Here is a 72,089-nt window from a genome sequence, read left to right as displayed (position 1 = left end):
AGCTGCTCACACACCAGAACCAATTACCATCCAGACCAGACCTCTTTCTGGTCAACAGATAGAGTCTAACTTAACCTAAAGCGGAAGACACATTTCAGTTGAATGCATTCAGTTGTACAACTGACTAGGAATCCCCCTTTCCCTTTCCTTCCCCTAAAATATTTAATATCAGGTCTGAGGAATAGAAGTATACTGGAGATGCAAAGTTCTCTCTAGACCGTGTGACAACAATGTAGCATGACTTACTGAATAAAATACAAAATATGGATCTCCTTGTCAAAATAAGCTCCTACTACATCGAAATGGCACAGTAAAGCATTTCCTCTCCTCAAATATAAAAGGGGAGGATATGAGGAATCAAGGAAAAACGATTGAGATGCAGCCAAAGTCATAGTGGCCTCACTTCAGGTTAACTACTGCCCTCTGGTGGTCAAATCATGCACCTAACGATCTCACCCAAGTCGTGGTCGTATTCATTACTGCATAGTTTTGCAATGGAAAATATTTTGCAACAAAAATGTGAGTTTCTTATTGGATAAGTTAAGCTAGTCACTGGCAGGTTTCAGTTCATTTTCTTCCATTTGTTTCTAATGACAGAAGTACAGTGATGCATACAATGCATCCACTCCATAATTATAATGTGTGCTGATGTCTACCAACATCTGTCTCTGCTTGTAACCTATTACTTGAACCAATTCATAATTTAACCTACAAGTAAAGATGCTGCTAAGAAGCTAATATTTCTACTTGGAGAACCTCATTGTTCATCTCTATTGTGTATCTGTATTTCTACTTGGAGACCCTAATTTTTCATCTCTATTGTATATCTGTATTTCTATTTGGAGAACCTCATTGTTCATCTCTATTGTATATCTGTATTTCTATTTGGAGAACCTCATTGGTCATCTCTATTGTATATCTGTATTTCTATTTGGAGAACCTCATTGGTCATCTCTATTGTATATCTGTATTTCTATTTGGAGAATCTCATTGGTCATCTCTATTGTATATCTGTGTCCAGATCATTCTTTCAAATACAAGACACAGAAGGAACTGAATTTAAAAGGCAGCACCGGTTGTCCTAAACATAAATTAACATGTTGAATGAACATACACAGGACATCATGTGCTGCCTGTTGAAAATCCCAGAATGGTTGTTGGTGTCTAAATGTTATTCTCATATAACCCCTAGCAGTGAAAAGCTCTTTTAAAAAATGTGTTCCTCCTTCTCTCACACACCCACACACAGACTGTCTTAGTAAAGTGTCCTCTGTCTAACATCTTCCTAGTGGAAAGAAACCATAACTTTTACCAGACACACAGACACACCTACACACAGACACACCTACACACAGACACACAGACACACACACACACACACACACACACACACACACACACACACACACACACACACACACACACTGTAGCAGTTACAATAGCCATGGAAGATATATCATGTTATACTGTATATATGTGCTAACACTTATAGGTAGGTGTAAGACAACATGGAACAAGTATGAAGTCCTAACAAACATATTATATGGCCATGTTTCACAACCTCAGTACATACTGTAGATGTTGACGTGACTTCAGGCACTTTCACATTCTAGTCAGTTTGACAAGGACACGTTCTCTGATCACAAGTTCACCTGTTAATCGTTTTACAACGTCATAACAACAGCAATCAGATTTTATCAGGGGGAATAACTTTCATTTGATCATCACTTTGCACAGTTCCATTTCATTTTCTCTAAACTGGAATGTTGAGTTTTCTGGACAGTGAATGTTTGTGTGTGTGTGTGTGGTGTGTTTCTGTGTGTGGTGTGTTTCTCTGTGTGTGTGTGTGAAGTCCTCTGTCTAACACCTTCCTATTTACAAGAAACCATAACTTCCACCAGACGCACCCACACACACACACACACACACACACACACACACACACACACACACACACACACACACACACACACACACACACACACACACACACACACACACACACACACACACACGCACATACATTCACTGGAATGTTGAGTTTTCTGGACAGTGAATGTGCGTGCGTGTGTGTGTGTGTGTGTGTGTGTGTGTGTGTGTGTGTGTGTGTGTGTGTGTGTGTGTGTGTGTGTGTGTGTATGCATGCGTGCGTGTGTGTGTGTGTGTGTGTGGGTGCGTCTGGTGGAAGTTATGGTTTCTTGTAAATAGGAAGGTGTTAGACAGAGGACTTCTCACACACACACACACACACACAGAAACACACCACACACAGAAACACACCACACACACACACACACACACACATTCACTGTCCAGAAAACTCAACATTCCAGTTTAGAGAAAATGAAATGGAACTGTGCAAAGCGATGATCAAATGAAAGTTATTCCCCCCTGATAAAATCTGATTGCTGTTGTTATGACGTTGTAAAACGATTAACAGGTGAACTTGTGATCAGAGAACGTGTCCTTGTCAAACTGACTAGAATGTGAAAGTGCCTGATGTCACGTCAACATCTACAGTATGTACTGAGGTTGTGAAACATGGCTATATAATATGTTTGTTTGGACTTCATACTTGTTCCATGTTGTCTTACACCTACCTATAATGTTTGTGTGTGTGTGTGTGGTGTGTTTCTGTGTGTGGTGTGTTTCTGTGTGTGTGTGTGTGTGAAGTCCTCTGTCTAACACCTTCCTATTTACAAGAAACCATAACTTCCACCAGACGCACCCACACACACACACACACACACACACACACACACACACACACACACACACACACACACACACACACACACACACACACACACACATACACACACACACACACGCACATACATTCACTGGAATGTTGAGTTTTCTGGACAGTGAATGTGCGTGCGTGTGCGTGTGTGTGTGTGTGTGTGTGTGTGTGTGTGTGTGTGTGTGTGTGTGTGTGTGTGTGTGTGTGTGTGTGTGTGTGTATGCATGCGTGCGTGTGTGTGTGTGTGTGGGTGCGTCTGGTGGAAGTTATGGTTTCTTGTAAATAGGAAGGTGTTAGACAGAGGACTTCTCACACACACACACACAGAAACACACCACACACACACACACACACACACACACACACACACACACACACACATTCACTGTCCAGAAAACTCAACATTCCAGTTTAGAGAAAATGAAATGGAACTGTGCAAAGTGATGATCAAATGAAAGTTATTCCCCCCTGATAAAATCTGATTGCTGTTGTTATGACGTTGTAAAACGATTAACAGGTGAACTTGTGATCAGAGAACGTGTCCTTGTCAAACTGACTAGAATGTGAAAGTGCCTGATGTCACGTCAACATCTACAGTATGTACTGAGGTTGTGAAACATGGCTATATAATATGTTTGTTTGGACTTCATACTTGTTCCATGTTGTCTTACACCTACCTATACGTGTTATATCATGTTAATGTATGTTATCTTCTATGTTTAAACTGTAACTGCTACAGCATGTTTTCTCAATAATATATCTAGTTTTTTAAACGACTGTATGAAACGAAACTACTGTAGTTCGTTGTAACTAATGGACAATAAAGTTTTATGGCATTGTATTGTAGGTGTCCCATGATGATTCTTTATTGGTACTCAGGTCAACGTGCTGACTCATATGTGTTCAGGTCCTTCTCAGTCCAGATGTGTTTATCTTTCACGGAAACCAAGTTGACGTTTGATCCCTGATAACAATTGTTAACCATTGGTCTCATTGCTAAAACATCAAAACTCCTTCACTCACATGCCAAGCTATGTGTCTCTCCTGACAGCTGTTTTAGAAATCTCCTGTCCTCTTTTTTCTCATGTCTGTTTGCCTTCCGACGCTGAAGTGTGGTGTGTGTGGGGGGGGGAGTCTGCGTGCGTGTGTGTGTTCACCGTGCGGCCACTTGCCCTCACCAGGATGCTACCAAACCGCACATCCTCTGACTCACTGCCTCAGCCCCTGAGTGTGTGGGTGTGTGTGTGTGTGTCTTCGTGTGTGCGTGTCTTCGTGTGTCTGTACATACTGTGTACACTGTAAATAATGAACCCTACCGGGGGCCTGAGGCAAGTTTTTATTCATTATGGAAATTGACTGGCACACACATCTTTAGACAGCCACTGGCCATGACAAAGGCCAAAGAGACAGAGGAAACATTAAGAACAAGCTCGTTGGCTGACCTGAAACCATTCCAGACAGACACCAAACATTACCTAGGAATAAGTCAGTCTGAGATGACAGTGGTGGGACACTTCTGGCAGTGTAACACGGTCTGGAGTAGGGTAAAGGTCTGGTAGTGTAACATGGTCTGGAGTAGGGTAAAGGTCTGGTAGTGTAACATGGTCTGGAGTAGGGTAACGGTCTGGTAGTGTAACATGGTCTGGAGTAGGGTAAAGGTCTGGTAGTGTAACATGGTCTGGAGTAGGGTAAAGGTCTGGTAGTGTAACATGGTCTGGAGTAGGGTAAAGGTCTGGTAGTGTAACATGGTCTGGAGTAGGGTAAAGGTCTGGTAGTGTAACATGGTCTGGAGTAGGGTAACATGGTCTGGAGTAGGGTAACTGTCTGGTAGTGTAACATGGTCTGGAGTAGGGTAACTGTCTGGTAGTGTAACATGGTCTGGAGTAGGGTAACGGTCTGGTAGTGTAACATGGTCTGGAGTAGGGTAAAGGTCTGGTAGTGTAACATGGTCTGGAGTAGGGTAAAGGTCTAGTAGTATAACATGGTCTGGAGTAGGGTAACTGTCTGGTAGTGTAACATGGTCTGGAGTAGGGTAACTGTCTGGTAGTGTAACATGGTCTGGAGTAGGGTAACTGTCTGGTAGTGTAACGTGGTCTGGAGTAGGGTAAAGGTCTGGTAGTGTAACATGGTCTGGAGTAGGGTAAAGGTCTGGTAGGGTAACATGGTCTGGAGTAGGGTAAAGGTCTGGTAGTGTAACATGGTCTGGAGTAGGGTAAAGGTCTGGTAGTGTAACATGGTCTGGAGTAGGGTAACGGTCTGGTACTGTAACATGGTCTGGAGTAGGGTAAAGGCCTGGTAGTGTAACATGGTCTGGAGTAGGGTAAAGGCCTGGTAGTGTAACATGGTCTGGAGTAGGGTAACTGTCTGGTAGTGTAACATGGTCTGGAGTAGGGTAACTGTCTGGTAGTGTAACATGGTCTGGAGTAGGGTAAAGGTCTGGTAGTGTAACATGGTCTGGAGTAGGGTAAAGGTCTAGTAGTGTAACACGGTCTGGAGTATGGTAAAGGTCTGGAGTAGGGTAACATGGTCTGGAGTAGGGTAAAGGCCTGGTAGTGTAACATGGTCTGGAGTAGGGTAAAGGTCTGGTAGTGTAACATGGTCTGGAGAAGGGTAAAGATCTGGTAGTGTAACATGGTCTGGAGTAGGGTAACGGTCTGGTAGTGTAACATGGTCTGGAGTAGGGTAACGGTCTAGTAGTATAACATGGTCTGGAGTAGGGTAACGGTCTGGTAGTGTAACATGGTCTGGAGAAGGGTAAAGGTCTGGTAGTGTAACATGGTCTGGAGTAGGGTAAAGGTCTGGTAGCGTAACATGGTCTGGAGAAGGGTAAAGGTCTGGTAGTGTAACATGGTCTGGAGTAGGATAAAGGTCTGGTAGTGTAACATGGTCTGGAGTAGGGTAACGGTCTGGTAGTGTAACATGGTCTGGAGTAGGGTAAAGGTCTAGTAGTATAACATGGTCTGGAGTAGGGTAACGGTCTGGTAGTGTAACATGGTCTGGAGTAGGGTAACATGGTCTGGAGTAGGGTAACGGTCTGGTAGTGTAACATGGTCTGGAGTAGGGTAACATGGTCTGGAGTAGGGTAACGGTCTGGTAGTGTAACATGGTCTGGAGTAGGGTAAAGGTCTGGTAGTGTAACATGGTCTGGAGTAGGGTAAAGGTCTGGTAGTGTAACATGGTCTGGAGTAGGGTAACGGTCTGGTAGTGTAACATGGTCTGGAGTAGGGTAAAGGTCTGGTAGTGTAACATGGTCTGGAGTAGGGTAAAGGTCTGGTAGTGTAACATGGTCTGGAGTAGGGTAACTGTCTGGTAGTGTAACATGGTCTGGAGTAGGGTAAAGGTCTGGTAGTGTAACATGGTCTGGAGTAGGGTAACATGGTCTGGAGTAGGGTAACTGTCTGGTAGTGTAACATGGTCTGGAGTAGGGTAAAGGTCTGGTAGTGTAACATGGTCTGGAGTAGGGTAACTGTCTGGTAGTGTAACATGGTCTGGAGTAGGGTAAAGGCCTGGTAGTGTAACATGGTCTGGAGTAGGGTAACTGTCTGGTAGTGTAACATGGTCTGGAGTAGGGTAAAGGTCTGGTAGTGTAGCATGGTCTGGAGTAGGGTAAAGGTCTGGTAGTGTAACATGGTCTGGAGTAGGGTAAAGGTCTGGTAGTGTAACATGGTCTGGAGTAGGGTAAAGGTCTGGTAGTGATGCTGGTATCAATGGCACTGGCATCAATACAGACACATTAGTAGAAACCTGACTCTTAGCATTTTGCAACTCATTGGACATACAGTATATTAGCGTTTACACTATACTATTGGACAAAGAAACACTAACTGACATAGGAACCAGCGATTTGTCTTCAAACTAAATTACCTCACGTTTTTGAAGTGTTTAAGCAATGCCATTCCCTCATAACAAAGTCACTGTTCTCCTATTTCAGATACATCAATACATCGTCAATACTGTCAGGTTCCTTCCGAATCCTGATTTCATGTCATTGTCTCCCTGTCGTTCTCACTAAATTTCCTCGGCTTCCTGGGGTGTATAATAGCTCTCTTTTCAACCACCAACATCATCCTGAGCTGAGCGGAAGGAGGCTTTGGCCGCCCACACAACCAAAAGTGGCCATGACTGGTTTTGGCAAGAGCAGATCCAATGGAGGAAATAATGTGATGCGGCAGCTGAGAAGAGATGAACCGGTTTGGAACGTCCTCTACTGTCTAAGGGAGACGATAGCTAACCCCACTTACTTTATCTTCCCCTACTTACTTTATGTTTCCCTACTTACTTTATCTTTCCCATACTTACTTTATCTTCCCCTACTTACTTTATGTTTCCCTACTTACTTTATCTTTCCCATACTTACTTTATCTTTCCCATACTTACTTTACTTACTTTATCTTCCCCTACTTACTTTATGTTTCCCTACTTACTTTATCTTTCCCATACTTACTTTATCTTTCCCATACTTACTTTATGTTTCCCTACTTACTTTATCTTTCCCATACTTACTTTACTTACTTTAACTTTCCCATACTTAATTTATCTTTCCCATACTTACTTTATCTTTCCCATACTTACTTTATCTTTCCCATACTTACTTTATCTTTCCCCTACTTACTTTATGTTTCCCTACTTACTTTATCTTTCCCCTGCTTACTTTATATTTCCCTACTTACTTTATCTTTCCCATACTTACTTTATCTTTCCCATACTTACTTTACTTACTTTATCTTTCCCCTACTTACTTTATCTTTCCCATACTTACTTTACTTACTTTATCTTCCCCTACTTACTTTATGTTTCCCTACTTACTTTATCTTTCCCATACTTACTTTATCTTTCCCATACTTACTTTATGTTTCCCTACTTACTTTATCTTTCCCATACTTACTTTACTTACTTTAACTTTCCCATACTTACTTTATCTTTCCCATACTTACTTTATCTTTCCCATACTTACTTTATCTTTCCCATACTTACTTTATCTTTCCTCTACTTACTTTATGTTTCCCTACTTACTTTATCTTTCCCCTGCTTACTTTATATTTCCCTACTTACTTTATCTTTCCCATACTTACTTTATCTTTCCCATACTTACTTTACTTACTTTATCTTTCCCCTACTTACTTTATCTTTCCCATACTTACTTTACTTACTTTATGTTTCCCTACGTACTTTATCTTTCCCATACTTACTTTACTTACTTTATGTTTCCCAACTTACTTTATGTTTCCCTACTTACTTTATCTTTCCCATACTTACTTTACTTACTTTATGTTTCCCTACTTACTTTATGTTTCCCATACTTACTTTATCTTTCCCTACTTACTTTACTTACTTTATCCGTTCCCTACTTACTTTATCTTTCCCCTACTTACTTTACTTACTTTATCTTTCCCATACTTACTTTATCTCCCCCCTACTTACTTTATCTTCCCCTACTTACTTTATCTTTCCCCTACTTACTTTATCTTTCCCCTACTTACTTTATCTTTCCCTACTTACTTTATCTTTCCTATACTTACTTTATCTTTCCCATACTTACTTTATCTTTCCCATACTTACTTTATCTTTCCCATACTTACTTTACTTACTTTATGTTTCCCTACTTACTTTATCTTTCCCATACTTACTTTACTTACTTTATGTTTCCCAACTTACTTTATGTTTCCCTACTTACTTTATCTTTCCCATACTTACTTTACTTACTTTATGTTTCCCTACTTACTTTATCTTTCCCCTACTTACTTTACTTACTTTATCTTCCCATACTTACTTTATCTCCCCCCTACTTACTTTATCTTCCCCTACTTACTTTATCTTTCCCCTACTTACTTTATCTTTCCCCTACTTACTTTATCTTTCCCTACTTACTTTATCTTTCCTATACTTACTTTATCTTTCCCATACTTACTTTATCTTTCCCATACTTACTTTATCTTTCCCATACTTACTTTACTTACTTTATGTTTCCCTACTTACTTTATCTTTCCCATACTTACTTTATCTTTCCCCTACTTACTTTACTTACTTTATGTTTCCCTACTTACTTTATATTTCCCATACTTACTTTATCCGTTCCCTACTTACTTTATCTTTCCCTACTTACTTTACTTACTTTATCTTTCCCTACTTACTTTATCTATCCCATACTTACTTTATCCGTTCCCTACTTACTTTATCTTTCCCCTACGTACTTTACTTACTTTATCTTTCCCTACTTACTTTACTTACTTTATCCGTTCCCTACTTACTTTATCTTGCCCATACTTACTTTACTTACTTTATCTTTCCCATACTTACTTTACTTACTTTATGCATACCTACTTACTTTATCTTTCCCCTACTTACTTTACTTACTTTATCTTTCCCATACTTACTTTATCTTTCCCCTACTTACTTTACTTACTTTATGTTTCCCTACTTACTTTATATTTCCCATACTTACTTTATCCGTTCCCTACTTACTTTATCTTTCCCTACTTACTTTACTTACTTTATCTTTCCCTACTTACTTTATCTAGCCCATACTTACTTTATCCGTTCCCTACTTACTTTATCTTTCCCCTACGTACTTTACTTACTTTATCTTTCCCTACTTACTTTACTTACTTTATCCGTTCCCTACTTACTTTATCTTGCCCATACTTACTTTACTTACTTTATCTTTCCCATACTTACTTTACTTACTTTATGCATACCTACTTACTTTATCTTTCCCCTACTTACTTTACTTACTTTATCTTTCCCATACTTACTTTATCTTTTCCCTACTTTCCTTATCCTACCCATACTTACTTTATCCTTCCCATACTTACTTTATCTTTCCCATACTTACTTTATCTTATCCATACTTACTTTATCTTTCCCATACTTACTTTATCTTGCCCATACTTACTTTATCTTTCCCATACTTACTTTATCTTATCCATACTTACTTTATCTTTCCCATACTTACTTTATCTTTCCCATACTTACTTTATCTTTCCCCTACTTACTTTATCTTTCCCTACTTACTTTATTTTCACCATACTTACTTTATCTTTCCCATACTTCCTTTAACTTATCCATACTTACTTTATCTTTCCCATACTTACTTTAACTTATCCATACTTACTTTATCCTTCCCATACTTACTTTATCTTTCCCTACTTACTTTATCTTCACCATACTTACTTTATCTTCTCCATACTTACTTTATCTTTCCCATACTTACTTTATCTTTCCCATACTTACTTTATCTTTCCCTACTTACTTTATATTTCCTACCTACTTACTTTCACTCACCCTACTTACTTTATTTTTTCCCTACATACTTTATCTTATCCCTACTTACTTTATCTTCCCATACTTACTTTAACTTATCCATACTGAATTTATCTTTCCCATACTTACTTTATTTTTCCCCTACTTACTTTATATTTCCCTACTTACTTTATCTTCCCCCTACTTACTTTATATTTCCCTACTTACTTTATCCTTCCCATACTTACTTTATCTTTCCCATACTTACTTTATCTTTCCCCTACTTACTTTATATTTCCCTACTTACTTTATCTTCCCCTTACTTTATATTTCCCTACTTACTTTTTCTCGCCCCTACTTACTTTATCTTTCCCTACTTACTTTATCTTCCCCTACTTACTTTATGTTTCCCTACTTACTTTATCTGTCCTCTACTTACTTTATATTTCCCTACTTACTTAATTTTTCCCTTACTTACTTTACATTTCCCTACTTACTTTATCTGTCCTCTACTTACTTTATATTTCCCTACTTACTTAATTTTTCCCCTACTTACTTTATATTTCCCTACTTACTTAATTTTTCCCCTACTTACTTTATATTTCCCTACTTACTTTATCTTCCCCCTACATACTCCATCTTCTCTCACCTTATCTCCTATATATGGAAAAATAATATATGTTATTTAGCAGAGGCTTTAAGCCAAAGCGATTTACAGTCATGCTTGCATACATTTGACATATGGGTGTGGCCCCGGGAATGGACCCCGGCTGTGAAAGCACCGTGCTCTACCAACTGAGCCACACAGGACCACCTCTATCTCCTCTAGTCTCAATAACGTGCACTTTAATTCACATGTACATGCAGCCCCATATCTGACATTTGTATTATGAAATTGCATCCAGTCTTCTTGCTTGTAAATATTCTTTGCTATTTTGATGTTGTCGTTTTCTAATATGTGATTTTGTCCGTATGTACTGTGATTGCAGCAAAATGAATGGCCTCTTTGAGGACAATAAAGTTATCTGAATCTGAATAATATTGTATTATGGTAATGGTTTTGACATGTATGATGGAGATCTTCAGGGCTCTACTCGGCCTTCTCTCAGGGTAGTAAGTTAGTGGTCTGTTGACATCCCTTAAGTGGTGTGGGGGCTGTGCATTGGCAGGGTGAGTGACTCTGGAAGGGGTCACAGTGTCTCACGACCCCCCTGTATGTGCCGGGGGGCTAGAGTTAGCCTGTCTTATCTTTTCAATGTGATTTTATCATACATGAAGTAGCTAATCAGCTACTTTCTAAAAAGTTTAATTAGTTCAAGTTCAATTATAATTTGGTTATCCTTACCTGCTACTGTGGAATCAGATTCAAACAACCAGTCAGATTAATTCAGGATTATAGGAGAGTGTTTAGGTCTTGTTTCTCCTCTGTTTTGTTTCCTCTCTCTCTCTCTCTCTCTCTCTCTCTCTCTCTCTCTCTGTTCCACGCTCTCTCTCACTCTCTTTCCCTCTCTCTCCCTATCTCTCTCCCTTTCTCTCTCTCCCTCTCTTTCTCTCCCTTTCTCTCTCTCTCTCACTCTCTTTCCCTCTCTCTCCCTATCTCTCTCCCTTTCTCTCTCTCCCTCTCTTTCTCTCCCTTTCTCTCTCTCCCTCTCTTTCTCTCCCTCTCTCTCTTTCCCTCTCTCTCCCTGTCTCTCTCTTCCTCTCTCTCCCTTTCTCTCTCGTCATCTCTCTATTTCCCTCTCTCCCTTTCTCTCTCTTCCTCTCTCTACCTTTCTCTCTCTTCCTTTCTCTCTCTTTCTCTCTCTCTCTTTCCCTCTCTATCTCTTCCTCTCTCTCCCTTTCTCTCTCTTCCTCTCTCTCCCTTTCTCTCCCTGTCTCTCTCTTCCTCTTTCTACCTTTCTCTCTCTTCCTCTCTCCCTTTTTTCTCCCTCCCTCTCCCTCTGACTGTGCGTCAGGACTACCTCTCTCCCTCCCTCCCTCCCTAGGACCGTGCCTCAGGACTACCTCTCTCCCTCCCTCCCTCCCTAGGACCGTGCCTCAGGATAACCTGGCCTGATGTTTCCTGTCCATTCCTGTTTGATCGATGAATATCATACCAAGCACGGCTAAAAAAAATGGTATAGGTCCAGTTTGATTTACTGCAGTATCAATATGCAGCCAATAGGCCTACTGTAAAATGACTGTAGTCATGAACCAGTCTTTCCCACCTTGATGATAACATAAGATAACTAACAGGTGAATAGACCTACCATTACTAAGAGTTGTTGACAATAGCCTTATTGTAATGACATTTACCTGTTGAGCCACGCGTGGGAGTCGTGCTCCTGCCTCTATCTTTACAGCCTTGCTTTCCATGATTAACAGTCTTAGATTGTAGCTGGGAGGAGAATACATGACCTCATGCCACTTGTGTCACACACACACACACACACACACACACACACACACACACACACACACACACACACACACACACACACACACACACACACACACACACACACACACACACACACACAGGAGCTATAACATCCCAATGAGAAATCCCTATAGGGGCTTTTATGGGCACATGAAGCCAATGGTTTTATGTTTGTGTAAGCAGAATATCAAATGGAGTGCCAGGAGTCAGCAGGCAATGAGGAATTGATGTCACCGGACTGTGGGGTCAATCATTGTCCCACAGGTGGAAAAGCAAAGTATGCTACTTCAATGCACCTTTCACTCTGGAAGTAAGAGTTTATCTTCATGTCCGTCCGTGCCTTGTTTCAACCAGGAAACACAAACAAAGTGTTTGTAGAGCTAGTTTTCACTCTTCATCGAAGAGCTTCACCGTTTGAACAATAAGCCGATTGTTAACCACTGAACTACAGGATCAAAGAGCAGAGAGAGAATAATGCAATGTAAAATGTTATGTCCATGGTGCTGACTCCCTGTATAGTCTAGGATATAAGGAGTTCTAGGAGTTGAGACAGTGGATTGTGCAGACAGGTGGAACAGAATAAACAGGCATTTTAACGTCATAGATTTAGCCGACTGGAATACGATTTTAGCCAATCAGCATTCAGGATTAGACCCACCCGTATTTTTAAGCAATAATGCTCGAGGGGGTGTGGTAAATGGCCAATATACTACGGCTAAGGGCTGTTCTTAGGCACAACGTAACTCGTCACTAAGCCCCGGGGTGCCTTATTGCTATTATAAACTGGTTACCAACGTAATTAGAGCAGTAAAAATAAATGTTGTCATACCCGTGGTATACGGTCTGATATGGTCACACTGCACACTGCCCTATCCCATCTGGACAAGAGGAATACCTATGTAAGAATGCTGTTCATTGACTACAGCTCAGCATTCAACACCATAGTACCCTCCAAGCTTGTCATTAAGCTAGAGGCCCTGGGTCTCGACCCCGCCCTGTGCAACTGGGTCCTGGACTTTCTGACGGGCCGCCCCCAGGTGGTGAGGGTAGGAAACAACATCTCCACCCCGCTGATCCTCAACACTGGGTCGCCACAAGGGTGCGTTCTCAGCCCTCTCCTGTACTCCCTGTTCACCCATAACTGTGTGGCCATGCACGCCTCCAACTCAATCATCAAGTTTGCAGAAGATACTACAGTGGTAGGCTTGATTACCAACAATGACGAGACAACCTACAGGGAGGAGGTGAGGCCCCTTGGAGTGTGGTGTCAGGAAAATAACTTCTCACATAACGTCAACAAAACAAAAGAGATGATCATGGACTTCGGGAAACAGAGAGAGCACCCCCCTATCCACATCGACGGGACAGTAGTGGAGGCTGAAATTTTTTGTGCTTGTCACCTAAAACACTCACAAACTTTTACAGATGCACAATCGAGAGCATCCTGGCGGGCTGTATCACCGCCTGGTACGGCAACTGCTCCGCCCACAACCGCAGGGCTCTCCAGAGGGTAGTGAGGTCTGCACAATGCATCACTGGGGGCAAACTACCTGCCCTCCAGGACGCCTACTGCACCCAATGTCACAGGAAGATCAAAAAGATCCCCAAGGACAACAACCACCCGAGCCACTGCCTGTTCACCCCGCTATAATCCAGAAGGTGAGGTCAGTACAGGTGCATCAAAGCAGGAACTGGGAGACTGAAAAACAGCTTCTATCTCAAGGCCATCAGACTGTTAAACAGCCATCACTAACATAGAGTGGCTGCTGCCAACATACAGACTCAAATCTCTGACCACTTTAATAAATCTAATACATTCAATAAATAGATTTAATAAAGGTATCACTAGTCACTTTAAATAACACCACTTTAATAATGTCTACATTTCCTACATTACCCATCCAAATGTATATACTGTATTCTATGCCATCTACGGCATCTTGCCTATGCCTCATGGTCATCGCTCATCCATATATTTATATGTACATGTTCTTATTCATCCGTTTACATTTGTGTGTATAAGGTAGTCGTTGTGAATTTGTTGTTAAATATTACTGCACTGTCGGAACTAGAAGCACAAGCATTTCGCTACACTCACATTAACATCTTCTAACCATGTGTATGTGACCAATAAAATTTGATTTGATTTGATATACCATGGTAGTCAGCCAATCAGCATTTAGGGCTCGAACCCACCCAGTTTATAATATAAAAAAACATCAGTCTTCTTGTCACAGAGAACAACACACTCAACTTTAGATTCCACTAAATTATTCTTCCTAAAACAACACTGGCCTTTCTCTCCTTAAATCAGTCGGTTATTACTAAATGATTCTTCCTACAACAACACTGGCCTTTCTCTTCTTAAATCAGTCGGTTATTACTAAATGATTCTTCCTAAAACAACACTGGCCTTTCTCTTCTTAAATCAGTCGGTTATTACTAAATTATTCTTCCTACAACAACACTGGCCTTTCTCTTCTTAAATCAGTCAGTTACCACTAATAACAAGCCACAAGATAAATGATTGTCATTGTATGGCGTTTACTAAAAATGACATGGTCTCTTCTGTGTGATAACAGTTTGTGTGCCATAAAATTAAGTGCGTGCTTGGTTGGGTGGGGCGTGGGTCAATGAGGATGAATACTGTTCTGTGTAGTGTGGAGTGTTAGTCTCTCTCTTTCTCTTTCTTTCTCTTTCTCTTTCTCTCTCACTCAATTCAATTGAATTGAATTCAAAGTTCTTCATTGGCATGGGAAACAAATGTTTACATCGCCAAAGTGGCTCACGGCCCCCGGGGCCAGTCATAAGTGAGTGGTAGTTGGTGGTTGCTCCGTCCCTGTGCATGTGACTGGGGAGCGGGCCGTGTGCTCTCAGCGCTCCACTATGAGCCAGCCCTGGAACAGCTGTGTCCAACCTGGGACAGCCCTGACAAACAGACCATTGTACCCAGTCATGTCATGTGTGTATGATGCAATGAGATCAAGTGGAGAGAGGCACACTCTAATCCACTAGCGCCCATCTACTAACCAGAATGTGAAGTGTGTTTAGCAGAGAGAACTCTCAAAACGCTGTTATTACCCAACTAATAATCTGATTACTGTTGGGAAACTTTTTGTTATTTATTTAAATTAATCTTACATTATACAAAATACAAACAGGGGAGGAGGGAGTAATTTGCAAAGAAATGTACAAAAAATAAATAATGGGTCCTCAGATCCTCAAAAGGTTTTTACAGTTGCACCATTGAGAGCATCCTGACCAGTTGCATCACTGCCTGGTATGGCAACTGCTTGGCCTCGGACCGCAAGGCACTACAGAGGGTAGTGAGTACGGCCCAGTGCATCGCCGGGCCCAAGCTTGCTGCCATCCAGGAACTCTATACCAGGCGGTGTGAGAGGGTAGTGAGTACGGCCCAGTGCATCACCGGGTCCAAGCTTCCTGCCATCCAGGACCTCTATACCAGGCGGTGTCAGAGGGTAGTGAGTACGGCCCAGTGCATCACCGGGTCCAAGCTTCCTGTCATCCAGGACCTCTATACCAGGCGGTGTCAGAGGAAGGCCCTAAAAATTGTGAAAGACTCCAGCCACCCTAGTCATAGATGGTTCTCTGTGCTACTGCACGGAAAGCGGTACCGGAGTGCCAAGTCTAGGTCCAAGAGGCTTCTAAACAGCTTCTACCCCCAAGCCATAAGACTCCTGAACAGCTAATCAAATTGCTACCCAGACTATTTGCATTGCCCCCCCCCCCCCCCCTACACTGCTGCTACTCTCTGTTATTATCTATGCATAGCCACTTCAATAACTCTACCTACATGTACATAATTACCTCAATTACCTCGACACCGGAGCCGACGCACATTGACACATTGACTCTGTACTGGTACCCCCTGTATATACGACAAGATTTTTAAGTATACAGTTTCCAGTCCAGACGGCTCAACCACATTTAAGGAATGAGTCATCAGTTTTCAAAGCAGCAAAACTTTGGCCTAACTTCTTACGGATTACAGACAAAGTATCTTTAAGTAAAATGCCTTCAGAAAGTATTCTCACCCCTTTACTTGTTCCACATCTTGTTGTGTTACAGCCTGAATTTTAAAAATGATCAACTTGATATATTGTGTCACTGATCTACACACAATGCCCCATCATTTGAAATGATCAAAGTGGAATTTCTGAAATGTATAAAAAATGAAACGTTGAAATGTCTTGAGTCAATAAGTATTCAACACCTTTGTTATGGCAAGCTTAAATAAGTTCAGGAGTAAAAAAATGTTTTTAGCAAATCACATACTAAGTTGCATGGACTCCTTCTGTGTTCAATAATAGTGGTTAACATGATTTTTTTATGACTACCCCATCTCTGAACCCACACATACAATTATCTCTAAGGTCCATCAATTTAGTAGTGAATTTCAAGCACAGATTCAACCACAAAGACCAGGAAGGTTTTTTAATGACTCACAAATAAGGGCACCGATTGGTAGATGTGTAAAAAAAATAGTCACTGAATATCCCTTTGAGCATGGTGTATGAATTACACTTTGGATGGTGTGTCAATACACCCAGTCATTATCAAGATACAGGCCTCCTTCCTAACTCAGTTGCCGGAGAGGAAGGAAATTGCTCAGAGATTTCACCATGAGGCCAATGGGGATTTTAAAACAGTTACAGAGTTTCATGGTTAAACATTGTATATATATTTTCAAGCATAAATCATGCTATGGGTATGCTTGTCATCATCAATGACAAGAGATGTTTTTTAAATAAAAAGAAACAGAATAAGGCTAAGTACAGGCAAAATCCTAGAGGAAAACCAGGTTCAGTTTTCTTTCCAACAGACAAAGGGAGACGAATTCACCTTTCAGTAGGAAAAATAACCTAAAAAACAAGACCAAATCTACATTGGAGTTGCTTAGCAAGACGACTGAATGTTCCCGAGTGGCCTAATTACAGTTTTTACTTAAATTGTATTGAATATCGATGACAAGACTTGGCTTCCTAGCAATGATCAACAACCAACTTGAAAGAGTTTGAAGTATTTTAGTACTAATCACAGTGTTCTATATCACCTCTACAGCTATTCTACTAATCACAGTGTTCTATATCAACTCTACAGCTATTCTACTAATCACAGTGTTCTATTAATATCACTTATACAGCTATTCTACTAATCACAGTGTTCTATATCAACTCTACAGCTATTCTACTAATCACAGTGTTCTATTAATATCACCTCTACAGTTATTCTACTAATCACAGTGTTCTATTAATATCACTTATACAGCAATTCTACTAATCACAGTGTTCTATTAATATCACTTATACAGCAATTCTACTAATCACAGTGTTTTATTAATATCACTTATACAGCTATTCTACTAATCACAGTGTTCTATATTAATGTAATATTATGCCAGACAAACGGACTAAGGACTTTGAATAGCAGAAACGGAATTGGTTTGGTTCCCACTGTGTCCCATCAAAGCTCTTTCCTTTCTGACGTACGTGATCATAGACGAAGGGGTGCAAGTATGTCTGCTTCAAAAGGTCAGGTAGGGTGACAGGTAGCCTAGTGGTCAGAGCATTTGGCCAGTAACAGAAAGGTTGCTCGATTTAATCTCCGAGCTGAGAAGGTAAAAATCTGTCTGTCTGCCCCTAAACAAGGCAGTTAACTCACTGTTTCTAGGCTGTCATTATAAATAAACATTTCTTCTTAACTGACTTGCCAGGTAAAATAAAGTTTAAATTAAAAAAATGTCAAAATGAAAAAAAGGTCTCAAAACATGTTACCATGACAAACATGTCGGCCAAGTGTGTGTGTTGTTCATTAAAGATATGGGCCTCGGATGTATGTCCCTTTGTGTTTGACATTCAGTGCATAGAGTAGGACAACAAAGACATCTGGAATGGCCATAGAGTGAATGTATGATGATGCGTCAACATAGTCAGGGTCAATGCAAGGTTAGAGAGATTAATTCCATTCTGGAACAGAACTTATTCTCTGTGTGTCTCACCTCAGACTGACCCATAGTATGTATGCATCATCCACATCATCGCACGTACATACGCACACACACACGCACGCACGCACGCACGCACACACACACACACACACACACACACACAAACAAACACACACACAAACAAACACACACACACACACACACACACAAACACACGCACAAACACACACACACACAAACACACAAAACAAACAAATTATTTGGAGTGGTATAACTGAATTTCCATTGATCCAAAATAGTAACAGTAATCCAAAATATTTGAACAGTAATCCAAAGCACCAGACTTTTCTAAACATAGAGAACTTTGAGAAGGGGGGTGGAAGCAAACCGGTAAAATATACACACAAAAAAAATGTCTATCGGTTTACTTGTTTATTAGCCAGGAAGTTAGGATTGAGGAATGTTTGTGTGAGCAGAGCTTCTTCCCGTTAACGCTGCTAAAACAGGAGTTTACGTCAGTGATGACTATTCCTAGATGGAAGGGAAGTAGGCTCCTGTTGTCTGTTAGTAGACTTTAACATCTTGCTCTATTATGGGATTTCTGTATATTTTTACCTTCTGTGATCCAGCCGATGATGCCTCGCATTTAGTCTTTTTCCAACACACTGGCTGTCTCCTGGTCCTATTTTAGGGTTCATTGCCAAGGTCAAGTTTCTCACTCTGTGAAAAAGACAGACAAAGCATTCACTGATCTACATAGACCGCTTCCTCTGAGAAAACTTGGTGTCTAACATAATTACTCTATCCTAACGTTGTATACAGGTTTTTTTTTAAACATTTTTTTATAAAGACGCAGGTCTCTGAGTTTGGATACTATACTGGCTGCTTCCCCTGACTTGGTTTCGATATGACAGCTGCACACTTAAAAAATCTACAACGCTACCATTAACAATAGTCTAGTCAGCAGAACAGGCCTCTGGGCCAGTGATACAGTACAGTCAGTGACTCACAGTAGAGTTTACCCACAAACACTGTTCAGCATTGTCTTCAACCCAGAAGAAGGCCCTGCGTTGCTCAAAACGTTGGTTATGAGGTTTACCCATTAAATGGTTGGAAACATATATAGTGTCTTTCTTTCTATACAACATCATCCTCAAACAACATTTGAACAGGTCTCTCTAGCGAAACCTGTTTTGTATCTCAACGAAACAAAACAATACATTGTCTTTGATACCTCCTTCAATGGAAACATACCTACTGTACTGACATTGTATTCAAGAAGCATTTCATGCATGTCTGCTGTAACTTTCTTCCTATGGAAACTAACCCACTGAACAGACTTACAGCGTTCCAAAGCCAACATGGCCGACACTTTATCACCCAGAAACTGGAATTTGAATGCTTATGTCGTGTCAGAGACCGTCCCTGTGTGTCTGACCCAAGTCATGGTATGTGTTTTCTCCTTTGATATAATCTGTTCTAACTATAGATAGCAGAGGAGGGTGTGTCTGTGTACTGTAGTACACAAAGTCTGCTCAGGACACATGACTCAGTCAAACCCTATCTGGCAGAAGTAAATTACACACAGCTGGGAGAGACGTTGAAGTGCTGAAGAGAGCAACCATGAAGCACACAGGTAAACCCTATACTGGAAGTTGCACACAAGAGCTAAGAACATGATTATGAATAAACTCGCAAAACTGAAAATGCATTTCAAACCAGATTTGTTTGTGTTAGGCTTGAAATGTATTGAATTACATTGTAACACAATATTAACACAATGAATGCATTTTCACACCTAGGTGAGGACAAGGGAGTCCTTAGGATTAGGGGTGGCAGGTAGCCTAGCAGTTAAGAGCATTGAGCCAGTAACCAAAACGTCAATGGTTTGAATCCCCGAGCTGACTAGGTAAAAAAAAATATATATATGCTGATGTGCCCTTGAGCAAGGCACAAATGTAAAAGGATTAGTCTGTGGATGACTCCTATCATTCAGGGTGGGCTATAAGCTCAAGGGACAGTATGAGAAATGAAAACAATGTGAAAGTAGAACTAGGGCACAGTGGCTCCCTCTCATCGGAGCATAGTGAAATACCACATGTTGGCACGGTTAATACGCCAGAAACAAGAGGTTATTAATATCATCAATGTGTCTCATCAGGGTGAGTGGGAGAGTTGGCTGGCTCATACTGTCTCTGTCTGCCTGTAGAAGCATGGGATCCCACAGGGTGGAGGCAAAGCCAAGCATATGCAGTCAGACAAGCATCTCTGACAACACTTCTTTTCAACTGAAACAACAACGCACATACTGCACACTCTTACGTGTTTGTTATAGAATATGTTGTGATCAATTCAAACTGAAACCCCCCCGGGAAACAGAAACTATACCTATTACTGAAACTGAGAACTGAAATCAACTACTAATCACTTTGTAGCGGTATTTATCAGAGAGGGGTAAAGAAAGATTTTGTTCGGGCGCCAGGCAGGTATTAACCATGCCGAAAGGAAAAGAGTAGAATAGAGAGAGTACCACTACCAGACCCACACACATCAGCAGAAGAGACTGCCTAGAGTGTAGCCTGTTTACCAGATAGTGGAGAGAAGAGAAAATACACACCATATAAAACCCACATCACAGCACAGGGGTAACCCCAACAAGAATACCTCATACAATAATAATAATACTAGATTTTGCCACAACTTTTCCTGTACACATTTTCAGAATTCATAAAGATAAATTATTCAACATTTAAGGCTCTCGAATGCTCGAGATTATTTTGAAGTGGTAAAGGATGGAAGTGCTGGCAGGGTGTGAAACAGTCAATAGAAAGGGGCTTTCAAGAAAACAGCCCAGACAAGGTGACATCATTCATCTGGAATCAGAATGGAGGTATTCCCCTTCTTGGCTTGTCTGGGAAGTGTTGGATCATTGGGCAGTAGGCAGCACTAAGATGTTAGGGGAATGTTAGGGAATATTCAGCATAGTCGTGGTTTAAATAGTGTTCAGGACATTGGATTTGCAGGAGGAGGGTTCACATTTTTGACATGTTTTCATTCATTGCTAAGGCCACCGTGCAAAGTCCAAATATTCCTATTCAGGAGGAAGACCAAGACAACCTAGTTATCACTTTAAAAGCAGTTTCTCTTCAACGATTACAGAGGCTTCTATCTAAAGTCCTCCTGTCTAAGCAAATGTGTTCATTTTAGCACTGAGCAGGAGATTTTTCTAACCATGAAGTTCAAAGCCCTCTGATGTCATCATCCTGCATCCAAGCCCCATAGAGAAAAACCGCCGAGTCAGTCAGAGCACTTTGATGAGGGGCTGGGCCTGTTATTAAAACTGATCTTCAATGTTTAACTGTCTTCAAAGCACATTCCTGACTATGTAAAAACAATGTCTGTTGTGTACCCTGCTGTAGTTTGGATGTTTAGAGTACACGAATGGGCTTGACCTATACACTTTATTAGGCCTTATTGTACGGAGGAGTCCTTTTTTAACTCGCGCGCGGCATCAATAGTGAAGGGGGACTTCCAAACCAACTCACCTCCGCCCACGCCAAACCTCAATCACGACAGGCCACGAACCCTCAGACTATTAACACAATGGCATTCCACACAGAACACATAATGTACATTTACCCAGACAGACCTGACAACAAGGCAGGGAGCTCCTTGACACACGCTTACTCTTCATTCATCATCATCCTCAGTTAAAATAATCTCGCTACCATAGAATCTTCTCAAGATCGAGAGATTCCACTTTGGCCTTAGACGAATAAGAACAGACATTTTCCCTTTTGCTTTTGATTAGCTGCATATGGATTTTATTTATTTAGTGAATGCAAATTCCCTAAGTCAAGTCCTTTAAATTGCTTCCGGTCCTTCTGGAGAATGTGGAATCACACACACTAACAGCCAAAACTTTGTTTTTGCTCTTGCTGCTTCTATATGAATATAGCATATACAGTAGCATATACAGTAGCATATACAGTAGCATATACAGTGCCTTCAGAAAGTATTCACACTCTTTGACTTTTTACACATTTTGTTGTGTTACAAAGTGGGATTCAAATGGATTGATTAAATTGTCATTTTTTTGTCAACAATCTACACAAAATACTCTGTAATGTCAAAGTGGAAGAAAAATGTGAACATATAAAAAAAATATGAAAATATATCTTGATCCGATAATTATTCAACCCACGTTAGAATTACCTTTGGCAGCGATTACAGCTGTGAGTCCTTCTGGGTAAGTCTCTAAGACCTTTCCACACCTGGATTGTGCAACATTTGCCCATTATTCTTTAAAAAATTCTTCAAGCTCTGTCAAATTGATTGTTGATCATTGCTAGACAACCATTTTCAGGTCTTGCCATAGATTTTCAAGCACATTTTATTCAAAACTGCAAGTTGGCCACTCAGGAACATTCACCGTCTTATTGGTAAGCAACTCCAGTGTAGATTTTGCGATTTTGCCTGTGCATTGCTATATTCCATTTATTTTTTATCCTGAAAAACTCCCCAGTACTTAATGATTGCAAGCCTAACCATAACATGATGCAGCCATCACTATGCTTTAAAATATGGAGTGGTACTCAGTAATGTGTTGTATTGGATCCCAAACATAGCATTTTGTATTCAGGACAAAAAGTTTTTTTTTTTGCAGTATTACTTCAGTGCCTTGATGCAAACAGAACACAGGTTTCATAATATTTTATTCCTGTACAGGCTTCCTTCTTCTTCTCTAGTATTGTAGAGTAACTACAATGTTGTTGATACATCCTCAATTTTCTCCTATCACAGCCATTCAACTCTGTAACTTTTTAAAGTCACCATTGGCCTCATGGTGAAATCCCTGATTGGTTTCCTTCCTCGCCAGTTAGTAAAGGACACCTGTATATTTATAGTGATTCAGTGCATTGATACAACCATCCAAAGTGTAATTAATAACTTCACCATGCTTAAAATTATATTCAATGTCTGCTTTTTTTTTACCCAACTACCAATAGCTTGCCCCTTGGAAAACCTCCCTGGTCTTTGTGGTAGGATCTGTGTTTGAAATTCACTGCTCGACTGAGGGACCTTACAGATAATTTTATGTGTGGGGTACAGAGATGAGGTAGTCATTCAGAAATCATGTTAAACACTATATTGCACACAGACTGAGTCCTAACCCTAACTTATTATGTGACTTGTTAAGCACATTTTTACTCCTGACCTTATTTAGTTTTGCCGTAACAAAGCGGTTGAATACTTATTTACTCAAGACATTTCAACTTTTAATTTTTAATTTATTAGCAACATTTTCGAAAAACATAATTCCACGTTGACATTATGGGGTATTATGTGTAGGCCAGTTACAAAAATTATCTCTGTAAACACAACAAAATGTGGGAAAAGTCAAGTGTTGTGAATACTTTCTGAAGGCACTGCAAGACCTTTGAAAGTCCAGGACCTCCACATCCTGCTTCTTCACCTGGCTTATGGTCTGAGACCACCCACCCGGGCAGCTGATGAAACGGAGGAGTATTTCTGTATAATTACGCCCTTTTGTGGGGAAAACTCATTATGATTGGCTGGGCCTTGCTCCTCAGTGGGTGGGCCTATGCCTTCCAAAGCCCACCCATGGCTGCACCCTGCCCATTCGTGAAATCCATAGATTAGGGCCTAATTTATTTATTTCAATTGACTGATTTCCTTTGAAATAGTTGCATGTTGCTTTTATATTTTCGTTCAGTATATAGCGTGCACAATTGCTTTAGCCTACATTATTGAATACATCAATAGGTGCATAGCAAACAGACATGTTCCTCAATAGTATTGACATTGAGGCTATAGGTCTACATTCAGAAAGCAGCTGAGTTATATGGTGATTGCCACCTGCTGTGTCATAACGCGGGTGTAACCAGCATTCTGTACTATCGGAGCGTGTAGTGAGGCACGCGTTGCAATAATATCTGCCAGAGACGGTGATACATTGTAGCAGTAGATTGCAGCGCATACAGTTATTTTATAACAACAAATGTGGCGACATTGTAGCAGCATAGGTTTCATATTGATATCCAACACATTGGTTATAGACGATTTGACGAAGCATTTGTCCCACTGTTTTTCCACTGTAAACTCTACAGTCAACAAACTCGCTCTCTTCCTGGTACTGTGTCCTTTAGAGCTCCAAAAGAGCATGCGCGACTGGTTAGATCTGCTGCAGAATGACGTCAGCAATTCAAAACACAGGCAAGTCCAGACACACTACCGTCTGATCGGTCATACGATGTACGCTTTAATTTATTCTAGCCAACTGACCGAGGATCTTTCTATCACGTTACATGCGAATGAAGCCTGAAAGAGGAAACGTCAACGACTGTTTAGGCTTTTTTTCGAATGAATATAATTTTGCGCGAGATGTCCGGATATTGACATTGTGAAGCTACCTGTCAAAGGAATCTGTGAAGTGCTGGACTGTTATTGACACGAGCGGAGCGGTGTTATCTCTGCTCATGACGATGCCTCTCGAGGATGATCTAGCCTCAGCAGCCGCGACTGGCAACACCAATCGTGTTAAAATTCTATTACAAAGTGGAGTGGACGTCAACGGTGTAAACTGCTTTGGACGGACACCTCTGCAGGTAAGTGTCTCGCGCTACGCTCTAGTCGTCGTGCCTATTGGTTAAGATCGTGTCGTGATTATTGTAAAAGAGAGTAAATATTCAACGGTGTCATCAATATTTTAACGTTGCAGAGACTGCCCATGCCGCTTTGTTTAAAAAAATCGACTGTTTTAGGTTGAAAACATAAACTGCCTTAACAAATTACTAGAATAGCATGTCATACTGTGAAATTATTTGCATGGGAGCTATATTACCTTTGTTATATATTCTATATATTTTAATGTGCTTTATTTGCGTCATAGTTTATAGTCTGTTGCGCCTCAGGAACCGAGTGATGGGAATGGTGTGCAATTGCCCGTGGTTTCTATAGGCCTGCCATTCACTTTTATAAAGTCCAAATTGTTACTTCTATTGTTGGAAATATTTCCATGAGTTTGTCTTTCAAATAAACATAGAAATAATTCGATATTATACTCTATCAAAATGGTCCATGGCATTACCATTGTAAGCTATATCGGGGCAATGGAGGATGCATGCAGGTCACCACACCCAACCTTCCAAACTCAAAATTGCTCTCCCAAAAATGGCCAAAGTTATCCATATAACATGATATATCTTATTTTAAATTATTAATATGTTCAGATTTAATGACTTACTCTAAAAATACAAAAAAATGTCCTCGGGCTGCTATCAAAATGCCAATGCTGACTCTTCCTATCTATATTTGGCCTTAACTTTGATAGCCCTACATTTTTAATGCTTTTTAGGTTTGCTACAATACGAAAGGTGTGGCTGCAATTAAAATAAGTAAAATTGAAATCATAAGAAATTGTAGGCCGACTTATACCCTTTAACAATGTTATAGCATCAGTTGGGCCTAACTGCTTTTTTTGTCATTTATATCCATTATTATATTGTTATTAAATTGTTATTATATTGTTATTAAATTGTTAAGTGAATAACAGCACCGACATTGTTGGATCATTAAAACACTTTAAACAATCTGAAACGAAAAGCATGCGCTTTTATGGTCTGATAGAACTATAGGCATAATGTATTATTTAGTGTTATTCAAATGCCCCTCTAAATAACGTATTACACACCATGGCAACATTATTTTCCTCGCAAATATTGGCATATTTATGAAATATTCTAGCAGAAGATCTGTAAGTAAAATCAACTTGATTTGTATTTCCTAGGTGATGATGATGGGCAGTTCACCAGTGGCGCAGTTGTTACTAATGCAAGGAGCGGATCCTAATATCGCAGACCGACACACTGGGACAACGCCGTTACACGATGCCGCCAGGATGGGCTTTTTGGACACGGTAGAGATCCTTGTCCAATTCCTCGCCGATCCGAACAGCCGGGACAATCGGAACTGCCGGCCAATCGATTTGGCAATAGAAAGTGGACATAGTAATGTCGTTGCGTTTCTGAAGGCTTTGTGAAATCAAAGATGCGTTGTATTTATTTGTGTGACGATTTTATTGTATAGAATACGGATGTATATTCTAGACCCATTCATTTCTTAAATAGTTTTTTTCTCGATAAAAAAAATGTTTTATTTATGCCTCTCGAAGAGTATTGCACTTATGCACTTAATCAACGGTTTGTTAATTAGGCTTAATATTTATAAGTACATGTAACATTTGTTTTTAGTGTTAAGTTGTCATTTTTTTGTTTGTTATTTTAAATCATGTAATAATCACAGATAGACTGCTTTGGCGTTGCTATAGGAAAATATATACTCTACAATATTGATAAGGTGAGGAATTTACTTTACCAAAAATAAAAGCACACTGGTACCTTCAGTACACCCGTTTGAACTTTTGATTGGAGAAATAATTGTTTTTATCAAATTGCATTAGGCCTATATGATGAGTTTGTATCTTATTTTAGAATTTAACTCTTCTAAAATAACGAATTATTAGAAACCCAAAAGTAAAAATGTGGGGTATGGATTTGTGTATTTTGATAATAATCCATAATCGTTTATATTAAGACAAGTGTTATTGGACATTTGGAAATGGGTCTGGACTTCCTGTAGATAAAGCTGATGATGTTTGGATTTGGAATAATTCCGAGAACATTGTTTCATGCCAAACCTAAATTTGGTCACTTCGATTCTGAATTATTTAAGTAGACCTACCTACTTAAATATGTATTAATTTAGGCTATAATTAACTATTTATTGAGCTCAATTTGAAATCCATAAGTTTCGCTACAATGCATCGACATTGAACGAAATGTTTAACTTTTCATCAAAAGGAAATTATCTAAATAATGGAAGGATCTAGACCACAATGAATTAGCGTGTCCATTCGTGAGATAATGTGTGTCCCTTCAGCTCGATAACCAACTATTTACTTGTTATTTGTACAACTTAAACCTTTTATTTAGGACTAATATAATGGGAACATTCTTGTTCTGTTTAAACGAATGTTTGGATAGGCTGCGATAACTATTGTGTTTATTTAACATAGATTACACCCCTCAAACTCAACTCTGGACCTCGAAGCCAATTCCACTAAGTTTTTTCGTTGTTCCCCTCTAATCAGGGACTGATTTAGACCTGGGTCACAAGGTGGGTTCAATTTAAAATCAGGTAGAACAGAAAAGCTACAGGCTCCGGTCCTCGTAGGGTAAGAGTTGAATACCCCTGGCCCTACACAATAGCCCAGTTATTTCAAATTCAATATCATTAAAGGTATTTATATTTCACTGTGAAATAAACACTCATGAGACTGTGTGTGTAACTTACTGTACAAGAGTAGATGGCAAAGTGGGCGTCGCCTGAAAATTCTAATAGTACATTGTACTAATAATGCAAGAATTTGGTTCATGGGCCTAATATGCCTACTTTTTGCTTGAATATAATTTATTTATCGTTCCGCCATGTTGCTACATTTTATTTGAAAGGTCAATTTAAACTAGACCATTGTAAAAGCAAAAGAAAGCACTCTCTTTTGGGGTCAAAACACACTTGCTTTGTGTATGAGAGAAGCATAACCAAAGCATTGGATGTCGACGTATGACGCCCCGTGCAATTTCTCTTATCATTTCGCACCAGGCCAGCGGGAAGCCACAAATAACTTTGGAACACTGGTACAAAATGTTGCATGCACGATCGACAAGGCAGGAATGAATGCTTAGAACCCCGCCATTCGTGCTCAGTCTGACTGAAATCATGTTATTAGCCTATTAGACCGCTGTAACACTAGCAGTCATGACAAAGTATCACATTTGTCATGAGGATACGTTTTAGCAGTGGCATTTTTATTGGAAACATTTAGTAGACCAACATGAGGGAGGCAATACAATGTTTGTTATTGGACATTTTGAAGCAAATTTCACAAGCCTAATTAATTAAATAGTAAAATATATGCATTCGTCTATTTTGAAAGGAGGCTATATTTAAACCATGTGCTCTTCTTGAAGTTTGTCATTTAAAAGTATTTATTTGCGTGCGTTAAGCTGCATTATGTTCACTACCTCTAGTCAGTCTACTTCCTGATCTTCATTTTTCTCCGAGTCAAACGTATTTGAATGGTGACAACTTGTCACTAAAGGTACAGTACCAAGATGAGATAAAGGGAGAATCTTATAAGCATCTGGCATTTTGCAAAAGTACCTATCATTTCACTTGTAACAGAAGAGTGACATTATGCAAACATATTGACAGGAAGTCCAATGTTGAGCCATATGCGTCACTTCAAACAAGTGTTAGATTAAAGTTCTAGCTAACTTCCTGATTAAAAAAAATGAAAGCACATTTCCAATCTACATAACTTTATTGATTTTGTCACACTTGCAAACACATTTGACCTGTACATGCAGTCGAACACAATCATAATTGAATATCCACCATCATGTTGACTGTTAAGCCTACTTCCTGAAGTGAACCCTATTAGCACATTATAATACTGCAGCTGTGAATCCATGTAAAAATAAATGCTAGGTTAACATGAAGTGTTTTGAAGATAGTTTTAGATGATCCCGTCACATGATATGAGACAGATCGATAATGCCCTCAGTGGAAGTCTTTCTTAATGAAACAAGGCATTTTATTTTATGGAAAGTATATGAGCCATGAATCCACTATTCCCTCACCTAATAATTAGGAGTAAAGAGCCCCAAATCTATCAACAATGTGGTTTGACCTTGTTTCAGGGCAACAAAGTGGAAAAACAGTACGGTGAAGTTGGTCCTAGTCACTGGTCTTCAGCCAGTTTAGCATTTCCCCCACTAAATGGTTAGGATTGGGGAAGCTGATCCTAGATATGTACCTAAACTAAACTTCACCCCAGAGCCGGATAAACAGGCTTGAGGCTTTATCAACGGAAGTGGCAGTTGCTTTTGATTGAATGTCCTGTTCCAATTATACTCGGTGCAAAAGTCTTGTTGGTCATAGACATGTACAGACCATAGCGGTTACAAACAATCCATGAAAACAACCAACTAAGTCCTTTAACCTTTCTTTCAGAAGACATAAGACATACTTTAATGCGTAGTTACATTCTAAAATGTATCTACAGTATGAAAACATGGCTGAACAGTATACAAACAGTGACTGTCATATATATATATATATATATATATATATATATATATATATATATATATATATATATATATATATATATATATATATATATAGAGAGAGAGAGAGAGAGAGAGAGAGAAAAAAGAGAAATGTTTACCCTTATTTTAGCAGGGATCTTTTAGGTGACCACAGAGTCAGGACACCTATCTTAAAGACGGCACCCTACACAGGGAAATTTCCCCAATCACTGCCCTGAGGCATTGGGACCTTTTTTTTTGGACCAGAAGAAAGAATGCCTCCTATTCACCCTCCAACACCACTTCCAGCAGCATCTGGTCTCCCATCCATGAACAACCAGGAACAACCCTGCTTAGCTTCAGAGGCAAGCCAGCAGTGGGATGCAGAATGGTATGCTTCTGGCAAACGATGTAATGTTACTCAAATGTGTTGTGAAATCCTGGCAAATGTACAGTAATGAAAACATGCATATCAGGCACTTTCTTGTGATTCACTGATGAGGAATCGAGAGAGAGAGATGAATCCATTGTTGGTATTGGTGGCTGGTGTGTTGCAAGTCATTCTTTGATATACAGGGGTGGCGAGAGGCTTTTCGGTGGTTCTCAATGTTGTTTTGGTAGCATTATTGAGGATTGGGCTGTTGTCTGAAAGAAACCAAACACACACTAAATAGTAGCAGAGGTACTAACAAAAACAGTTTAGAAAATATACATATCGCAATCTGTTAGTAAAACAAACTAATACGTTTGTTTTGAGTGTTTGCGTCACGAAGCATGCCATACTGGAATTTCTGTTTAGCACGTCAAATTACAGTCACCATCTCACTGACTGAAGTGTCATTGAGGATGAATAACGAAGCGAGGGTAAGCCTAAGGGCCTTTACATTATGGCTCATTGGGTTCAGAGCCAGGTGTCCTGAGGGAAATCACCTTGAACACCAGACCTGGGTTCACATAGCATTTATTTCTTATCACTTTTGGGACTATTCCATTAGTTTTATAAGCAGGATTCACTAGGTTCAGAGCTAGACGTCCTAAAATACATCCCCTTTAAATACAGACCAGAAGCCTAACATGGAGGCATCAAGACAGGCCATCATTTTATCACCCAGTAACTGTCCAATGTGGATACAGGCCGACTCAGCAGTGAGTAACTGTGAATAAGCAGTGAGTAACTCAGTGAGAATGTGCTTACTGAGCATTTGACCTAGTAGAAAGACACTGAACAGCACCAGCTCTCCTACAAACCCATATGGTTGTACGTTGCCGTGTTGACTTGGTAAGGAAAAAAATAAAGCACTTAATTGCCTGAGGATAAATAATGTTCAATTATACATAATTCTATTTAAACCCCCCTGTAGAGATGAACCTGGGTACATTACAATGGTAAATCTTACCTTCAGAGCCTTTATGGTGTGGGTCCAGTCCTCCTGGGTGCAGATCAGGGGGATAGCAGTGAGCAGGATACTGCTGGCCTTGTTGGCATTCTCCTTCATAGTCTTCAGGACGTTGTCGACGCAGACCTGGTACAGCCAGGAAATACATTTAATGAATACGTTTTTTTTGTGGGATTGAGGTGCTTAACTCGGTAAATTCGAGTCACATTCTGAATATGGAGAAAGATGGCGACTGACAGCCTTAAACACTTGCAAGACCAAAGGAGGTGCCTCACAATGTGAGACGCAAACATTTATAAAATACCGTTGTCAAAACGTTAGGTTATTAATAAAAATGTGTACATTTCTTCTTGTCAATATCCGGGCTGCTACACCATTTTTTCTCTTTCATTTTAATCAGAGTAATATTATCTCCCGAGTGGCACAGTGGTCTGACACTGCATCTCAGTGCAAGAAGCTTCACTGCAGTACCTGGTTCGAATCGAAGCTGCATTACATCCAGCCGTGATTGGGAGTCCCATAGGGCAGAGCACAATTGCGTCACCCGGGTTTGGCCGGCATTGTAAATAATAACTTACTTGTCTAGTTAAAGGGTTACATTTTTTATATATATTCAAAGTTTGTTTTTACAGTATAACCAAGGCTGTTCGAAGCAGGCGCTTCATAAAAATAATTATCTGTGGAAACTGACAACAAAAACGCCCTCCTGAACACACAAATACATTGCTTGTTGTGTAATTACATGCGTTTACTTAATCCATGATATTATCGCTGATGAAAATTCACACCTCAGTAATCTGACAGAGTCATCGTGAAAGATCGTAGTGCCACGCCTGGACAGTCACAGAGCCGGTCGGACACGTTAAGACCTGGAGCTACTGTCAACATTACTTTCACTTTCCTTTCCTACCCGTCTCGTGATTGTCTCCAGGCAACCGCATTCGAACGTCAACTTCATTTTGAACTTGGGCGCAAAATAAATAAATAAATAAATAAATCTTTCAACCCAAGCCTCAGTTGAAATATTGTGGAGGTACAAAATAAACACATCTGTGAATTAAAGCTCTTAGCCCAGTTCACACAGACATCCTACACTGTACTGTAGCCTACAGGTTCAGTTTGAGTGCGCAATGAGCAAGGTTCAATAGCAGGCATTTATTTCATACGTTTTCCATAAGTTTTGAGCCTTCATACGTTTTAGGATTTACACCTTGCAGGGTGTAATACGGGGTGCTCTGAAAGCTAGGCCCATCCTCTTTAAACATTGGCAGCTAGCCCGTGGAGTAATTTCTACAGGACAGTTTGCTTTGATAAGACTATAAAATAAGACGGTATGAAACACCTGTACTCCTTAAAGCATGGTATAGCTAACAGCTAAAGTAAAAGGGAGTATGAAAATCACTAAAGATAATCGAATGGTCTGTTAAACCCTTGCTTGTTGTGTAATTACCTACCTCTGTCCTTCACTCCATCATCAGTGGTAATGACAACACATGACAATAACTGAAACACAGAGAGTGGTATCAATCTCTGTCAGACAGAGAGTGATGTGTCCATGGAGACTTTGGACACAGCAGCTCCAATGACATCAAGATTATATCCCAAATAGCACCTGGTCACCTATTTAGTGCACTACTTTTGACCAAGCAAGGGCTGCATCAAGATGTGATACATATAGCTACTTACAGTGCAGTAAATAATGATACAATCCCATTATAATACATACGGCTACAAAGCCATGACTCCACAGGATAACATCAACACGGTTGAGGCAATGCAGGATATAAGGCAATCCTTTTCACTATTAACATTTAGATTGGAGCAAAACATGTAAACAATTTAATCTAATCATACATGTATTATTGGCTACATTGAGATAACTACTATGATGAATTCAGAGAAATTGTTCCTACACTGTCGACTAGGCTAAATGCCATGTAGCTCCAGACAGCATGCCGTTTATACCAAGACGATACAGTTGGGGTGTGCCACCCAAGATAGTATGTTACCATGGAACTCCAAGGGACATTCACTTATACAACCTTTTAATGATTGATGCACTACAGCATAAGACCAAGGTACTTTGTGAAATGTAGCACAGTGACCACAACATATGATCAGCAAAATTTTTGGGGTTGTTGTTGTTGTGTGCCCTAATGAACACACCCCTGAACTGAGGGCCTGTTTTGTTGTGATCTCTCAGGCCCTGTGGACAACTGTATACCGGTGACTCAACCTCAGCTGGCAGGACTCACACCGGAGGCTGGCAGGCTCACAGCGAGGGAAGGCGTAGATAGGGCGGAAGGATGTGGTGAGAGGGTGTGCAACAGGAGGGGGAAGGAGGGGGAGGGGTGGCCAGGAGGTCAGCTGCAGGAACTAGGAAGGGGAAGCCGAGCCTCCCCCAGACATAATTTATCAACTGGATAGTGGGTGACAGTCACTCACTCGGAAGCTGTTGTGTGTGTGTGTGTGTGTGTGTGCGCATGCATGTGGTACTTCAGAGTGATATAATAATCAGGCGGAAGAATTCGAAACGTAAACAGTTGCCTGTAAAATGCTGACGAGGAGGAAATGTATACCAGACAAAATGTCATTGTGCAATTTCAAATCCCGAAAAATACTATTTGCATTTGTTTTGCTACAGCTTTGTGACAAAGGCATGTGACTATTTAGTTATTAACTTGAGACATTTTGAATTCCTGCTTTGTTTATGTACAAATATAAATGCATTTAAAATCAGATTGAGTCGACCTCTAGGTCAGTGTGACAGCTGGAGTACACGTAGAGAGCCGTAAAACAGAACGGTCACTTCAGCCCTCATGTCGTGGACGTTTTAGACTCACTACCAAACAATGGCTCTTACTGATGGAGAAGTGACTAACTACACACAGGATATTAAGGAAAAAAGGCTAGTTCTCAAAATTCAGGGAGAAATCGTTCTATGAAAAATTTTCATGGAATTCACTGACGGTGACCTCTAACCTACATTTGATTTGACTCTAAATACCACGTGAGGCTGAATGTCATGTCACCTTGTCAAGAATGTGGTGGAAAAGACCGGAGCCCTGAGAAATTGAAACAATGAAAGCAGTAAGTGTTTTACTGTGGTAAAAATAAAAAGCTCTGACGCATTTCAGTTCTTAGTCACTAATTTTTTGCCTAATATTGCAGTTGGAAATGTCCAGCTGCTGTGAAAGCGGATGTAAGACATATTACCAAGTAACAAGACAATTGACCACATGCAGTACATGAATGCGTCATCTTAGTGAAACGGGTGCATTTGCATAACAATTTTCCAGATAACCTGTGTTGTGGTGCAACTGAAAATTGAGGACATTCCAAAACATCTCTCCTCGAAACAGTTACAGAACCTCACACACACACACACACGTGGGTAAATGCTTCTTCCCTGCGGCCTGGGTAGCTGACTAGCGGCTGCAAGCCACTGTCAGCGTTGGGTGTCGATGCGTATCCATCCCACTGCGTGTTTGACACTCTCTTCCTGTCTTCCCTGTCCTCTCATACTAACTTTCCTATCAATACAATATGTAATGGAATAAAATTTCCACACACTTAGGATCAATGCACACATTTCATTGCATTTTGCACACACTGTATATAGACTTTATTTTTTTCTACTGTGTCATTGCATTGTTTGTGTTATTGGCTTGTTTATTGTTTATTCCATGTGTAACTCTGTTGTTGTCTGTGTCACACTGCTTTGCTTTATCTTGGCCAGGTCGCAGTTGTAAATGAGAACTTGTTCTCAACTGGCCTACCTGGTTAAATAAAGGTGAAAAAATAAAAATAAGGCTAAGCTTTCGGTTGCAAGACCTTCATCAGAGCATACAATCAATTTAAAAAAATACGATGGGGAGGGAATTTCCACACAAAACAAAAACTCACAGCCTCCTCATGCTCCTTCCAGCAGTCGTAGTCGGTGGCCATGGCGATGCTAGCATAGCAAAGGCCCGCCTCCTTGGCGAGGACCACCTCGGGCACGCTGGTCATGTTGATAACGTCGGCACCCCACTGGCGGAACATCAGGCTCTCGGCACGCGACGAGAAGCGAGGGCCCTCGATGGTGAGCACCGTACCCTGCGGGTGGCACTTCACCCCCAGGCTGCGCGCCACCTCCAGCAGCACCTGGGCATGGGGAGGGAGAGGCGTGACGTCATTTTCTAGGAGAGAGTGGTCAGTGTTTTTGTGTGTTTTATGAACACTTAGAAAGGAAATAATTGTAACTATGCAAAGCCTCACTACACACCAAAAACAGCAATCAAAAGTTCCAATGCACAGGCGGCTGGTAGCACCTTAAATTGGGAAGGACAGGCTCATAGTAATGGCTGGAACGGAAGGAATGGAACAGTATTGAACATCAAACACAGTTTCCATGGTTTCCAGGTATTTGATACCATTCCATTTACTCCGTTCCAGCCATTTATGAGCAGTCCTCCCCTCACAAGCATCCTGTGTTCCAATGACATAACATTCACTCACTCCCCAGCAGGCAACACCCACCACTACAACATTTACATTGTAGTGGCAGGGGTGGATTTGGACCAGGCCACAGACACCGGTCTAGGTGCTAGTGGTTGATTTGGAACGGGGCCGTGGACACTGACCTCCCTGGTCCGGGTGCAGAAGGGCTCAGCCATGGGGATGTGAGACACGCCTGGAGGACTGGTGGACCGCCCGTCGTACAGCGTCTGGGCCCTCTTTGTCGTCCTGGGAGGGAGGGAGGACACACAGGAAATGACAGGTCAGTGACAAGGGTTGGGTTCAACAACTCTGTTACCATGTCTCACTCAGGGGGCAAAACAAGAAGAACTCTGCTACCATGTCTCACTCAGGGGGCAAAACAAGAAGAACTCTGCTACCATGTCTCACTCAGGGGGCAAAACAAGAAGAACTCTGCTACCATGTCTCATTCAGGGGGAAAAACAAGAAGAACTCTGCTACCATGTCTCACTCAGGGGGCAAAACAAGAAGAACTCTGCTACCATGTCTCACTCAGGGGTCAAAACAAGAAGAACGTACCTGCTGGCAGTTATTCTGGTGATAAAAATGAGAACTTGGGAGAATTTCTCTCTTCCGTTTAACACTTCACTTCCTGTCTGACTTTTTAGTTTCCTCGCAGTGCATAAAATACTTTATCAAACACATTCTAAGATCCTATAAATAGACTACAATCTTACAGGGTAGGCCCAGAGTGACTAAATTCTACGGCAAATGGTGGTATTTTTCTCTCTTTCAAGGTTAGAGTTGTGCAATGTGGCAACAATGGTGTCTGAATGTGAAAGGCATTCATCCTGTCACTGTAGCAAAAAACAAAGTGTTTCTCATCCACAAGTAGTCATCATCACAATGACTAATACATGCTGAATGGATCAGGGTCTTAATAACAAGCCGGTGCTTTGCAACAACTGGCCCTCACAATACAGAAGACAAACAAATCCCCATAGAAACTGAGAATAAAATATTTCATGGCTGCAGACATTGAAACGAGCCAAATTGTTTAGCAATGTGGACTAAATCTGGGAATTACTGCATGGAATCCCCCAAAACCCTTAAGAGGAGGAGGAGGTGACTAGTTATTAACCCTTTCCACTCGCACCCATATACAGATTGAAAATGGCAGATTTGGGCACTGATAAATGCCTAAATTAGATTTGAGTGGCTGTACAAGTAACATGTTATAAAATGACAGAGCTCAGCACTGTATGGGTTTGACTGACACGTTGTCCCCATACCTCCTGCTAATTGGGAAACCTTTGCACATGTTTTATTGTCTTGAGTGAGGGAAATGCTGTAAATAAGAGGACTCAATGTATTTTGAAAGATGAGACGTTGAGGATTATAGTAAATTGAGCGTTGATGTCATGTTAGCCATGTTGTCAATAGAACAGCTTTTAAATGATGCCCATCTGTCCCAGATGCGATTTATAATGGAGCGTTTTTTGATTGTGTAAACCTTAGTTGTGTGATGGCGGGGATGCAGGGCTGTGTTCCAAACAACTACAAGTGTGCTGCTCTAGTTCCTCAACAGCACAGCTAGAAGAGCTCAAAAAATACTTGTCATAAAGTGCATTGAAATTACATATGAACTGTGTACACTTTGGAAAGGTGTGTGGCCACTTGGAGAAACCAGTTAGTCCGCTCACTCAAACCCTTGACATTTTTTTGTCTTGTGTTGCACCTACCCCACATTTTCCAGGAATATTCTTATCATGTCACTGAATGTATCCAGAATATGATCGGATTGTTATTAACAAATGTGGCGAAAAGTACAGTAACTGTAAAATGCACATAACAGTGTAATGTTTGGATTCAGTCTCGTGTCAGGAGAACTGTTGTGTCCTCAACTTTGGTCTAATATTTTCCCCATGATCTTTGAACTGTTTCATTTCAATTGCTACCATGATTATACATTTCATACTTCAAGGGGTGGTGAGGATGGACTGAGCCAGCATTTAACATTTGTCGCCATGCCGACAGGCAGCTGCCCTCCAGATTCCAGAGCTGTGGCGCTGAGTCACCCAGTGTGGCCACCCAGGCCACATTCCAGTTCTACATGCCCCTCCCTCACACACTCTCTCTACCCAGTCTCTGCTCAAATGAGCAAGCCCAGAAACCGGCTGCTGCGAGGTGCTACCCAGGGCCCTGAAGCTACCTAGCACCTAAACGTTACACTGAGGAAAGGCAAGCTTAGAAAGACAACTCCTTGTCCTCATGTTACTAGGAAATATTTAGACTGTAGGGACACTGACAGGAGGAACACATATTTAGACTGTAGGGACACTGACAGGAGGAACACATATTTAGACTGTAGGGACACTGACAGGAGGAACACATATTAAGACTGTAGGGACACTGACAGGAGGAACACATATTAAGACTGTAGGGACAATGACAGGAGGAACACATATTAAGACTGTAGGGACACTGACAGGAGGAACACATATTAAGACTGTAGGGACACTGACAGGAGGAACACATATTAAGACTGTAGGGACACTGACAGGAGGAACACATATTAAGACTGTAGGGACAATGACAGGAGGAACACATATTAAGACTGTAGGGACACTGACAGGAGGAACACATATTAAGACTGTAGGGACACTGACAGGAGGAACACATATTAAGACTGTAGCGACACTGACAGGAGGAACACATTTTAAGACTGTAGGGACACTGACAGGAGGAACACATTTTAAGACTGTAGGGACACTGACAAGAGAAACACATTAAGACGGTAGGGACACTGACAGGAGGAACACATTAAGACTGTAGGGACACTGACAGGAGGAACACATTAAGACTGTACGGACACTGACAGGAGGAACACATATTAAGACTGTACGGACACTGACAGGAGGAACACATTAAGACTGTAGGGACACTGACAGGAGGAACACATTTTAAGACTGTACGGACACTGACAGGAGGAACACATTTTAAGACTGTAGGGACACTGACAGGAGGAACACATATTAAGACTGTACGGACACTGACAGGAGGAACACATTAAGACTGTAGGGACACTGACAGGAGGAACACATTTTAAGACTGTACGGACACTGACAGGAGGAACACATATTAAGACTGTACGGACACTGACAGGAGGAACACATTAAGACTGTAGGGACACTGACAGGAGCCAATGAGTCCTTTGGTCACACCAGTAAATGGAGATGATTTCTTACTGAGGCTTGAAATTACACAACACATACAATGACCCATTTCTGCTTTGGGTGTCACAGTTAGAGCTCAGTGAAGCTCTGCTAACAGGTCTCTCCAGTGTCCACATCATTAACAGAGTAAATCAGCTGTTACAGAGAACATTGTGAAGAACCGGTACATCATAGTCAGAGTGAGTCCGCATGAGCCGACTACTAAACGGTGAGGTTGGTTTACCATACAGAGTGACCTTACATTCCAGAAATGCTGAGACAGCATGGCATTCCAGGACTATTCTATACAGGAAATGCGTACTAACCCACCCCTCCCTCCCCACCCAACTAAAACGTGAGCGTAGAATATTCCATAAATGCCACGATTGAGAAATAACCTACTGTTGTCAATGTCAACAAGACTCCCGAGAAGGAACATTGGCTACTGTTAGTTAAAGCAGAGAGACTATTCCCTCCCCACCCAACTAAAACATGAGCATAGAATATTCCATAAATGCCACGATTGAGAAATAACCTACTGTTGTCAATGTCAACAAGACTCCCGAGAAGGAACATTGGCTACTGTTAGTTAAAGCAGAGAGACTATTCCCTCCCCACCCAACTAAAACATGAGCATAGAATATTCCATAAATGCCACGATTGAGAAATAACCTACTGTTGTCAATGTCAACAAGACTCCCGAGGAGGAACATTGGCTACTGTTAGTTAAAGCAGAGAGACTATAATTAGGCTATGTATTGTATCGCTCACTCATTGTAGTTTGGAAAATGTACCTCATCTTAGCACTACACATCAGCTGTCCAGTACCACATACTGTAATGTGGTGCAACACTCCAGTGGTGAATGAGAGAGAGAACAGAGACTGTCTGAGGCATGGTGAACCGTTAATGCTCGCAGCCGACTGGCGGAGCAGAGAAACCCTGGCTAACCTAGACAGGCCAACAGTGTTTGGAACAGGAGCAGGGGGCAAAACAAATAACTCACTAACGTAATCATCAAGTAAACCCTTCCAGAAATATGCTGATGGGTCACATGCTTCGCAGCAGGACAAGACTGAACAAGTCCTCACATGTTAGTTCCCCATTCTGCCCAACAGAGACTGCCCCAGCTGGTTGTAACAGTAGGCTATCAATAGACAACACATATGGGTGGATTGGAGGTGATGACGAATAGTTTCTCTGAGAGCGGCACAGAGGATGTGGAGTCAATGTCAGATGTCAGGCACAGAGGATGTGGAGTAAATGTCAGGTGGCAATCCCGAGGGAGGGGTGCAGAAATGATCCGTTACTTCTCATTCAAGGCACTACGTTTTGACTTACTGGACAACGGACAGCGCTTGGAGACAAAGCTGTTTGTGTGCACTGCACTCTCAAATCAACAAGACTGCCTCATGAACACATTCTCAATTTACGGTTCATTGCATAGAATTCTACTGACAATTCAATTCAATGCAGCAACGCACCCTCAGGACAATGAGAGGATTTATGTTCCACTCTGATAGAATAATGGGTAGAGTTGTGTGTGGTAACTTGGAATCTAGAGATGGGGGGGGGGGGGGGGGAGAAATAGGTGAGCATGCATTATTTCTTACATTTATTCAGTATTTCTTTGCGAAGGCAAACACATTGGGTAATCGTCCTAAAAATACCATCCAATCAAAACAATGAATGCTTGTGCACTATAATAAATAGTCTAGTCTAGTCTATTACTAGTAGAGGAAATGGTACACCAAACAACTTGAAATTCAACACGTTTTATCAGCGCTACAACTGATGGCCATCACATGTGTTTAGGGCAGCAACATTTCCAGATAGAGTTCTGAAATCGTGGTGGGAGCGTCCCTTGAACCAGGAGGGAACAAGCACAGAGGGAACAAGCACAGAGGGAATTTTTCAACTGGGAATCATCCCACAGAGATTTCTGACAAACTTACTGAGAAGGTGCTGCGTCTAATTTCTGTTTCATTATTAATGAAAGTGAGAACGGCCGGAGAGGAGACACTTGTGAATGGTGTGTTGATTCCTAGGTGTGGTGCAGGCCTACGTACTTACAGTAACAAGATGCTAATCTGCTTCGCTGACTGTTGGGACCCTGCTGTTGCCTCTCCGGGCCTAGAGCTGAAGTGATATCATATCTGGCCACAGTTTACTAAACAATGCTGCTCAACTGAAGGCCGTCCAGAGGTCTATCCTAACCGTGGGAAACATGACTCACGCTGAAGTATTAAAACGACCTGTTACTGAAATGTATTCCCATAGACTGACACAAAGGTGATAACATTCAAAACTGAACAGTCATGATGGTTTTACTCCCCGTGATTCCCTCACTGCATCCTTATTCAAATGAGATCAATTTGTGATGCAACCTTCCACCTAGGCCTATTTCTCTTGAGTTCATCGCTTTCACTGCAACACAGTTGAACCTTATAAACAGCTACGACATGGGAGGATAGACCCACTGAACTTTCGGTATGTCACAATTCACGCCCTAAGCACATTCCACAACGCTTCAGGTAATACAAGCACTTCCTACAAAAAGGTATCAAACAGCCAGTCAACAGAACAACCTCATCAGATCCTAGGTCTCAGTTCAATCAAAACCTCACTGTCCTCCTCCTTCACAAGAAACTAGAAAACCACATATTGAACAAAACAAAAACCCCCGTTTCAAACCAGCAGCCCTTAAAACCCTATAAGTCCTGTCAGTTCTTTAAAAAAAATTTTTAAAAAGTGTTGGTTTCCTCTCAGGACGCAGCTCTAGCCACAACGTGACACACGTGGCAGCTGTACTCCGCCAAGTCCCGGGCCCTCAGTGCAGAGTCCATTTCAGAGCATCGCCTATCCACCAATCATGACACACAATCTCTTTCCTTCTCTTATTGGTTCTTTTAGGGAATGAGGAAATGAGACAGATGAACGGTGGTGGGTGGCTGTGGGATGATAGTTGAGTCGTTGACTATCAGAAATACCAGTCAGAGAACGTGGCCTTCAGAGATGAGTAATGTGAGCCTGGATGCCACCGTCTGTTTCTGTTTGACACCATGGCCTTTGTTGTTGCCTTGCCCCAGGCTGGAATACTGTACACACACTCAGCATCAGTCACTGTTTGGAAGGGAAAATAATGGACAACTTGCAAGTTCTTTTGAATGTTATCAGTTGAGATAGATGTCGCACTGTCTGAACTTAAAACAGGAGAAAGATGGTTGAGAGATTAAGAAATCCTTGTCTGAGCCATACCGGACCATTTCAGAGATAGTGACTTGGGAATAGTTCTTCAAATAACTGAGATTCTCTCTTGATGACTTGTCATTCCTACTGTAATTCTACCCCCATGGCTTTACAAACATTCTGTTTTGCCATGACACATGTACCGTTCTATTTATACTCCATCGGGTATGTAGAAACCTAAACAATATCTACACTTTCAATTGGTAGCATTTACAGATAGGCTGCATTTGACTTTTACTCCATATCTATACTGAACAAAAATATAAACGCAACATGCAACAATTTCAAAGATTTGACTGAGTTACAGTTCATATAAGGGAATCAGTCCATTGAAATAAATGCATTAGGCCTTAATCTATGGATTTCACATGACTGGGCAGGGTGCAGCCATGAGTGGGCCTTGGAGGGCGTAGGCCCACCCGCTGGGGAGCCAGGCCCAGCCTGAGCTGGCGTGGTTACATGTGGTCTGCATTTGTGAGGCCGGTTGGACGTACTGCCAAATTCTCTAAAACGAAGTTGGAGGCAACTTATGGTAGAGAAATTACCATTCGATTCTCTGGCAACAGCACCAGTGGACATTCCTGCAATTATCTTTGGCTAAGGAGAACGGGGATGTAACCAAATTTGTGGACAAAATCTGAGAGGAATACGTTTTTGTTGCGTAGGGAGGAGATTTTTTATTTCAGCCCATGAAACCAACACTTTATATGTTGCGTTTGTATTTTTGTTCAGTGTACATAACAGTACATATACCAGGGAAGCATTGGATTTGGACTCACTCAATAGACAACAACAACTGAACTAACCACTGGCAACCACCATGTCCAACAGACTGCTTTCATTCTCATTTCAAGCCTGGATTCAACCTTCGGTGAGTCCTGGACTCCAGGCCTAGGAAACTCTGGCCCTCACCTGTCTATGAACTGGTCGATGATGACGATGTCTCCTGGTTGGATCTCTTCCCGGAGGGAACCACAGGCCGTGGTGACCAGGAGATGTGTGCAGCCCTCCTCTCGCAACGCCCAGATGTTAGCCTGGTAGTTGACGTCGGTTGGCATGATGGTGTGCTGTCTCCCATGCCTAGGGACCAGTATAATGTGGAGTGTGAATAGTTCAGTGTTTACCAAAGGCTGAAAATGAATCTCTAATTTGACTCCTATAGCACCTAATCCCCTGGAAACTTCTGTATCTCTAAAAAGATTTGTATGTGTAGGCGAAGCAATACGTTTAAACTTCACTTCTAAAAAGGGCAAGTGTTTTTTAAAAAAACACGTACAAAATCATTCTAAGTATACCTATCTGATTATTAGACATCTGCATAAGTTAGCTAGAGGGCTAGTGGTGGACTTGGTATTGGGGGAATGTTTAGCCTAAAGGGTGTTGGAGAAGAGAGATCAGGTCTAATATGTTTTAAAATTGCAACACACAGCCACTAGATGGCACAAATTCATAAGAAACAGAGGTGGAGTTCATCTGGTTCAGTACACCTAGGATCTCTCCACAGGTGAATCTCAATTGCATACTCCTCGTGTCCTCTCTCCTCGCCTCATCCTCCTCCAATGAGTTTTGAGAAGGAGGTGAGGAGAGAGGACGCAAAGAGAATGCAATTGAGATTCTCCAATTCATTCCACTGCTTACCTTGCAAGGAGCACACATTCAACATTTTTGATCTTCCCCATTATAAGGGCATCTGAAGGCTGGTTGGGTTGTCGGGGGGGAAAAGAGTAGAGATGTTATTAGGCAGTATCTAAGGCACAGTTTTCAGTTGGTAAAAAATATTGGCATTACACTGGAACGCAGAGATTGGTATTGCCTAATAAACCAGACTGTTATACCAATTATTGGTATCCACCTCATTTTCTAAATGTTGCTATGGACACAGCCAAACAACGGAAGTGATGGATTCGACTTTCGCTTTACTTCCCTACAGCAGCACGCCGGTGGCAAACTTGACAGACTCAATTATTTTAAGGAGTCAATTTAAAGGTGTATAAAAGTCAAGTAAACAATTCTAAGTTTAAAGATGCACTACGCGGAAATCACGCCGCCCTTCCCTGGTTGCTAAAATTCTAATAATTTGCCTAATTTTAGTTTGTGGCAAAACAAGCAATGCATAGTGTAGAGAATCATTGTAGCATCTAAACCCCTGTGAAATAGATTTTCCATAATCCTACCGGTTATCTGTGCGGTTGGTCCTTCAGCTGGTCAAAATGTTATACCTGGCTACTGTCGTTGAAATTTCGATCCCCTGGCACATGCGCAAAACCATGTAAACACCTGCAAGACTTTGGTTAACATACATGCATCACATGCATGAGCAAACATCTCGATTGTCACACATTCTCTGAGACCCCCGTTTTGAAGTCTGTTTAAGAATACTTTCCAGTGGATATTTTGTCAAAAAGTTTGACCAGCTGAAGGACCAACCCCACGGACAATCGGCAGAGTAAAATCAAAAATAATTTTATTCAACAATCGTGAGACAAGGGCCATTTTGCTTTATGTAAATGTGCGTGGCTATGTAGCTCTGGAAAACCCTTCTCAGTTACATTTGTCCACATTTGGCTCCATGTGAACTACAGTCGCTGTGTTTTAACGTTTAGAAAAGTCAATAAACATCACTTTCAAACTGGTTTTCGAAACCTATCCCGATATTCCCCTTATCTTTCATAACATATAGAAAAATCTTTCAAATAAAAAAGCAACACATTTTGTATAAGTTTTGCACAGTATCAACACACCGTGTGTGTGTCTCCAGTTGACAAACTACACTTCCTTAACAATTACGCTTACACACACTAGATAGCCAATGACTTATGTGTAATGACTCAGTTCCATTACACATACGAATAATTGGACGTCTGTGTCGTCTGTAGAGGGGAGTTTTGTTAAGAGCCACTACGCTCGGTCTGAAAATTAACACGCATCGCTTGCGATACGGTTTTGGAAGCATAAAACAAAAGGTTAAATTGATAGAAAACTTTATAGGGTTCCCACACGGCCATAGTTCCATGTTTACTGAAAACAGACAGAAGACAGAGTGGACTACCTGTGCTAATTAACTATCGGTGTCTCCAAACACCTGTGTGTAAACGGAAGACAGACGCCACAAATGTGTTGTCACTGAAAAATACTGTCTGCTGCAACTGTGTTAAAACAGTAAGTGTATATTTTATTGTGACATTCAAATAGAGGGATTTATGTTTCTAGAACCATACCACAATTGAGCCTCCCGAGTGGCACAGCAATCTAAGACTAGGGAGGCTTAATTGCGGTACGGTTACAGGAACATAAATCCCTTTGCATTCATATCACATCAAATTATTTCACAAATGGAAAATATATACTTACTGTAGACTGTCTTAACTGCCACTACAGCCTGGGGTTCAATCCCAGCCAGCTGTAGGGCAGCGCACAGTTGGCCCAGCGCCGTCCGGGTTAGGGAAGGGTTTGGCCGGGGGGCTTTCCTTGGCTCACATTTAGATGGCGTATTTAGCGGTTTTTGCTTCCAGAGCTAATTTGCCCTTTAAACGGAACATGTATGTCAGGGACCATTGATCTAGTTCTTTAGCGGATGGCCAAGGGTCCAGAACATAACCGCGGCAGGTAGCCTAGCGGTTAAGAGCGTTGGACCAGTAACCAAAAGGTTGTTGTTTGAAATCCCAAGCCAGCAAGGTTGAAAGATCTGCCGTTCTGCCCTTGAGCAAGGCAGTTAACCCCAAACAACAAACATTTCCCTGGGCCAATGAAGTGGACGTCTGATTCAGAGAGGTTGGGTTAAATGAGAAAGACATTTCGGTTGAATGCATTCAGTTGTGCAACTGACTAGGCATCTCCTTTCCCTTTAAGTACAAATCATTTGTAAACTGCAAATTGACCGCAAGAAGCCCGAAAAATATATATTTGATTACAACATAATTTCTAAACTTTTTTGTTGTTGCTCAGAGCCTAACATTACACCCGAGGGCTAAATTCAGCCTGCCAGTTGGAGAACCCTGAAACAAAGTCCTTGGCCTATGGAGTAATGTTAGGCTCCTTTCGTCCAATATTAGGTTAGTAATGGCTGTGCTGTACACAATGGAAAGCATTGCCACATTCAGGACTAAGATTGGTGGCACTTGTCATTTTAAAGCTGCAATGTCATTTTTGTGGTACCCAACCAAATTCACATAAAAATGGATCCGTCATTCTCATTGAAAGCAAGTCTAAGAAGCGGTACATCTGTTCTGTGTGTGCTATTTCTATGCTTCGAGTTTACATTTAGTTTGAGTCTTTTACTTCGGTGTTGTACACCAGTTTCAAAACAGCTGAAAATAAAATATTTTTGGTTATGGAAAATATATTTCACAGCGGTTTGGATGGTACAATGATTCTCAACACTATACCAACACTATACATGCTAGTTTTGTCACACTGAAATTAGGAGAACTATTTGAATTTTAGCAACCAGAAAATGGCGGAGATGTCGATATCGTGTATCACTCAAAGGTGCACATGATTGTTTGTTCATAGCAGAGACAGCCTGCCTACCACAATAGAATATTTAGAATTTGAACTTACCTTTCCATAAGGTGTGTCTACATATTTCTCAGTTCTTCCCTCCAATATGTCTGGGTCATCAAGGCCAGAGCCTCCAATGATTCCAATCTAGCAAGAATATACATGTCATTATACATGTCATTAGTCACACTCTTGACCTGTCACATAAATTAATAGCTAGGTAGGTGCATCGAAGTGGAGTAATGTCAATGACCATTCCACAGTAGCTACGTGATACAGTTTGACTGCTAGCGGATGCCTACTAGCATGATGTTAGCTAGCTACTAGTGAACTGACTAGTTCTGCAAGCTGTAAAGTTTATACTTGAGACATTTGAGTTTAACGTTGTCCGTGTAGCTATAGCTAGCTAGCGAACTAGCTATATCCTGGTTAGCTAATACTAGCATAATGTGACACGTGTGTCGCTGTAGAATTGTAACATTCTAGCTAGTGCATAATGCATTGGTCAGTTTGTCACGAGAAGTCAAACATTTCAACAAGAGAACGTTATTACCTTAATTTGCATGCTTGCTGACATATCTTCTCTGATAAAAAAAAATGTATCTGAGATTAGCTGGCTAAATGACTATATCTTGCAACTGCTGCCTTCACTTCCTCCTGTCATACGATGACTTGTACAGGACGTGGACTCTCGTATCAGAACAATACTCTCACTCAAACAATGTCGGGAAACTTTTAGAGGCTAATTTGTTATGGATTGTAGACTTTGAGATTCATTATAATTAATCCATAAAACAAACTTTATTTATACCATGGGGGCAATTGTTAAGTTAACGCCAATTATTTATATAAACACTAGATGACTGTGAGGGGGCGCTGTGTTGAAACCATCCGCACTACCCCACGGTTGTAAAAAAAAATATTTCGGAAGCACAGAAATGGATTCATTATGTGGAAGGGAAAAGCGGGATACCTTGTCAGTTAAACAACTGAACGCATTCAACTGAATTTAACCCAACCCCTCTAAAATTAATGCCTACATTACTTTTTTATATTACAGACACCTTATATTATGTGAGTTAAACATACAAATAAAACATGACAAAATATATAAAAACATTTTCCTTAAAGTATATATTTTTTAGATTGCTAATGCCCCCACTACAACAACAAACTTATTAAATAGGTGTAATTTTGTCCATGAAACATTTATTTGAAATACTGTAGAATTCCATTAATTGCTATGGAGGGCTGCTCCTACCAGTGAGAGCCAATATGGACCAACGTTGGGTTCAAAGCCTCTCAATGTCCAATACATGGCATTAGCAATTCAGAGTTTATACACATAATTGGTTAACACTCACAAGGCAGCTGGGACAGATGGAATACCAGGGTGCATTTTCAGAGCATGCTCAGACCAGCTGGCATGTTTCAAGCGGACCTCCATTGACCCTGCTCCTGAGAGCTCAAAGGTAGCCTTCCTTAAACAACTATCGTCCCGTAGCACTCACATCTGTAAACATGGAATGCTTTGAAAGGCTAGTAATGGTGAATATCAACACCATCATCCCAGACACTCTGGACCCAGTCCAATTCACATACCGCCCCAACAGATCCACAGATGATGCAATCGCTATTGCACTCTACACTGCTCTCTCCCACCTGGACAAGAGGAATACCTATGTGAGTGCTGTTCATTGACTACAGCTCAGCATTCATAGTCCACTCAAGCTCGGGACCCTGGGACTAAATACCTCCCTCTACAACTGGATCCTGAACTTTCTGACGGCCCACCCCCAGGTGGTGAGGATAGGTATCAACCCATCTGCACATGCATACACACACTCACATTCAAACACACAAACATGCATACACACGGACCCACACATACACACAAGTAAATAGTGCCACACATGCACTCAAACGTATACAGTTGGCCTTGCTGTTTAGATGTTTTGTTTTCCTCTGTCTTTTTTTTTAGCATTGTTGTTTTCTGTTGTTTTTCTCTTTAGTTATTTTTGTTGGTGCATTGGGTGGGTGGTGGTTTTGGTTGGGTTGGAGGGGGACGGTGTCTTGGGAGGGATGGGAGGGGTTTGGGGTTGGAGAGTGGCGGGGAGGTTTTTTCAGGGGGTGGGGGGGTTGTGGGGGGATCTTGGATGGTTGGTGGCCTGGTGAATGGTAGCTAGGACCAGTGGCCAAGAGGTTGCTCATTTGGGTCCCCAGTTCGACTTGGTGGAGATTCGGTCCTTGTGGCCTTGGGCGGAGCGCTTGAGCCAGGTTGCTCCTGTGGGTCACTCTGGATGGGAGTGTCTGCTGGAGGACTGAATGTAATGTAAATGTTGAGCGGCTTCACTGCAGGTAGATTGTATGTTTTAAAATTAGATTAAAACATTTAAATTACTACCCATCTGCCACGCTGACCCTCAATACGGGGCCCCTCAGTGGTGTGTGCTTAGTCCCCTCCTGTACTCCCTGTTCACCCATGACTGTGTCAAATCAAATCAAATGTTATTGGTCACATACACATGGTTAGCAGATGTTAATGCGAGTGTAGCGAAATGCTTGTGCTTCTAGTTCTGACAATGCAGTAATAACCAACGAGTAATCTAACCTAACAATTCCAAAACTACTGTCTTATACACACAAGTGTAAGGGGATAAAGAATATGTACATAAAGATATATGAATGAGTGATGATACAGAACGGCATAGACAAGATGCAGTAGATGGTATAGAGTACAGTATACAATCAGTTGTGGCCACGCACAACTGATGGTCGGATTCGCGTTTATCACGGAAGGAATGAGCGTTACACCGAGGCCTGTACTCTGGAGCGGGACGCCATTTCCGGTCACAACTTGCAGACTTGTTTACGTGTTGCTGTGCGTTTTGTGTTTTGTTGCCAACCTTACTTTGCTACCTGACAACTTTACGGTTTTTACTTTTTAATTACCGTTTATATTTTTGTTTTTTCCTCAACTTTTTTTTTTCATTCCGGATGCTTTATCTGGATATGGTTCGTCAGGGCCTCCAACAGCCGAAGCTAAGTAGTAACATTAACATGATGCCTTCTAATTGCAGTCGCTGTACTCATAATATACAGGAGAACGTTCGCCTTACGGCGAGGATAGCTGTGCTACAAGCCCAGCTTCAGACGCAATCGTTAGGCAAGGGTAATTTCAGTGTAGGAAAGGATGAAACAGCGTCTGTGCCACCAGTAAGTACAGATAGTTAGTATAAATCCCCTGGCACGGTCCCTGCAGCCGGACAACTTTCTCACGGTTTCTGGAGGGAAATGCTGTAGGAACGCTCAGCCGACAGAAACTTTCAACCGGTTTTCCCCATTAAGCAGCGGGGTCGGAGTCAGAGGCCGAGCCTTCTCTTGTCTCTACTCCTCCCGTTACGGGGTCTGAGACGCCAAAACTTCCCACCATTAGCTCTGACAAATTGAAAACTCTAGTCATTGGCGACTCCGTTACCCGCAGTATTAGACTTAAAACGAATCATCGAGCGATCATACACTGTTTACCAGGGGGCAGGGCTACCGACGTTAAGGCTAATCTGAAGATGGTGCTGGCTAAAACTGGCGAGTGTAGAGAGTATAGAGATATTGTTATACACGTCGGCACCAACAATGTTAGGAATGAAACAGTCAGAGATCACCAAGCGCAACATAGCTTCAGCGTGTAAATCAGCTAGAAAGATGTGTCGGCATCGAGTAATTGTCTCTGGCCCCCTCCCAGTTAGGGGGAGTGATGAGCTCCACAGCAGAGTCTCACAACTCAATCGCTGGTTGAAAACTGTTTTCTGCCCCTCCCAAAATATAGAATTTGTAGATAATTGGCCCTCTTTCTGGGACTCACCCACAAACAGGACCAAGCCTGACCCGCTGAGGAGGGACGCACTCCATCCTAGCTGGAGGGGTGCTCTCATCTTATCTACCAACATAGACAGGGCTCTAACTCTTCTAGCTCCACAATGAAATAGGGTGCAGGCCAGGCAGCAGGCTGTTAGCCAGCCTGCCAGCATAGTGGAGTCTGCCACTAGCACAGTCAACGTAGTCAGCTCAGCTATCCCCATTGAGACCGTGTCTGTGCCTCGACCTAGGTTGGGTAAAACTAAACATGGCGGTGTTCGCCTTAGCAATCTCACTAGGATAAAGACCTCCTCCATTCCTGTCATTATTGAAAGAGATCATGATACCTCACATCTCAAAATAGGGCTACTTAATGTTAGATCCCTTACTTCAAAGGCAATTATAGTCACTGATTATAATCTTGATGTGATTGGCCTGACTGAAACATGGCTTAAGCCTGATGAATTTACTGTGTTAAATGAGGCCTCACCTCCTGGCTACACTAGTGACCATATCCCTCGTGCATCCCGCAAAGGCGGAGGTTTACGTCTTTTGAGCTTCTAGTCATGAAATCTATGCAGCCTACTCAATCACTTTTTATAGCTACTGTTTACAGGCCTCCTGGGCCATTACAGCGTTCCTCATTGAGTTCCCTGAATTCCTATCGGACCTTGTAGTCATAGCAGATAATATTCTAATTTTTGGTGACTTTAATATTCACATGGAAAAGTCCACAGAACCACTCCAAAAGGCTTTCGGAGCCATCATCGACTCAGTGGGTTTTGTCCAACATGTCTCTGGACCTACTCACTGTCACAGTCATACTCTGGACCTAGTTTTGTCCCATGGAATAAATGTTGTGGCTCTTAATGTTTTTCCTCATAATCCTGGACTATCGGACCACCATTTTATTACATTTGCAATTGCAACAAATAATCTGTTCAGACCCCAACCAAGGAACATCAAAAGTTGTCTGTGAATTTATAGCACAACACAAAGATTCCTTGATGTCCTTCCAGACTCCCTCTGTCTACCCAAGGACGCCAGAGAACAAAAATCAGTTAACCACCTAACTGAGGAACTCAATTTAACCTTGCGCAATACCCTAGATGCAGTTGCACCCCTAAAAACATTTCTCATAAGAAACTAGCTCCCTGGTATACAGAAAATACCCGAGCTCTGAAGCAAGCTTCCAGAAAATTGGAACGGAAATGGTGCCATACCAAACTGGAAGTCTTCCGACTAGCTTGGAAAGACAGTATCGAAGAGCCCTCGATCATCCTATTTTTCCAACTTAATTGAGGAAAATAAGAACAATCCGAAATTCCTTTTTGATACTGTCGCAAAGCTAACTAAAAAGCAGCATTCCCCAAGAGAGGATGGCTTTCACTTCAGCAGTAACAAATTCATGAACTTCTTTGAGGAAAAGATCATGATTATTAGAAAGCAAATTACGGACTCCTCTTTAAATCTGAGTATTCCTTCAAAGCTCAGTAGCCAGGACCTAGGATCAAGAGAGACACTCAAGTGTTTTAGTACTATATCTCTTGACACAATGATGAAAATAATCATGGCCTCTAAACCTTCAAGCTGCATACTGGACCCTATTCCAACTAAACTACTGAAAGAGCTGCTTCCTGTGCTTGGCCCTCCTATGTTGAACATAATAAACGGCTCTCTATCCACCGGATGTGTACCAAACTCACTAAAAGTGGCAGTAATAAAGCCTCTCTTGAAAAAGCCAAACCTTGACCCAGAAAATATAAAAAACTATCGGCCTATATCGACTCTTCCATTCCTCTCAAACGTTTTAGAAAAGGCTGTTGCGCAGCAACTCACTGCCTTCCTGAAGACAAAGAACGTATACGAAATGCTTCGCTTCAGTCTGGTTTTAGACCCCATCATAGCACTGAGACTGCACTTGTGAAGGTGGTAAATTACCTTTTAATGGCGTCAGACCGAGTCTGCATCTGTCCTCGTGCTCCTAGACCTTAGTGCTGCTTTTGATACCATCGATCACCACATTCTTTTGGAGAGATTGGAAACCCAAATTGGTCTACACGGACAAGTTCTGGGTTGGTTTAGATCTTATCTGTCGGAAAGATATCAGTTTGTCTCTGTGAATGGTTTGTCCTCTGACAAATCAACTGTAAATTTTGGTGTTCCGAAGGTTCCGTTTTAGCACCACTATTGTTTTCACTATATATTTTACCTCTTGGGGATGTCATTCGAAAACATAATGTTAACTTTCACTGCTATGCGGATGACACACAGCTGTACATTTCAATGAAACATGGTGAAGCCCCAAAATTGCCCTCGCTAGAAGCATGTGTTTCAGACATAAGGAAGTGGATGGCTGCAAACGTTCTACTTTTAAACTCGGACAAAACAGAGATGCTTGTTCTAGGTCCCAAGAAACAAAGAGATCCTCTGTTGAATCTAACAGTTAATCTTAATGGTTGTAAAGTCGTCTCAAATAAAACTGTGAAGGACCTCGGCGTTACTCTGGACCCCGATCTCTCTTTTGAAGAACATACCAAGACTGTTTCAAGGACAGCTTTTTCTATCTACGTAACGTTGCAAAAATCAGAAACTTTCTGTCCAAAAATGCAGAAAAATAGAAAAATTAAACTTTTGTCACTTCTAGGTTAGACTACTGCAATGCTCTACTTTCCGCACTAAATAAACTTCAGTTAGTGCTAAATACAGCTGCTAGAATCCTGACTAGAACCAAAAAATTTGATCATATTACTCCAGTGCTAGCCTCCCTACACTGGCTTCCTGTCAAGGCAAGGGCTGATTTCAAGGTTTTACTGCTAACCTACAAAGCATTACATGGGCTTGCTGATACCTATCTCTCTGATTTGGTCCTGCCGTAAATACCTACACGTTCGCTACGGTCACAAGACGCAGGCCTCCTAATTGTCCCTAGAATTTCTAAGCAAACATCTGGAGGCAGGGCTTTCTCCTATAGAGCTCCATTTTTATGGAATGGTCTGCCTACCCATGTGAGAGACGCAAACTCGGTCTCAACCTTTAAGTCTTTACTGAAGACTCATCTCTTCAGTAGGTCATATGATTGAGTGTAGTCTGGCCCAGGAGTGTGAAGGTGAACGGAAAGGCTCTGGAGCAACGAACCGCCCTTGCTGTCTCTGCCTGGCCGGTTCCCCTCTTTCCACTGGGATTCTCTGCCTCTAACCCTATTACAGGGGCTGAGTCACTGGCTTACTAGGGCTCTTTCATACCGTCCCTAGGAGGGGTGCATCACTTGAGTGGGTTGAGTCACCGATGTGATCTTCCTGTCTGGGTTGGCGCCCCCCCTTGGGTTGTGCCGGGGCAGAGATCTTTGTGGGCTATACTCGGCCTTGTCTCAGGATGGTAAGTTGGTGGTTGAAGATATCCCTCTAGTGGCGTGGGGGCTGTGCTTTGGCAAAGTGGGTGGGGTTATATCCTTCCTGTTTGGCCCTGTCCGGGGTTGTCATCGGATGGGGCCACAGTGTCTCCTGACCCCTCCTGTCTCAGCCTCCAGTATTTATGCTGCAGTAGTTTGTGTCGGGGGCAAGGGTCAGTTTGTTATATCTGGAGTACTTCTCCTGTCCTATCCGGTGTCCTGTGTGAATTTAAGTATGCTCTCTCTAATTCTCTATTTATTTCTCTCTCTCGGAGGACCTGAGCCCTAGGACCATGCCTCAGGACTACCTGGCATGATGACTCCTTGCTGTCCCCATTCCACCTGGCCGTGCTGCTGCTCCAGTTTCAACTGTTCTGCCTGTGATTATTTTTATTTGACCATGCTGGTAATTTATGAACATTTGAACATCTTGGCCATGTTCTGTTATAATCTCCACCCGGCACAGCCAGAAGAGGACTGGCCACCCCACATAGCCTGGTTCCTCTCTAGGTTTCTTCCTAGGTTTTGGCCTTTCTAGGGAGTTTTTCCTAGCCACCGTGCTTCTACACCTGCATTGCTGGCTGTTTGGGGTTTTAGGCTGGGTGTCTGTACAGCTCTTTGAGATATCAGCTGATGTACGAAGGGCTATATAAATAAATTTGATTTGATTTGATCGATTTGGAGGTAGAGGGTCCGTCATGTTCTAGGGCGGTGTGTCACAGCATCATCGGACTGAGCTTGTTGTCATTCTCAATGCTGTGTGTTACAGGGAAGACATCCTCCTCCCTCATCCTGACATGACCCTCCAGCATGACAATGCCACGCGGCATACTGCTCGTTCTGTGCGTGATTTCCTGCAAGACAAATCTGGTGCAGTCCATGAGGACCCCCCCCCCCCTTGTTCAGGGACACATTATTCAATTTATGTTAGTCACATGTCTGTGGAACCTGTTCAGTTTATGTGTCAGTTGTTGAATCTTATGTTCATACAAATATTTACACACGTTAAGTTTGCTGAAAATGCAGTTGACAGTGAGAGGAGGGGGAGTGAGATAGTTTACCAACATGAGTCATTTGGTTGCTAACTTATTGCTAGTTATTTATTATCTCATCTAATTACATAGTATCTGTCTTGACTGCATTAAACCGACAGAAGCTAGTTAAGCTCAGCTAGGTAACGATAACTAGGCTAATTGAGTCTACATAAGTTTAACTGTGCTCTCTCTCCCCTTCCAAATCCATTCAGATGACAATGGGCCTCAGGATCTCGTCACGGTATCTCTGCATTCAAATTGCCATCGATAAAATGCAAATTGTGTTCGTCTGTAGCTTATGCCAATGAGTCCAGACAGTTTGCAATGTACATACGAGAAGAGGGGCATCATTTACTACCAAAATTATCGCGATTATCTGGTTACCACCAGTGTTTGGAATACGTTGACCTCCTTGACAAAACAGACCATGGGACACCTTTTCACAAAGAGATTCATTGTTCAAATTCCGCAGTGGGTCTGTGTAAATTATGCGATTGTATTGGAGACAGGTTTATGGCAGTCATCTATTCATTTACTGTTATAGTATCTCTAATTAGCAGCCAGGAAAACTAATTGTTCTCACTTTATGATAGAACAGTCAGATTTTTCTGCCTGACTGTGGCGTTCTTTACATTAATTATTAGGATTTTCTTGTGATCACAACAAGACTACTTATTTTGCTCAAATAGAACATTACGTTTTCTGCCTGAGTGGGGCGCTGTTTACCACAATTGTCCGGATTATCTGGTTACCGGAACAAAACAATTTATTTGACTCAGAGATCAGAGATTTATTTGACTCAGAGAAAAGATGGGCCTGGCTGACACAAAAATACATTAGGGGAAAGGATCCACAGATAGAGGCTGCTTATCTTTCTGCACATCTCTTTATTTACAATGCTGGCTGGCTGTCATGGTTAACAAAAACGCAGGACATTGAATGCTACCTGAATTGACTCAGAAAGGTAACATAAGTAGGCCAATAGTATCACAGCAAGGTCAAACAAGTGTGTTTGTGTCAGATCATCCAGTGTCCACGGCAACATCATAGATTATTCTCTACTGTGATGTGTACCATGGTTTTAGCCATGCTCTCACTAACACTCATCTTTTCTCTTTCTCCCCTTACGGAGACTCTTGGACCGCAACTGAGGACACCCTGGCCTGATTCCTAGACGTGCCTGGGCCAATCTCACCTGGCCTCCTTCTACCTGCCTGTTGGTGTCCTGATTCCTAGACGTGCCTGGGCCAATCTCACCTGGCCTCCTTCTACCTGCCTGTTGGTGTCCCGATTCCTAGACGTGCCTGGGCCAATCCCACCTGGCCTCCTACCTGCCTATTGGTGGCCTGATTCCTAGACGTGCCTGGGCCAATCTCACCTGGCCTCTTTCTACCTGCCTGTTGGTGTCCTGATTCCTAGACGTGCCTGGGCCAATCTCACCTGGCCTCCTTCTACCTGCTTTTTGCTGCCTCCACTGGATCTTTCTCCCCCATCAAGTAACTGATCCCACTCTGCACACACCCAGAACCCTGGATTCCATTACTTACCATCACGTCTTTATCAAAAGCCATCAGACCATAGGGTCTTGAAGAGTTAGTACTTTCCCTATAGTCATTATGGATATGGTCTGAGCCTGTCAGTTATCAGTTATTCCATACCAAGGCTAGATGAGGCTGAATGGCAGTATCACCACACACACAACTGCAATGCAACTAATGACGGAATATTCAACAGTCTGTTCAGTCTGTTGAATATTCCATCAATGAACAGAGGGATGTCTTGGCTTTATTCGACCTTCAAAAAGGGACACACCATGAAGGAAGTTCATCAAATAAAGTCATTGACAAGAAAAGTCATTTACTACATCAATTATAGTCACAGCCTCTCTCCTTCATTTGCTTAACTGGGGTGATGGGCTGAAGTAACAGTTTACAATAAGCAGGGTGGGGCTCAACAGGCGGAAGGCATCCCAAAGGGCACCATTTTCTCCAAATTTTCCCATGTATAACGCTCTGCTTTTGAGTTTCTGAGAGCCTTGGTCAGATGGTCAAATGGCTTTTCATAAAGACGTCATGGTAAGTAATGGAATCCAGGTTTCTGTGTTTGTGCGGAGAAGGATCAATGACTTGAGGGGGAGCAAGAACATGTGCAGGCATCAACAAGCAGGTAAGAAGGGGGCCAGGTGGGATTGGGCCAGGTACAGTATGTCCAGGTGTCAGGCCAGGGTGTTCTTAGTCGCGGTCCAAGGGGAGGGGAGACCTTGAAAAGACGAGTGTTAGTGAGAGCATGGCTAAAACCACAGTACACATCACAGTAGAGAATAATCTATGATGTTGCCGTGGACACTGGATAATCTGACACAAACACACCTGTTTGACCTTGCTGTGATACTGTAGGCCTATTTATGTTACCTTTCTGAGTCAATTCAGGTAACATTCAATGTCATGCGGTTGTGTTAACCATGACAGCCAGATATTGCTTCAGTTGTTTCGTTTTGACTTCTTGTTACCTGGTAAATAACCAACAGCCATGGTTAACCACAAGGGGGAAAAGGCGAGGGAACAGTCTATGTCAGCTAGGGCCATCTTTTTAAAGAAACACCTTTTATTTCCATTTCTAGTTGAGTAAAATAAATTGTTTTGTTCTCGTCATAAAATAATACAGAGAATAGCGGTAGCTCCAGACTCAGGCAGAAAACTGAATGTTCTATTCTCAGCAAGGCCCACATTTTCAAAGAAAACAAATTATATCTATTTGAACAAAATGGGTCGTTTTGTTTGTGATCACAAGAAAATCCTAACAATTCAGGAAAAGAGCGTCACAGCCAGGCAGAAAAATCTGACTATTCTATTATAAAGTGAGAACAAATAGCTTCTCTGATTGATATGGCTTTTACTTAGAAATAGAATGAGATGATTTGTCTGTATTAAAATGTGTCCCAGTGCAACATGCCTAGCTCTGCCCACGGGACTCGTTGAAATAAGCATCCGTCACCATTTTCCAACGGATCAAGAGATCTCACCACACCAGTTTGATGAAAACAAGCTACTACACGCACCGCTGTCGTGAAAACTAACAGCAGCAGGGTTTTTCCTGCATAGAAAAGTCTTGGGTGGGCCGCCTGAGTTTTATTTTGGGCCGCCTATGTCTAAAAATAAGACAGAACTAAATAACATTTGACAAACTATACTCCTACAATAAAAATGCCCAGTACAGCTACCATCTAGCCACACTACGCAAACAGTACATTTCTCCTTCAGGCATTGTGGACAAACCGAGCCATCTAAAATACGCCCTGCCTGAAACACAATTCAAGCCTCTGCTTGTCCCTTAACCAGAATACTTCAGGGTTATCATCACCATTTTTACAAGACACAACATGTCTTAGATTGACATACAGAGGACAATAAAACACTAAATAGATTTAGTTTTCGGCCATGATCACACAGTAGACACATTGTCTCCTCTTCGGGCGCTCTGTTAAATCTACCCGTCTATATAGCCAGAGGGAGGGTGTCGGATTTTCGTTAGGCTCAGGCAGACATAATGGTTTAGGGGTGTAGTTCTCTTTGGTGAAAGTGTACGTTCTAAGTTTAGGTTTGCACCAAACATTAACTGGCCATTGTTCCTTGTGAATCACATAGTAATTTGTTCCAGAATATATCACAAAAAAATAGATAACTTTCCATGGGCTAGAGAATTGTTATGAGTAAGATCCCAGTCTAACACTTTATAAGTGATTCTGTGTTCTGGCACATTTATCAGTGTTTTCCATAGATGATCCATGGCACACATGGTTCCCAACCCCAGTCAGTTTGTACCTTCCAAGAAACAGAAGGCTCTGTTTTGAACATTGTTACAATTATTAAGCACGTTGGATCCCACACCCCAGCAGCATAGTCCATCACTGGACACCCACAACATGTATACAGCTGAAAGTAAGCCAGATCCTTCTATATTTTCATTTGGTTTAAACACTGACCCCAAGGCTCTACCTGCAGATTCTGCCAGTGATCTAAGGCCGTCTTCAACGGCCATGTGTTCATCCAGTGTGAAACCAAGGTAATTATAGAGACCAGTGTAGAATAATGGGGTCGTGTCCACTTCTCTGCACACCCTTCTGGGTCTTCTCTTGATTCATCACTAGTGTCAATTTAGTACACCGTAAATTAACAACATTCTACATATTCTGGAAGCAAGGAGAACTATGACATCAGCATACAACAAGATGCCCAGGAATATATCCGCAATTTCAACACCAAGTTTAGCATTTTTGATTTGTAGGGCTAAATCATTAGCATATAGTGCAAATAAAGTGGGCGAGAGTGTGTCTCCCTGCTTTACACCGTAAAGGGGTTGGAAACAAGCCAGTCCTGAGGTTACTGACCTAAATACAGGCAACTGGAGTCAGATAAAAGAGCTTTGATAGCATCAAAGAATAATCCATCAATTCCCATTTTAATTTGTCTAAAAGCAAGGTCTCTCTCTACTCACCCAATAAAAACCCTTCTGAAAATCAATAAAACAGGAAGTTTTTGTTCAGAAGTTGGTTCTCTCTCTTGAATTCGAGACAGTATAGATCAGTGGAAACCATGTGTTTGATGCATTTCATACCATTCCACTTATTCCGCTCTAACCATAATGAGCCAGTCCTCCCAAATTAATGGGCCACCTGTGGTTTAGATGTGTCCTATACATGCTCTGGCTTTCCTAAAGCCATTCTGTTCATCAGAAAGCTGGCCAGATAGTGAGAGCCTGTTATTTAGAATGCAAGAATCAATGGTGTAAAGTTCTTAAGTAAAAATACTTTAAAGTACTAATTAAGTATTTTTTTTACAACTTTTACTTCACTACATTCCTAAAGGAAATAATGTACTTCTCCATATATTTTCCCTGACACCCAAAAGTACTTGTTATATTTTGAATGCTTAGCAGGACAGGAACATTTTAAAATTCAAGCACTTAGAGAACTTCCCTGGTCATCCCTACAGCCTCTGATCTGGTGGACTCACAAAACACAAAGAAATACATGATGAACTGCAATATTGGAGAGATGAGAGTTGCAACTCAATATTAGAAAGGTGTCCTTAATGTTTTGTACACTCAGTGTATATCATTAGGCCTACTTCAAAAAAATGGTGCATATACCAATCCAGGGCGCCCAAGTGGTGCAGCGGTCTAAGGCATTGCATCTCAGTGCTAGAGGTGTCACTACAGACCCTGGTTCGAAATTCAGGCTGTATCTCAACTGGGTGCACAATTGGCCTAGCGTCGTCATGATGGCCGTGGTAGGCCGTCATTGTAAATAAGAATTTGTTCTTAACTGACTTGCCTAGTTAAATAAATAAAAAATATTCCCTTGAATCACTCACTCACTATACGGTATTTGCAGTACAATATGGGCTTTAAACTATGACCGTTTATGGTAATACGGGTGCTTAATGTGTAAATCGGGAGGTGCCGGAACATAAAGTGAGCACTGGAGTGGGGAGACCTGGGGAGGTTCTGAAGTACCGGAACACATACACAAAAGTCCTTTATAATAAAGCATTGCATGCAGATCATCGCAGTAGAGTAGAGGCACTTACAAGTTGCAAACACGGAGAACATTTTTAGTAGCATAATGTCCGGGAAAATGTTGGCCTTTTTTTTCTCCTTTTTTTTTTTTTTCTCCTTCATTTTAATGACTAGAGACTTTGGCAGAATATTTTTTAATACCACACACATGATCGAAATGGCAGGTTACTTTAACACTGACAAACTGAGAATATGAGATCAATAAAAACTACTTTGTGTTGAATCCATTAATAGCCCAGACCTGTGTGTGTGGAGAAACATATTGTAGGCTACAATATGAGGAGGAAATTAGTCCTAAAAATGCTTTCCAGTTTCACTGACTCACCCAATGATGCGCAGCTCCCTTGCTTGTGATGGCGGACGCGCTCATACCAAAAGCCACCTCTCTCGCTCTCTCTCTTGTAAAACAATATTTGGAAGTCGGTTAAATATTTTGGTCGCCTACAGCATAGTCGTCTCTTTTCAGCAGGAGCCATTTGCTTTCCAACCTGTGTTTTTCCTCGATTGGATTTGAAATATTGGGAACGGCCTGTTTTGTCTGCATGCTGCTTTTTTTCCAGACACATTTGCTGCTTGTTCCCAAATGTAGGCCATTCCTTGTTCTATTCCTTGTTATTGGGCTACAATCCACAGCTAGGCTATAAAAAACGCTATTGATCCTCTGTTGCTAAATTATAGGCCTTCTCAAATGTAGGCTATTCCTTGTTCTATTCCTTGTTCCTTGCTATTCCTTATTCCTTGTTATTGGGCTACAATCCACAGCTAGGCTATAAAAAAGCTATTGATTCTCTGTTGCTAAATGATAGGCCTTCTCATGGTGTAGTAGGGTATTCTGAATTATTTAATTTATTTCTGAACAGACAGCAGTAATTCTATAACTTTGGCAAATGTATTTAAATGTATCAGGGATGCTGCAGTTCATTCAAAACCCTTCGCGGGGCTATGATTCGGGGCAGCAGGTAGCCTAGTGGTGAGAGCATTGAGCCAGTAACCGAAAGGTTGCTGGATTGAATCCCTAAACTGACATGGTAAAAATCTGTCATTCTGCCCTTGAACAAGACAGTTAACCCACTGTTCACTGGTAGGCTGTCATTGTAAATACGAATTTGTTCTCAGCTGACTTCCCTAGTTAAATAAATTATAAATAAAATATAAGGAAATAAATGATGCATTGCAACACTGGAGAGATGAGAGTTGCAGGCTCATGTCTATCAGAGCAGAGAGGGATCATAGAAAGCAAATATCCTAGTTATGTGAGAGATACTGGCGCGCTTCTCACACAGCCACCGCCATGCGTTGATCTCAAACATAGGTTACAATGGACTAAGGATGTGGCAAACCATGAAGAGGCAACTCGAAGGAACTTTGATCAATTCCGAAAAAGTTCAAATAAGTGTTCATGCCACTAGAGGTACCGGGTCTGGCCAATTAGGTTCCGGGACAACACAGTCCAAAACGGAGAGACGCCAGGATCCGGGCCAAATTAAGCACAATGGCGATTGAATACTGCAGATTGTACCTTTAATCGTGTTTTGTCCTCTCTCCACCCGAGCAGACAGTCGAGACTAGGAGGTTGCATTCCCATGTGGATCAATAGACACTTCTTGAACAAGTGGAGTATAACCAAGCCATCTGCGTTGTTCGGGGTAGGCTTCCCGGGGTGCAGCCCCGAACCGTTTGATGGTCTAATAATTGGGCAAAAATGATTCCTGAGGAGGGCTTTAGGACCATGCGGACTAAGGATGTGGCATCGCGCTTGCTGCAGAGAGTGTGGGAGAATATTGTTCTTCTGCCCAGGTCTTTTTTGGATCATAATTTAGGTGGTGGGCTGGCGAGGCGTGGTCATGAACGTGGCCAATGGTGCAGTCTCCAACATAAAATGTATTGTTGGTCACAGTGACAAAATGTAGCTGTTGTGAAGATAATTTCCTGCTATTCTACACAATTTGCCATGGTTTATGCTATCTGAGTGACTCAAACATTATGTCAAAATCAATGGGCCCCATGCCATAACAAATATACTCCTGAATGCATCATTTTAGGAATATTAGATTCTCCCTTACTGTTTAGCTTTTATTTTGGTGTTCGTTCTCAAAGATGATCTTATTTTAAAATATAGGTCCATTAACTTTTGAGCTTACTTTGTGTGAGATTGTAGTTTTTAATTTAAATTTTTTTTTTTTTTCATCCTGAATTTGTATTATTTTATTATAATATACTGTACAATATGTGTCTCCAAACACCTAGGCCGAGGCTATTGATGGATTCAAGACAAAGTCGGTTTTCTGCCTGAGTGCCGCTATTTTCTGGATTATTTTGTGACCAGAACAAAACTGCTTATTTTACTCAACTATATATTTAATTAAATTGTATTTCTTTGAAAAGATGGACCTGGCTGACATGAAAAATACATTAGGGGAAAGGATCAACAGACACAGAGGCTGATTATCTTATTTACAATGCTGGCTGTCATAACAAAAACGCAGGACATTGAATGCTACCTGAATTGACTCAGAAAGGTAACATAAGTAGGCCAATAGTATCACAGCGAGGTCAAACAGGTGTTTGTGTCAGATTATCCAGTGTCCACGGCAACATCATAGATTATTCTCTACTGTGATGTGTACTATGGTTTTAGCCATGCTCTCACTAACACTCATCTTTTCTCTTTCTCCCCTTACGGAGACTCTTGGGCCGTAACTGAGGACACCCTGGCCTGATTCCTAGTTGTGCCTGGCCCAATCCCACCTGGCCTCCTTCTACCTGCCTGTTGGTGTCCTGATTCCTAGACGTGTCTGGGCCAATCTCACCTGGCCTTCTTCTACCTGCTTGTTGCTGCCTCCACTGGTTCTTTCTCCCCCTCAAGTCAAATGAAAGCCCTCATCGTTTCTCTGTCTCCTCTTCCAAAGGGCCTGAGGCTCTAGAACCACGACTGAGGCTTGACACCTGGACGTGTTGTTTTACTGTTCCATGATACATGGCGTAGATGTGTCTATACTCTGGGGCGACTTTACTCTTAAGATGGCTGTTTTTACATCTGTAGGACAATTGCTGAAATATAAGATATTGCATTCGTAGGTAGGATACATTATTCAAAAATGGAGGCAAAATTATTTACATATTTTTTTTAAAGAGTGTGTTTGTCTGATTTTGTAGAATTCATCACCAAATGGAATCACTGCTCTACTGTGAAGTTGTCACGTACCACCCCATACCATTGCAGGTAATGAATGACAAGAAAAAAAATGTATTTCAACAGTCTTTCATACTTACAAGTTATTTCCAGTTATCTCCATGACCTTTCACTATCTTTGGGTCGTAGACACAGTCCTCCTCTTCCATGCCAACCTCAGGTGATACCAAGCCAGTGTCATAGCCATGCACAGTGTGCCAGGTCTTCTGCTTGGGGTGGTTCTTCTTCTCTATGATAATAACCTTCCCCACATCCACTCTGACTTGAAGTACTCTTTTCTCCCAGTAGGGGACACCAGGGGGGGTTTCAATGGCTTTTAGAATGTCCCAACTAACATAGACACCAGTTCCAAGAACACTTTAGTCTGCACTTGGTGTGAAACCATTGTTCTTAATCAACTCTGTTGTGGTGCCGTGGAACATCACATATTCTGTCTGGTCTTCAGGAAGTGTGTTGCTGTCTAGGAAGTTGATGTAGTATGGGGAGTTAGCCATAAACTAGAAACCAAACTGCAACTGGATACACCTCTGCTGAGATGAACTGTATTATAAGTCAATACAATGCACAATAACACATTGTAATATTAAATAGTCCTTTGGCTAAAACTGTTACACCAAATAGTGATATTTATACAATAACAATATGCTGAATCACTATTGTTACAGTAATATTACAAGTGTTGTAACATTATCATGCTTACATATAAATGTACTTTGTAAACAGGGATTGTTTAATATATCTAAGATAAGTGTCCAATAACAAGACTGTTTAATAAAGACTTGTTTATTAAACAGTGTATGCTTAGGAAACAGTGCTTCTTACTGATCTCGCTACTGTGCTTTCCACTAGTTACCACAGCCACAAATGAAGGAAAATAAAAATGTGCCTTTTGGTCTTCATTTAAGGTTAGGGTTAGTCATCAGGGTTAACAGTGAGGTTACATCTAGGGTTAAAGTTAGGGTTATGTTTAAAACCACACTTTAATAAGAAATAGGCGAGGTTGAAGACTTTGCGGCTGAGGTAACTAGTGACGACTCACTACCGTGCTTAGGTTTCATTTCCAGGTTTCCACTCGTCACTAGACATAGAGATGAATAGAGGGCACACTTGCCACAAATAACTGTCTCTATGTCTCTAGAGAGCATAGCAGTCCATCAGAATGTAGAACCATGATACCTCTATGTAAGTGAAAAGCAACCATCCCACACAGATAGAGGTGGTCTAATAAATACATAACCATAAACCTACTGTATTAAAATGTTTAAGTGGTATGTCACCAACCTGACATTGAAAGCTGCTGACATCTTTTGCAAACAGTAGTGAGCATTCAGCTGCCACCAGCGTCAAACTGGAAGACACCTTATAAACCTATGGCAGACACACAACATTGACTAAATATTGCCAATGTTTCCGCAGTAAAGATGCTTCAGATTAAATGAACACACTCAAACAGTGGGTGACTTTAGAGGTTTATTTGAAATGTATTATAGGAAGACAATTATTCGGAACAATTATGATCAATGATACACGCCTTGTTTATGTCAAGTGAATATCATTGAATCGTTTTTAAAAATGTGATAAGGTTATATTAATTGCATATACAGTAGGTGTATTGCCAATTATCAGCAAGCCTTTGGCAAAATATAGCATATTCCTATGCAATATTGAATGTGTAGCTATAGCAGCATGTTACATCCTCTTATCCTGATGAATATGAAGTGTAATGCTCCTTGAATACACCTTCAAGACTCAACCTCCAGTGAGGGGTTTAACCTGAGGATAGAGAAACACACACAATATGTTAGAACCTGCAAGTAGTGGAGTACATATTTCAAGTGCAAGCCTTCTAGGAAAATGAAAACTTCCATTTAGTGATTTGTGAGAGAAGTTCAATATTACATACTTTTTCAAGATGGCCACTTTCAGCAATGCCATGACTTTGATTCTCTTTGGGTCGTAGACACAGTTCTCCTGTTGGTTGCTCGGCACCATGCCAACACCAGGTGGAACCCAGGCAGTGTCATACCCATATGTGTGCCAGTCGTATTGCATGTCGTGACCCTGCACATCAATGATCTTAACCTTGCCAACATCCACCTTCACTTTCAGAACCATCTTGTCTGAGTCATCGGCCCCAATGGGGTATTTAATGGCTTTTCGGATGTCTCGACTGAGGTAAACACCTGCACCAAGCATGCCATCTTTGGAAGGTTTGAATCCATTTCTCTGTATATCCACAGCAATCTGTTTTGATGTTCCATGGTACATCACGTAGACGTGGCTGTCCTCAGGGGAGACTCCACTCTGAAGATGACGGTGTCGAGATCTGTAAGATAGAGAGACCGTTTTTGCAGAAATGTGATAAAAGTACAACCTTCTACAGTTGCAGTATTTTAAATTTGAGGCAAAATATCTCAAACTAATTTGTAAGCCCTCCACAAATATACTATAACAATGCCATTGGAAAGCTCAAAACACAATTGACTGCTGTGAAGTTCAATTGTTCATGACAGGTAAAACCAAGAGAATGTTAGCAGTGCTTTACAACAGTTTATTCTATACTTACATGTTGTTTTCTTTTACTTTCATGACCTGCATGACTTTGATTCTCTTTGGGTCGTAGACACAGTTCCCCTGTTGGTTGCTCAGCACCATACTGACCCCTGGGGGAACCCAGGCCGTGTCATATCCATGCTCGGTATGCCAGGTCTCCTGCATGGGGTGGTTCTGTCGATCTATGATTTTAACCTTCCCTACATCCACTTTGACTTTTAGTACTCTTCTCTTATTGTTGGAAACACCAAGGGGGTATTTAATTGCTTTCCCGATGTCTCGACTGACATACACACCAGGCCCAAGTTCTTCTCTTGATGGTGTGAAACCATTCTTCTTTATCAACTCTGTAGCCTCTTTTGTGGTGCCGTGGAACATCACATATTCTTTGTGATCCTCTGGATGCTCATTGGTCTCAAGAATGTTTTCTAAGTAGTATGGTGAATTTGTTTTGTTTTTCTGCTTGGTGTACCCCTTCAACGCCATAATAATCAAACTGCAGCTGAATACACCTCTGACAAATGAGCTGTAATCCCCAAAACTATTTTTAAGGCCTAGCCATTTTGCAAATGATTTAGGCTGGAACCGTTAAAGCAAATTGTAATGTTTAAATAACTATTCAACGTATCCAGAATCAATGTTACAATAGTATTAGAATAGCATTATAACATTCGAAAGTAAAGACTGGTAAACAAAACAGTATTTGACTTATATCGAGTGTTCAATAATAAGACAGCTAACTTCTAGTGTTTCAAATAACATTATTCTCACCCGCTAAAGTAACAGACGAATGCAGGACTATACCGTATGTGAGGGTTTCCTCCCACTCAAGTTTCATTTCCTGGTTCTTGAGGAAAACGTTAGGTTTTCTGTTTCTTTGTAAGTAAAAACCACACCCACTCACGTTAGAATCTAATCTAATGGGTACATGATCATGAACATATGTGAAACGTCATGCCGTATTAAGACCTCTGGAGCGTTTTAAAATTGCAATGCGGACACCTTTGACAAATACATTGACGTTTTTTGTCTTTATACAGGACCAGTCAAAAGTTTGGCACGCCTACTCATTCAAGGGTTTTTCTTTATTTTTTACTATTTTCTACATTGTAAAAAAGTAGCGAAGACATCAAAACTATTAAATAACACATGGAATCATGTAGTAACCAAAGAAGTGTTAAACAAATCCAAATATATGTTATATTTGAGATTCTTCAAAGTAGCCACCCTTTGCCTTGTATATCAGACTACGATCAGAATCAGTAATGTGTTGTCGATCTAAACAGTGATCACACAACCACTGTCTGCGACTAACAGGAAGACACCGTTGATACGTCTATGGAAGGCACAACATTGACCAATATTATCAATATATTTCTACACCACAGACGCTGTACATTAATAAAACCTGTTTGGATTTTGTGGAGGTAAAACACTCAAACAGTATAGGGAACTTCTACAGTTTATTTGAGATGTATTATAGGAAGAAAACCCTTCTTTAAACAAGGTATGATCATTGATACACGTTCATTATCAAGTAAATATGATTGATTATATTTCTAAAATATATGATAAGGTTATATGATTGATTGCACATCAATTCCCATATCAAATCCTCAGCCTTTTGTGAGCCTATTTTGCTCCTTCTTACTGTGGACTGTTGCTGCATCATGCTGGACATTTGAACCATCCACTTCTGACACCGAAAATCCAGAAGAAAACCCTCTTGGGGTTCCAGACACTAAGACAAGAGTAGCTTAAGGGACATTTCAAAGTGTTTCAACTTCATTTTCATCATCTCCAGCACCACCCCAACATCAACATGCAGGGTGTGAAAATTGCACATTTCTATGTTTTGTAGTTTAAAAAAAAAGATGTTTCCAATGACATCATCAACCAATTAGTAGAGAATTATTAGGCAACGTCTACTCATTATTTGTTAAAATCACACAAACGCACACCGATGACGTCATCTTTTTTACCACAAAACATAGAAACATGCCATTTTCTCATATGTTGTTGATGTTGGGGCAGTGCTGGAGATAATGAAGTTGAAGCATTTTGACGTTGCCCATTAGAGTCAGAGTGGATGCAGTACCACCCCAAGGGGAAGACCTGGCACATTGAGTATGACACTGCCTGGGTTTTACCTGGTGTTGGCATGGTGCCGAGCAACCAAGAGGAGGACTGTGTTTACGACCCAAAATGAATCATGAAGGGAACCATAGAGAACTTGTCATTCTGAATAATCCTGTTGAAGTGCAAAATACAGGTAACTGCCAAAATAATAGAAACAGTTGAGTAAATGAGGGGTACAAACTATATTGAAACCAGGTGCTTCCACACAGGTGTGGTCCCTGAGTTAACGAATCACTTAACATTCCATCATGCTTAGGGTCATGTATAGTATAAAAATGCTGGGCCATTATTTTGACTACCATGGCGATGCCCCCATCCACAGGGCACTAGTGGTGACGTAATGGTTTGATGAGCATGAAAACAATGTAAACCATTTGCCCTGGCCGTCTCAGCCACCAGATCTCAACCCAATTGAACACTTATGGGAGATTCTGGAGCAACGCCTGAGAGAGCGTTTTCTACCACCGTCAACAAAACACCAAATTATGGAATTTGTCATGGAAGAATGGTGTCACATCCCTCCAGTAGAGTTCCAGACACTTGTAGAATCTATGCCTGGGTGCATTGAAACTGTTCTGGATCGTGGTGGCCCAACACCCCATTAAGACACTTTATGTTGGTGTTTCCTTTATTTTGGCACTTACCTGTACAATACTGCACTTAAATATATAATGCACTTTAAAATAATGTACCTACTGGACAAAATGTATAATATTAGTCAATAGGTGTCTTCTATAGACTAATAGTATCTTCAATTTAGTCGCAAATGACAGCTGTGTACTCACTGTTCAGATTGACTCAACAACTGATCTTAGTCTGATGTATAAACACTACAGACATCAATTTACTGGTCAAAGGTGTCAGCATTGCAATTTCAAAATGCTCCAGACGTCTTGCTGGTGTAAGATGTACCAGACATGTTTATGTACCCATTAGATTGGGCTTCTTTCTCATTTGAGTTGGCGTGGTTGCTTTTCACTAGCAAAGAGTTATCCTGGTCATAAATATGGATGGACTTTGCTCTCTCTCTCTAATTAGAATTTGAGAGAGAGGGGGAGGGGGAGAGAGCGAGGGAGAGGAAACCGAGGGGAAACGAGAACTAAACTCTGTCATATAATCCTGAATTAGTCTGACTGGTTGGTTGAATCTGATTCCACAGTAGCAGGTAAGGATGACCAAATTATAATTTGACTTTTTAGAAAGTTGCTTATTAGCTACTTCACAAATGTTAACATCGCATTGAAAAATTTAAATCACAAGCCAGAGGATATAATCCAATATATAGTATTTTCTATAAAAGTGAATGATACAATAGAGATTATCTGAATTATAATGTATTTATAAAATTACAAACAAGTTTCAAGTGCTTGTAACATACCAAGTACATTGTGCACTATTGACGTATTATTCATGTGAGCCAAAGAAATATACTAAGGCAACACAGTAGTTGGCAAAAGCATGTGACATTTCTGAATTAGTAGCCTGGATAAAGTCTATTTGTGGTCGACATGTTGCCCTTTATAATTCTTATTTAATTGGCAAGTATTACAATGTGCAGGCGGAGTCTCCTTTTATTACACTTCAGGTTACTTCCACAGGGCCTTCAGAAAGTATTCATACCTCTTGATTTATTCCACATTTTGTTGTGTTGCAGACTGAATTCAAAATCAATTAAGTAAATAAAAAATCTATTTGGAATGTCAAGGCAAAGGGGGTGCGAATACTTGTGTAAATGAGATATTTTAAATATTTTCAATAAGCTTGCTAAAATGTCTAAAAACATGTTTTCACTTTGTCATTATGGCGTATTGTGTGTGTAGATGGGTGAGAGAGAAAAACATTGAATCAATTTTGAATTCAGGCTGTAACAACAACATGTGGAATCAGTCAAGAGGTATGACTACTTTCTGAAGGCCTTGTAGGAGATCTAAATCGTTACTACAGGATTGCAGAAGTTTGTATATTCATAAAAGCATATTTTGCTACAGGTTCTCACAGCTAGAATCATCATGTTGACTAGGGCTTGCCTGAGGAAAATGAAACCAAACTCTCCATACTTAGACAACTTTCTCGACACTGGTGAACATCCTGAGGATCAACGAACATATGTGATGTTCCATGGCACCTCAGTAGAGGCTGCAGAGCTGATTAAGAAGAATGGCTTCATACTATCAAGAGCAGATATCAGCATGCTTGGTGCTGGTGTTTATGTTACACGGGACATTCAAAAAGCCTGTGAATACCCCCTTGGTGTTTCCAACTCTAAGAGAAGAGTACTAAAAGTCAGAGTGGATGTAGGGAAGGTTAAGATCATAGACCAGCAGGATCACCCCATGCAGAAGACCTGGCATACCGAGCATGGATATGACACCGCCTGGGTTCCACCAGGTGTCGATATGGTAGAAAGCAACCGACAGGAGAACTGTGTCTACGACCCAAAGAGAATCAAAGTCATGGAGGTCATGAAAGTAAACAAAAAGACCATGTAAGTATGAAAGAGACTGTTGTAGTGCAAACCCTCTGATTGGTTTTACCTGTAATGATGCAATAGATATAATTCTAGATCTTTCTAACGGATTTGTTTTTAGAGCCTAGTTTGGGAGGTCAGATGACCAGGAATTTAAAAAAACTAAATTTCCCCAATGACCTAAAAATCAAGTCTCCTTTAACAAATCATTATTTTAAATAAACTATGTGAAGATTGGAAGCTAATATAATATCATATTGAAGCAAAAACGGTCTGCTTGTCTTACAGATCTAGATACCGTCATCTTCAGAGTGGAGTCTCCCCTGAGGACAGCCACGTCTATGTGATGTATCATGGAACATCAAAACAGATTGCTGTGGATATACAGAGAAATGGATTCAAACCTTCCAAAGATGGCATGCTTGGTGCAGGTGTTTACCTCAGTCGAGACATCCGAAAAGTCATTAAATACCCCATTGGGGCCGATGACTCAGACAAGATGGTTCTGAAAGTGAAGGTGGATGTTGGCAAGGTTAAGATCATTAACAAACAGGATCACGACATGCAATACAACTGGCACACTAAGCATGGGTATGACACTGCCTGGGTTTCACCTGGTGTTGGCATGGTGAATAGCGACCAAGAGGAGGACTGTGTTTTCGACCCAAAGAGAATCACAGTGCTGACAATGCTGAAAGTGTCCACCATGAAAATGTGAGTGATATTGAGCCACAGTCAGTACCTTATCACAATGGAAGTACCCCTACAGTAGAAGGCTTGAAGGGCACTTAGTGTGAGTTCCACTATACACACATGCAGGTTTTAATTGAGACAGCTTGTATTCTATTCTGTTTCCTGCAGGTTAAACCCGTCACTGTAGAACTGATGGCGTTCTGCATTCAGTGGGAGCATCCAGCATCACCTCATGGTCACCAGAAGAGGATGGTTAGAATCAGACGGACCCACATGATGCAGTTCATAGGAAGAAGAAGCTATATTTTGCAGGCCAACAAGATGATTTCACATGTCAATCTATATGCAATCAATCATTTAACCTCATCATATTAAATATTCATATTTACGTGATGTAAATAATGCATGTGTAACAATGATCCTCGTTCCTATAATAAATCTCAAATAAACAAGTTTCACACATTGTTTGTTGTCTTTTCCCCCCCTCCGAATTCCAATCAGTTAATCTATTGAAGTATCTGTGCTGCGGAAATATATGAACTAATTTAGTCAATGTTGCGTGTCTTCCATAGACTTCCATAAACAGAGTTCTCACTGTTTGCGGAAGGTGTCAGCCATTTTGAAATGCTCAGATTGGGATACCATATATGTTTTTAGTTCGGTATTCATTAGACTACCTCTACTATCTGAGTGGGTGTTGTTGCTTTCCCCTTACATAGAGGCATCATGGTTCTACATTCCGAGGGACTACTATGCTCTAGGTCAGCGATCATCAACTAGATTCAGCCGCAGGTCCCATTTCTTTCTTGAACGGATGGTCGGG

The 72,089-nt window shown here is 41.3% G+C and overlaps 3 protein-coding genes across 7 annotated transcripts; 1 reads left to right on the top strand and 2 right to left on the bottom strand.

Annotated features, from left to right (window-relative positions):
- Nucleotides 1-28,755: 28,755 nt before the first annotated feature.
- LOC139403187 (S-methyl-5'-thioadenosine phosphorylase) lies at nucleotides 28,756-61,919 on the bottom strand. Of its 4 annotated transcripts, none has more exons than XM_071146891.1 (8): nucleotides 61,741-61,905; nucleotides 46,425-46,511; nucleotides 43,503-43,561; nucleotides 42,777-42,944; nucleotides 35,566-35,668; nucleotides 34,847-35,086; nucleotides 30,941-31,066; nucleotides 28,756-30,188 (listed from the first exon to the last, which is right to left on the bottom strand). In XM_071146891.1, exons 1-8 carry the CDS (start codon nucleotides 61,804-61,806, stop codon nucleotides 30,147-30,149), a joined length of 891 nt encoding a protein of 296 aa, XP_071002992.1. In that variant the 5' UTR covers nucleotides 61,807-61,905; the 3' UTR covers nucleotides 28,756-30,146. The 4 variants fall into 4 exon arrangements, with proteins under 4 accessions (XP_071002992.1, XP_071002995.1, XP_071002996.1 ...); XM_071146894.1 differs by lacking the exon at nucleotides 61,741-61,905 and adding an exon at nucleotides 46,918-47,023; XM_071146895.1 differs by lacking the exons at nucleotides 28,756-30,188; nucleotides 30,941-31,066; nucleotides 61,741-61,905 and adding exons at nucleotides 32,973-34,719; nucleotides 46,918-47,038.
- Nucleotides 61,920-64,871: 2,952 nt separating this feature from the next.
- Nucleotides 64,872-66,882, bottom strand: LOC139403188 (uncharacterized). Of its 2 annotated transcripts, none has more exons than XM_071146897.1 (4): nucleotides 66,772-66,882; nucleotides 65,981-66,546; nucleotides 65,318-65,740; nucleotides 64,872-65,187 (listed from the first exon to the last, which is right to left on the bottom strand). In XM_071146897.1, the coding sequence occupies exons 2-4, from the start codon at nucleotides 66,451-66,453 to the stop codon at nucleotides 65,157-65,159; spliced, it is 927 nt and encodes a 308-aa protein (XP_071002998.1). In that variant the 5' UTR covers nucleotides 66,454-66,546; nucleotides 66,772-66,882; the 3' UTR covers nucleotides 64,872-65,156. The 2 variants fall into 2 exon arrangements, with proteins under 2 accessions (XP_071002998.1, XP_071002997.1); XM_071146896.1 differs by having other exon boundaries at nucleotides 66,739-66,807.
- A 3,260-nt stretch (nucleotides 66,883-70,142) lies between these two features.
- Nucleotides 70,143-71,287, top strand: LOC139403189 (uncharacterized; the record flags this gene model as incomplete). Its single annotated transcript, XM_071146898.1, has 2 exons — nucleotides 70,143-70,591; nucleotides 70,862-71,287. Coding segments are annotated over exons 1-2 (875 nt in total), but the record flags the coding sequence as incomplete, so codon positions are not given.
- Nucleotides 71,288-72,089: the final 802 nt, after the last annotated feature.

Source organism: Oncorhynchus clarkii, unplaced genomic scaffold, assembly GCF_045791955.1.
Source record: "Oncorhynchus clarkii lewisi isolate Uvic-CL-2024 unplaced genomic scaffold, UVic_Ocla_1.0 unplaced_contig_13601_pilon_pilon, whole genome shotgun sequence".
Taxonomy (NCBI): domain Eukaryota; kingdom Metazoa; phylum Chordata; class Actinopteri; order Salmoniformes; family Salmonidae; genus Oncorhynchus; species Oncorhynchus clarkii.
This window is presented reverse-complemented; position numbering and strand designations above follow the sequence as displayed.

Excerpts from the sequence above, each read along its gene's own strand:
- LOC139403187 (XM_071146891.1), bottom strand. The coding sequence starts at position 61,806 with ATGGGAATGCAACCTCCTAGTCTCGACTGTCTGCTCGGGTGGAGAGAG. Across the intron at positions 43,562-46,424 it reads TAGACACACCTTATGGAAAG|CCTTCAGATGCCCTTATAAT; the intron begins GTAAGTTCAAAT and ends CAACCCAACCAG. Across the intron at positions 30,189-30,940 it reads ACACCATAAAGGCTCTGAAG|ACAACAGCCCAATCCTCAAT; the intron begins GTAAGATTTACC and ends GGTTTCTTTCAG.
- LOC139403188 (XM_071146897.1), bottom strand. The coding sequence starts at position 66,453 with ATGGCGTTGAAGGGGTACACCAAGCAGAAAAACAAAACAAATTCACCA. Across the intron at positions 65,741-65,980 it reads AAAGTAAAAGAAAACAACAT|ATCTCGACACCGTCATCTTC; the intron begins GTAAGTATAGAA and ends TCTATCTTACAG. Across the intron at positions 65,188-65,317 it reads AAAGTGGCCATCTTGAAAAA|GTTAAACCCCTCACTGGAGG; the intron begins GTATGTAATATT and ends CTCTATCCTCAG.